Below are 68,920 nucleotides of genomic sequence, written 5' to 3' on the forward strand. Positions count from 1 at the left end.
CCTGATGAGAAAGGCCCAGGCTTGGACGGCGGGGCAGCTCTGACTGGCGCGGCAGCGGGTGTGGCAGGGAGCTCTGGGATCTCCCCCCACTCCCCCATCCCTGATTCACATGTGCTCTACCCCTGCCCCAGCGCCGTGCAGCTGCAGAGAGGGGCGGGGGGAAGCCTGTGGTCAGAACCGCTCTTCCTGCCGCTAGAAACTCAGACGTGAGGCTCTAGCGTGCCCCGATGCTGCAGCTTGAGTCAGAGGGGCTACATGTGCCAGACAGGGGGGCCATGACCATAGGCGCCAACTTTACATGACCACAGGCGCCCCCCCGGCCCCACCCCGACTCCACCCCTTTCCCGCCCCGGCCCTGCCACCATTCCAACCCCTTCCCTAAAGTCCCTGCCCCAACTCCGCCCCCTCCCTTCCCCATTAGACCCCTCCCCAAATCCCCGCCCTGGCCCCGCCTCTTCCCTGCGTGCGCCGCGTTCCCCCTCCCTCCCAGCGTTTGCTGCGCGAAACACCTGTTTCACGGCGGCAAGCGCTGGGAGGGAGGGGGGAGAAGCGGGACGCAGCGCGCTCAGGGGAAGGAGGCGGAGCAGAGGGGGAAGGGGGCTGGGGTGGGGGTGCAGGGGGCTGCCAGTGGGTGCAGAGCACCCACCAGTAGTGTCAGTAGAGTGGGAACTAGGAAATGCTCTGGGGAACAGGGGTGCTATTGACCAATGCACACCCATGCCCCTCTCCGATCCCCTATCTATGGGGCTCACCAGAAGGCCTCCACCTCCTTCCCCTTGGCTCTTCCCAGCTGGGGTGGCTGGGAGACATAATCAGAGCAGCTCCGGCCCCCCGAGGTGGGGCCCACAGCGCAGGCTGTACTGGAACCAGATGCGGCCGTGGTTCAGGTAGCAATCCTTCTGGTGGGGCCCCCCAGCCTCCAGCGGGATGTCGCAGCTTCCCAGCAGGTCATCGTCCCACTTGTTGTCCTCGTCCCAGACCTCTATGCGGATCTTGCTGGTGCTGGTGATGCGGACGGTACCGAAGTCCAAGGGGACGTTCCAGACGGGACTGTTGTTGTTCCAGATGGTGCCGGTCCGGATCTCCCTTCTCTCAAAGAAGACCTTGACAAAGGCATCCGTAGCAGTAACGTAATCCCCCCACAGGCCGCTGGCCGTCTTCACTGTCACCATCAGCTTCCCCAGGCCGCGCTCCCGCGAGCAGCACATGGTGTCGGTCATGGTATCCCCGGGGCAGAGGCAGGAGCAGGGGTCATGGGCGCTGCGTTGAGTCCCTGGGGGGCAGCTTCGGGTGCAATTCCTCCACAGGGCCCTCTCACGGATGTACTCACTCACCGCCCGCCTCAGCGCCTCCCGCTTGGGGTCGTCCTGCTGCAGCAGGATGTGGATGGGGTGCAACGAATAGGACACCAGGCCGGGGCTGGCTTTGAGGCTCTCCATCCAGGCTGAATAGACCTTGGTATCACTCCTGGAAAAGATCACGTCAGTCGTGCTGTTTTCTCCGTCCACCTCCACGTGGCGCTCTCGATACGTCTCATGGAAGCTCCCCTGGACCTTCCCCTTCTTCTCCTCCTCGCACTTGCTGTGCCCACCCTTGACTGAGCCCATTCCGATACTCACGGCTGCCTCCATGCTCAAGCAGTCCTTGATCTCGTCGTCAGTCAAGCTGCTCATTGCCGCTTCGCAGACCCACACCGCCGCCACGTCCCACGCCCGGCCCCCCAGCTGTAGCTCGGACATGTAGTGGGTGCCATAGTTGCTGATTAGCTGCTGGTACTCCAGCTTGGATTTTCTGTCCTACTGCTCTGGGAGGTTCTCCAGCGCCAGAGTGAAATGGCTGGTGAGCGGGGGCATCTCGCTGACCAGGAATCTGGTCAGGGACACAGGAGAAGAAGTGTGCTCAGCCCGGTGAGTCAGCTGAGGTCATTAGCTGTGCATCCTAAGGTCCCAGCTAATCCACAAGTAAGGATATAAGCAGGTGGATCAAAGCAACCACTCAGTCTGCCAAACCTCACAACCTTTGTGGGGATACTGCCGGCTGCTTGATAGCCCTGACAGACTGCCCGTGCTCTGGCCACTGCAGGCCTCTGGGCTGTCCTGGCACACAGGACAAGAACATTCTCCATAGCTGGCCAGCCCAGATGTGAACTGGCGCCTCCTACAGAGGAAAGGCCCCATGTCTCATTCCCTGCTTCCCTAAACCAGCTAGTCTCCTGTCCTGGGATGGGAACCAGAGCCCACTAGAGGGGAAAGGCCCTGTGTCACCTTGTGGTGTTGCTGTGATCCCATCTCCAGATGAGCCCTCCTGACTCAGGCTGGCTCTCACCTGTAATAGCCGCAGGAGACCTCATGGCTCATGAAGCTGTATTTGTCCTTCCGCGTGTGGTCTGGCAGGAAACTGGCCAGTTTGGAATGTGATCCGGCCAGCGCCACCTGGACATTAACCTTGGGCTTCACAGGCACGTCCAGCCCCACCTTCCAGTCGTTCTGCACCGCGGACTCCGCCAACTCCAACATGCCCATGGCCAACTGCTGCACCGAGCTACTCAGCTTCTGTCGGCACGAGACGTGGACCCTCCAGTCCACCACGGCCAGCGTCAGCCTCTGCCACTGCCCTCCCTGCAGTTGGTTCCAGCACGGGGTGCAGGTGCCATTTGGACGCTTCCAGTCGCTGCTGTCCACCAGATGGGGTGGATCAAGGCAGTGCACAAGGTCTCCCTCTGATTCGGGGGGGCAGGACTATGCCCCTGACATGCTGTTTGTGGATCGCAGGTATTGACATTGAAGATGTGAAAATCTCTTTGACCAAGAGCTCTTCACACCGGCACTTTCTGTTAGTAAAACTTGTTTGGTGGGGCAGTGTTTTTCACACAATTGAATGACAGAAGTGATACCCACAAAAGTGCAGTTTACTGAAAGCCAGAGACTTATAAGATGATAGATAGATACGAGGGTGTGTTGGGAGAGAGAGAGAGAGATAGAGAGAGAGATGGGGGTGAATGTGGATGGATAGATAGATTAGATTGATCTGTAAATATGTTATGGGGACAGATAGATAGAACTTCTTAAGACATTGAACATTTCATATCTCTGGGGTCTAGATCTGGGAGAAAGAAGCAATTTAACAGATCTCACAGTAAAGATTTCTACCTCTCCAGTGAGTGCTCATGACAAAGGCTTAATGTTTGGGGTGAGCTGGGTGGGTGGGAGGCAGGACCCCTAGGTTCTCTCCTGATGAGAAAGGCCCAGGCTTGGACGGAGGGGCAGCTCTGACTGTCCTGACAGCGGGCGTGGCAGGGAGCTCTGGGGTCTCCCCCCACAACCCAATCATTGACATCGCAGGCGCTCTCTCCCTGCCCCAGTGCTGAGCGGCTGCAGAGAGGGGCAAGAGGAAGCCACGTGGTCAGAACTGCTCTTCCTGCCTCTAGAAACTCGGCTGTGTGGCTCTGATGCTATAGCTTGACTCATAGGGGCTACATTTGCCAGGCAGGGGGCCATGAGTCTAGGGGAGGGGGATACGGGAACCCCACCCCCGTCGTGTCACATCTCCCAGGCCCCCTTTTCTCCTGGTCTCCTTCCCAGCAGGAGCATTCTGCTCTGGGATGGGCTATGTCCCAGCTCCATACTGGTGTGGGCCGCATGGCTCCCAATTTCCCGACCTGGGCTCCGTGACCTTAGCGTTCAGCCCCTTGGAGCAGAGGTAGCCTACAGATGGGAGCATGCTGCACTGGGATCTCCTGCCTCCCAGCCCCCATCCTGACCTGGTCTTTGTGGCTCCTCGTTTCCTGATCTGGGCTCTGGGATGAATTTTTGCACCCCGCCCCCTACCCCCCCAACCACTAGTGGGTCTATGAGGAGAGCAACACTACGAGTCACCTATATTGGCCCCAGTGTCTCATCAGCCTCACCATGTCCTTATCTCCTCTCCCATTCATCTCGGCTCCACCATCTGCCATGGGACGCCCACTTTTGCCCAGCCTGCTTTCCCTGTCAGGGCTCTTCAGCAACTAGCTGATTCACACTCAGTGTGAATCCTAGCCCCAGGGCACTGGGGTAGAGGGAAGGGCTAGGGCCAGGGGGTAGTGGGTTGGAAGTGGGCCGTGCCAGCTAAGGCCAGGTACTTTGCAGGGACATGCTCTGAAGCTACTTGGTGTGTAGTGGGGCAGGAGGACGCTACGGAAAGATCCTCACCAGTCCACCATGCTGTGACATTATTGACATGAACTGTGACCGTATAGATCATTGTTGCAACCAGGGTCCTATGGCTGCACCAAGTCTTGTACAGAGGAGGTCAAATTGGGTGTCTATGGAAAGACTGTATTTGCTGGTTATGCTTATGCTGTCTGTATGTGTGTACCATTTTTGTATTTTAAGTTATGAATATTGGCTATGGACTTGTATCTCAATGTGTTTGATTCTAATTAGCCTCAGGGAAGCATTTGGTCAGCTTCTTGAGAAAGGACTATTCTCAGTAAGTGCCTAGTCAAGAAATATTTAATTGACAGTGGACTTTGGGAGACGCCAATCCACATGTGAGCTGTCCTTGGGAACGTTCAAACTAACATGTAAACACTGGTGTCGGCCTGCAAAAAGCTGAATCATTCATGGACATGTGATTTGTCCATGTGGCTACAAACTCCATCTTGTTGCTGTGACTTTGCACACAAGAACAAGGGGTTTCTGGCCAGAAGAGGAAGAATATAAAAGGCCCTGGAACCCCCTCCATTTTGTCTTCAGCTGGCTCAAGAGATGGCCTCTCCACCCACAAGAGATGCCTGAAAGAGACTGGAACAAAGGCCCAGATCAGAGTCATGGGGCCAGATCAGAACCAGCGCCCCCAAGAGCGGAAGGGCCTTGTGTCCCATTCCCCAGCCCCCTGAGATAGCCAATCCCCCTGCTCTAAGGCCAGATCAGAGCTGAATCCCCTTAGAAGGAAAATTCCTCATATCCCCTTCTGGATCCCTTGGCAATAGCAGTGTCTTGCAAATATCAGCTGGGGGATATTAATACCCCCTAATAACATGGCCCATCTCCCTGTAGCTCTTTCCCACTGTGACGTTCCCCTCTGGTGTCATCTGGACTGGTGATCTGCTAGGTCACGCCAATGCTTGATTCTGGGAGCCAGCCTTACCCTGCTCTGCTGTGAGAACCCCCACTCCCGGGCTGTTCACACACAACCTCTCGCATTCAAGCTGCTCTTTGTATTGTGCAACCGAACGACACGAGCCAATATCTCCGGTCCCAGACACTATCCTGGGAACCTCCGTCTGGCAGTGTCCAGTTATGCCTGCTGGATGCTGCAAGCGTATATAAGTTCGTCAATTTAACAATAAAATTGATATGTACCAGGCTTGTTATCGCAAGGGGAGTCTCTGACACGCTTCAAACCGAACGCACTGCATCAGGTAGAATACACAAACAGATATATTACTATAAAGATAAATTTTAACTGATTATCAGTCAAAGCACAAGAAGTCAGTATCAGTCAAATGAAATAAAAGCAAAACACATTCTAAGCTGATCTTAACGCTTTCAATGCCCTTACAAACTTAGGGCCTGGCTACATTTGCCGATGTAGAGTGCTGTGAGTTAAACCCGCCTTCGTAGACCGCAGTAGGGAAAGCCCTGCAGTCTGTCCACACGGACTGCTCACTGGCGTGGCCACATTTGCAGCACTTGCAGCGGCATTGGGAGCGGTGCATTGTGGGCAGCTATCCCAGCATGCAAGTGGCTGCAATGTGCTTTTCAAATGGGGGGGGGGTGAAGTGTGACAGGGAGTGTGTTGTGTGTATGTGGGGGGAGAGAGAGTGGGTTTTTGGGGTTCTGAGAGTGTGTCTGCATGCTGTCTTGTGAGTTCAGACCCCCCTTCTGCCCCCCGCCTCTCTCTCTCTCACTCACTCAAAGCAAACAGTAAATGTTTACTTTTTCTCCGGCTTCTCCAAAACGGAGCTTTCAACGGGCATTTCCGCATTCCTGCAGCCGACTTCACAACAATGACAAGAGTGGCCACTTGACTTAAGGGGATTATGGGACGTTTCCGGAGGCTGTCGAGAGCGCAGTAATGCAACACCTCGTTCACATTGGCGCCGCTGCGCTCCAGGAGGGGCGGAGCAAACGTTACTCCACTCACCGAGGTGGAGACCAGCAGCGCTGTAGCTGTGGAGTCAGAGCGCTCTACGGGCCTTGCCCGTGTGGACGGGGAGTGAGCTAGGGCGCCCGGGGCTCCTTTACTGCGCTGTAACTCGCAAGTGTAGCCAAGCCCTTAGATGCTTCTTACCACAGGCTGGCTGGCTGCTCTGCAGCCAAACTCTCCCCTTTGATCAGCGCTTCATTCGCTTGGTGTAGTGTCCGTAGATGTAGGTGGAAGAGAGAGAGAGAGAGCATGGCAAATGTCTCTCCCTTTTACCATGTCCTTTCTTCTCTCTTGGCTTTGCCCCCCCACCCCCGACCCCCTTCAGAGTCAGGTGAGCATTACCTCATTGCAGTCCCAAACTGACCAAAGGAAGGGGGTGACTCCCTCGAGAGTCTAACAGATTCTTTTGCTGTTGCCTAGGTCAGCAACCTAGGATGCTCCCCCGAGGTACAGAGCGTCACACCCACCCACCACACCACACCAGACAGAAGCCACTTCCTTTGACTGGCATTAGCCACATTACACCAGATTCCCCATTGCAGCAAATTCATCCAGCTGTCTAGCTCCCCTGTCTTGCCAGCCTTGCTTCCCTATATCCCAGAGCTCCCCGTAGTGTTCCCAAACATGTATTGTAGCCGCTCGTTTCTACTCTAGATCTAGGTCCAGCCCACTGTTAAGGAAAAGTTAGCACATGTGACTCCATTTTGGTTTGGGGCCCACCATTGTTTAAATGCCAGCACATCATACACCAGGAGGAGTGATCCTTAGATACTGAATCCCTGTGAAAATCCTCCTCCTTGTCTCCAGCCTGCCTTGACTCCCAGTATCTGGTTTTTGTCAGTCTCTAACTCCCTGTCTCTTGGCCTTGATGTGAGGCCTCCCATCCTGATAATAAAAGTTACTGATGCATGGTTTTAGGACCATGCTGTGTAATTAACATACTGGTATAGCACGAGGAATGCACCAAGCAGGGATAGGTGGTAGATAAGACAAGGGTTTGTTTATTGGCTAAGGTTTCCGATGCACGAGGGCAACATGCTTTGCTAAAAGGTATATAACCTTTGTATAATCTGCATTCAGGGTCCCCTCCTGGCTAGCAGGGGGGCACCACACTCGAACGTAATAAACTTAGTGTCTTTTGGGAACTCTGCAGTTGTGGACTTTATTTCTGTGCCTCAGCCTAGATTCGAACTGTGCGTGTCCTACCAGGTGTAATTCTCAGCACTTGTGTGCGTGTCCTACCGGGTATAATTCGCAGCAGTTGTGTGCGTGTCCTACCAGGTATAATTCGCAGCAGTTGTGTGCGTGTCCTACCAGGTATAATTCGCAGCAGTTGTGTGCGTGTCCTACCAGGTATAATTCGTAACACCACTGAGGTTAGAAAAATCACAAGACTTCCTGCTTAGAAATTTGATTTCACACATGTTTATTGAGGCAGGGAGATACATTTGCAAAGATCCAGAGACCTGGAATCCTCCCAGAAACAAATCATTTTGCAGTGGTGCTGCAAAGCTGCATGGCAGTTTTCCGGGCTGGAGATGTTTAACTTGCAGTCAGTAGGGTTCAGAGTTAACCACACCCATCATCAGTGAGGTGCACTGTGGAGCTATTGATCTAGGCTCTCAACAGATGCAGGTAGAAGTGAGACAGGAAGAATCTTTAATCCCTGAATTAGGGAGAATTTGCTCTTCCCAAATGTGACCCCAATGCAGTGCCATCTCCCTGAGCCTGCTGACAGCCTCAATCAATAGCCCTGTGGCATGTTCTCCTGGGTATTAACTCTGAAGCTTCCTGACGGTGAGTGATACGTCATCACCTGTGACGACCATCTGAGCAGAGAACATCCAGCTGGTTGGTGGGTGGGGCCTGTGTATTTATAATGATATAACTAACCCCAAAGCAGCTGGGTAATTGTGGAAAGCAACAGAAACAACATTTAGGGAACAGCCCCCTAATGAATCCTCCCCCTGGAACCCCGGCCCATCTGCTGGGTGTTTTGAACCATGTCCACCCTGGAATATCTTCAGATTTCTACAGAGGGTTGATCACTGAAGCCGCAATAGGACAGGGCTAAGCTCTGGACCTTATCCCTTCCTGCAGAGAACATCAGTTTCCCAGTGGATACACTAGACAGATAAATACCGTTGGTGGCTGAAGACATGGGGCGGTGGATTGGTTGCCCGGCCTGCTCATCTTGGTTGACTGGTTGGTTGGATGTACTTGGGACATTCATTGGTTGGTTGGATGTACTTAAGACCTTAGTTGGTTGCTTGGTTAGTTATATTGGATGCACTGGATCAGTAGTTTTCAACCCGCAGCCGCTTGTGCCCCAGTCAGCGCACAGCTGACGCTCGTGTCACATCTGAGGGCCAAACAGATAATATATATGCACTGCGGATGTGGCCAAAATAACACATAGAGAGCCGCATTTGCAACCCACAATGCAACCTCCCCTGCATATGCAACCCAAAATGGTAAATAGGTTGAGAACAGGTATGCAGTAGGTACATACATTAGTTTGTTGATTGGATGGATACATTGGATGCTTGGAATCATTGGACAGGCTGGTCTGATGGATTTGAAATGGACGGTTCTTGATGGGATGTTTTCCCAGAGGGAGCTGTGAGGATAACGGACCCACAGGAGCAGACGTCTCTTATGGGCATAGGAGACCCCGATTCCCAAGCAGGAGGGACAGCATGAAGCTCAGCAGCATCAGCAGAGCGGGAACTAGCAAATGGTTGGACAGGGAGTGCTATTGACCAATGCACACGCATGCCCCTCTCCGATCTCCTATCTAAGAGGCTCACCAGAAGGCCTCCAACTCCTTCCCCTTGGCTGTTCCCAGCTGGGGTGGCTGGGAGACATAATCAGAGCAGCTCGGCCCCCCGAGGTGGGGCCCACAGCGCAGGCTGTACTGGAACCAGATGCGGCCGTGGTTCAGGTAGCAATCCTTCTGGTGGGGCCCCCCAGACACCAGCGGGATGTCGCAGCTTCCCAGCAGGTCATCGTCCCACTTGTTGTCCTCGTCCCAGACCTGGACTCGGATCTTGCTGGTGCTGGTGATGCGGACGGTACCGAAGTCTAAGTGGACGTTCCAGACGGGATTGTTGTTGTTCCAGATGGTGCTGGTCCGGATCTCCCTTCTCTCAAAGAAGACCTTGACAAAGGCATCCGTAGCGGTAAAGTAATCCCCCCACAGGCCGCTGGCCGTCTTCACTGTCACCATCAGCTTCCCCAGGCCGCGCTCCCGTGAGCAGCACATGGTGTCGGTCATGGTATCCCCGGGGCAGAGGCAGGAGCAGGGGTCATGGGCGCTGCGTTGAGTCCCTGGGGGGCAGCTTCGGGTGCAATTCCTCCACAGGGCCCTCTCACGGATGTACTCACTCACCGCCCGCCTCAGAGCCTCCCGCTTGGGGTCGTCCTGCTCCACCAGCATGTGGATGGGGTGCAACGAATAGGACACCAGGCCGGGGCTGGCTTCGAGGCTCTCCTTCCAGGCCGAGAAGACCTTGGCATCATTCCTGGAGAACAGCACATCAGTCGTGCTCTCTCCTCCCTCCACCTCCACGTGGCGCTCCCGATATGTCTCGTGGAAGCTCCCCTGGACCTTCCCCTTCTTCTTATTCTCCTCGCACTTGCTGTGCCCACCCTTGACTGAGCCCATTCCGATACTCACACCCGCCTCCATACTCAAGCAGTCCTTGATCTCGTCGTCACTCAAGCTGCTCATTGACGCTTCGCAGACCCGCACGGCTGTCACGTCCCGTGCCCGGCCCCCCAGCTGCAGCTGGGACACGTAGTGGGTGCCGTAGTTGCTGATTAGCTGCTGATACTCCACCTTGGATTTGCTGTTGTACTGCTCTGGGAGGTTCTTCAGCGCCCGAGTGAAATGGCTGGTGAGCGGGGGCGTCTCGCTGACCCGGAATCTGGTCAGGGACAAAAGGCAAGGAGTGTGCTTAGCCTACTGAGACAGCAGTGTATCCTAAGGCCCTAACCAACCCACAAGCAATGATCTAAGCAGGTAGCTCCTACTCAAAGCAGTCACCCAGTCAGCTGAACTTGACCACATTGCTGGGGATACTGTCAGCTGCTTGATAGTTGAGACAGACATCCCCTACTCTGGCTACAGCAGGTCGCAAGGCTGTCCTGACACACACGAGAAGAAAATCCCCCATAGCTGTCCAGTCCTAGGTGGTAACCGCCATCTCCTAGAGGGGAAGGGCTCCATGTCCCAATCCCTGCTGCCTTCCTAGCCAGGCAGTCCCCCGCCCTGGGGCCAGATTGAATCTGGCATTCCCTAGAGAGGAAACGTTCTGTGTCACATTCAATGGACCCCTGAGACAGCCAGTCCCCCGTCCTGGGCATGGATCAGAGCCAGTACCCCATAGAGGGGAAAGGCCCCGTATCTCTGTGTGGTATTGCTCTGATCCCAATTCCAGATCAGCCCTCCTGACCCAAGCTGGCTCTCACCCGTAATAGCCGCAGGAGACCTCGTGGCTCATGAAGCTGTATTTGTCCTTTCGCGCGTGGTCTACCACGAAACTGGCCAGTTTGGAATGTGATCCAGCCAGGGCCACCTGCACATTAACCTTGGGCTTCACAGGCACGTCCAGCCCCACCTTCCAGTCATTCTGCACCGCGGACGCCGCCGAATCCATCATGCCCATGGCCGACTGCTGCACCGAGCTGCTCAGCTTCCGGCGGCACGAGACGTGGACCCGCCAGTCCACCACGGCCAGTGGCAGCCTCTGCCACTGCCCTCCTTGAAGTCGGTTCCGGCACAGGGTGCAGGTGCTGTCCTGATGTTGCCAGAGGCTGCTGTCTACCAGATAGGCCCCCTTTCTGGCCATCGTGGTCACATCGATGCCCTCCCCAGCCAGGCTGTGCCCGGGCACAAAGGCCGTGTGATTCTTGCATTCATTGACCGTGCCTGTGTGACAATGGGAGGAGGCCCCAGGGAAGATGAAGAAGAGGAGGGGGATGAAGGCACCAAATCTGGGCATGGCTGATATGATGGGTTCCCGCACCAAGGAGAGGCCGTCAGCCTCTGAACAGCCTAGAGGAACAGACACACAGAGGTCCAGAATTAGTGACAATCCAGTGGCAGGCGGTTCTGTAAGTTATCTCTGTTGTAGAGACAGAGACATCCACCTACCACCGATGACATCAGCCATGTTTTATTGCACACCTACGAAAACTCTGGGCTCTAGGAGGCATTACACAAATGACGTGATGCCTCATTTGCATGTTTGACTACAGAGTATCTAATTTGCATCAATTCCCTCTCCTCCTTGTTTTCCAGATGTTGGAATTCCATCACTAACTACGAGGAGGAGGTATAGTTCACATTCCCACTCTACGGTGCGCAATATAATAATACGTCATTGCAATTCCTCAATGGGGCCACTAGAGGGCGGTGCCACGTGGCTTGTACTGAGTGAGCTGATTCAGTGGCTGGGTCTGGCCACTAGGGGACAGTGCAAAGCCACGCACAACCCATGTCGTGGCTTTTTAACCGGCAAGAGCAGCGGGAGCTTGGGTCATGCTAGGCATGACTGGCTTTGCCGTAGAACCTACTGGGGCCCCCTTGTGACCACGCCATGTGGTGGATTTGGTTATGTTGGACTACTGATGGAGGGTCATTTTCTGGGGTTATTCATGGTCAGCATCAGCCCTAGCGTCTGTCGCTGCCACCTTGACACTGCAGCTGTTGGGGAAAGAAGGCAGGAAATGTTACCACCCGGAAGAGATCCTGGGCCCATCTAACCTCTTATCTTGCTCCCTCCGTTTTGCCCTGGATCAGGCCCATGGGCCCATCTAGCCCAATATCCTGACCCCTCCCTGCTACCCAGAGTAGACCCATAGAATAATAGAATCATAGAACTGGAAGAGACCTCGAGAGGTCATCTAGTCCAGTTCCATGCACTCAAGGCAGGGGTAAGTATTATCTAGACCATCCCTGACAGGTGTTTGTCCAACCTGCTCTTAAAAATCCCCAGTGATGGAGATTCCACAACCTCCCTAGGCGATTGATTCCAGGGCTTAACCACCCTGACAGGTAGGAAGTTTTTCCTAATGTCCAACCTAAACTGCCCTTGCTGCAATTAGGCCCATTGCGTCTTGTCCCATCCTCAGAGGTTAAGAAGAACAATTTTTCTCCCTCCTCCTTGTAACAACCTTTTATGTACTTGACAACTGTTATCACATCCCCCTCAGTCTTCTCTTCTCCAGACTAAAGAAACTCAGTTCTTTCAATCTTCCCTCGTAGGTCATGTTTTCTAGACGTTTAATCATTTTTGTTGCTCTTCTCTGGACTCTCTCCAATTTGTCCACACCCTTCCTGAAATGTGGCGCCCAGAACTGGACACAATACTCCACTTGAGGCCTAATCAGTGCAGAGTAGAGTGGAAGAATTACTTCTCGTGTCTTGTTTACAACACTCCTGCTAATACATTGTCAAGGTTCCTTCCCCACTCTGAACTCTAGGGTCCAGATGTGGGGACCTGCATGAAAACCTTCTAAGCTTACTTTTACCAGCTTAGGTTAAAACTTCCCCAAGGTACAAACTATTTTACCCTTTGCCCTTGGACTTCCACTGCCACCACCAAACGTTTATCCGGGTTCCTGAAAAAACGTAGTTTGGAAACATCTTTCCCCCCAAAATCCTCCCAACCCTTGCACCCCACTTCCTGGGGAAGGTTTGGTAAAAATCCTCACCAATCTGCATAGGTGACCACAGACCCAAATCCTTGGATCTTAGAACAATGAAAAAGCATTCAGTTTCCTTACAAGAAGACTTTTAATAGAAGAAAAAAAAAAGAATCACCTCTGTAAAATCAGGATGGTAAATACCTTACAGGGTAATTAGATCAAAACATAGAGAATCCCTCTAGGCAAAACCTTAAGTTACAAAAAAGACACACAGACAGGAATAGTCATTCTATTCAGCACAGCTCTTTTCTCAGCCATTTAAAGAAATCAGAATCTAACACATATCTAGCTAGATTACTTACTAAGTTCTAAGACTCCATTCCTGTTCTGTCTCTGGCAAAAGCATCACACAGACAGACACAGACCCTTTGTTTTTCTCCCTCCTCCCAGCTTTTGAAAGTATCTTGTCTCCTCATTGGTCATTTTGGTCAGGTGCCAGCAAGGTTACCTTTAGCTTCTTAACCCTTTACAGGTGAGAGGATTTTTCCTCTGGCCAGGAGGGATTTTAAAGGGCTTTACCCTTCCCTTTATATTTATGACAACATCCCAGAATGATTGCTTTTTTTGCAACAGTGTTACACTGTTGACTCATATTTAGCTTGTGATCTGCTCTGAACCCCAGATCTCTGTCCGCAGTTCTCCTTTCTCGGCCGTCATTTCCCATTCTGTATGTGTGCAACTGATAGTTCCTTCCTAAGTGGAGTACTTTGCATTTTTCCTTTTTGAATTTCATCCGATTGACTTCAGACCATTTCTCCAGTTTGTCCAGAGCATTTTGAATTTTCATCCTATCCTCCAAAGCACTTGCAACCCTTCCCAGTTTGGTATCGTCCCCAAACTTTATCAGTGCACTCTCTATGCCATTATCTAAAACATTGATGAAGATATTGAACAGAACCAGACCCAGAACCCATCCCTGTGAGACTCCACTTGTTATGCCCTTCCAGCCTGTGAACCACTGATAACTACTCTCTGGGAACAGTTTTCCAGCCAGTTTTGCACCCACCTTATACTAGCTCCATCTAGGTTGTATTTCCCTAGTTTGTTTATGAGAAGGTCATGCGAGAAGGTATCAAAAGCATTACTAAAGGGACCATCTAGCCTGCTATCCTGTCTTCTTTCTTCCGCCCCAGATGCTTTGAGCACCTCACACTTCTCTTTGCATCCCCTGCCTTACTAACCACAAGGGATGCTGTGTTAAATGTCGATTTGAATTGTGTTCCACTTGGGTTGGAACTGTACAGCAAAGCTGGCTGTGGGGCAGGAAAGGGTGACAGCTCTGCATCCTGTCAGGGTAGCAGGCTCGGACTGGGAGGGGACAGTAAATGTTTGAACTCACCCCAGCAGAACCAGGCAGGAAAAACGCATTTGAATATGGACTGCTTGGTTCTGGCCAGCCCCCAGTCCCCCTGCAATCCGAGCCTTGGGGTTCCCTCCCCCCCACTCTGCCGGTGCTCCTCAGTCCAGATCTGCTGTCCCCCACTGCTTTGTTGCCAATAGAAAATCAAACAGCCTGAAATTGCAAGATGCCCCTGATATGAAAGGTATCAACTACATAAATTAATGATCAAAAGCTGAGTGGCAACGTGGGCTAGTGGCTGGGGCACTGGATTGAGACTCAGGACTCCTGGGTTCTTTTGTTGCTCTGGCAGGGGTTTGGGGTGAAATGGGTTAGCAGATGTAGGGTGGAGGGGGAGTCAGGACTCCTGGGTTCTATTGTCGCACTGGGAGGGGAGTGGGATCGAGTGGGTTATGGCAGGAGGGACTGGGGACCATGATCTTGGTTGAGTTCTGTGTAGCACCTGGTGTGACAGAGCCCCCAGTCTCAATGGGGGGGGTTCTGTGCAGTGCCCAGCATTAGGGGGCCCAGATCTCAGTTGGGATGGGTCTGTGCAGCACCCAGACTGATGGGGTCCCTGATCTTGGCCGGGGTCTGTGCAGGGCCTGGTGCAGTGGGGTTCCCGATCTCAGCTGGGGTATGAGCAGACCCACCCATCACTCACCTGCCTCAGGATTCAAGCTGAGGTATATTTCGGCTCTGGGGCCCGTCGGCAGCCAGGGTTGGTCTGTGTCTCTGCTGGGAGAGACGCGCTTTGAAGGTGCATCAAGGCAGCGCAAAAGGTCTCCTGTGTTCTCAGTGGCTCAACCATCCTCACACTCCACCCAGCACTGAGATCCTGCCCCCCTTTACACCCCCAGCCACAGCCAGCTGGGAAGGAAGCTGTGGCCAGCAATTGTTCCACTCATGTAGTGAATCAAATGCACCTACCGTAGGTGTCAACCCAGGTTATGAGGAGCTAGAGAGGCTGAAAAGGAACCCACAGTGAGACAAATCCTGCACTGAGTCATTGGGGCCAGCACTGCATGCCCGGGAAGAGCGCCCCCTATTGAGCCGCAGCCCTGCAGCACAGCACCCCCTAGTGCCACACTGGGGCCAGCACCTAGTGCCTCAGGGACCCTACTGTAAATACAGAGCCACCCCACCGATGCCAATGGAATCAGGCCAGGATTCTGATCCCTGGGTAAATCCAGAGCAAGCTCAATGCCCTGGCCCTGTGGGGCAGGCTGGGGCGGAGGTGGGGAAATTGGGCACTGAGCGGGGGACAATGACCCTTGGCTGCAATAGAGCAGGTTTGAGGTTTCTTTCTCTGTCTCTGTTCTCCCAAGTTTTGTTCTATCCACCCTTTCATGACCTGGGACTCCAACCCCAGGGTCCCACAGTTCCCATATTCCCCCATCAGGGGATTCTGCTCACTCCTTCACCCCTTGCTGGTAGGACCCATCACCCTTCACCCCCATTATCTTGCCAGGGGTCACCCCACTTTCTGCATCCCCATATATTCTACCAAGGGTCTCCCTCACTCCATCCCAGCATGCCCCCTATCCGCTTTTGTCTCCTTCCCCCCCATGGAGATACAAGCTGGGGGTGGGGGTGTGGCACGCTGTACCTCAAAATAACAGCCAGGAACCCCCATATTCAACACTGTGATATGACAATGAAATGTTTTGTACAATACATGCTGTCAAGGTTCCTTCCCCACTCTGAACTCCAGGGTACAGATGTGGGGACCTGCATGAACCCCCCCCAATATCCTGCCCCCCAAATCAGAGTACATGGAGGGGCAAAATGCAAGGCTAGATCGGCCTGTGGCTCTTCTCGGGGGCAGGATAACAGGCTAGAAGGGCCCATGGGTCTAATCCAGAGTGGCACGGAGGGGGAAGGATACTGAGCTAGATGGGACCATGGGTCTGTTCAGGAGTGGTGCGGTTGGAGCAGGATACTGGGCTAGCTGGACCCATGGGTGTGACACTGCATGCCATATTTCTCATCGTAATATTATTATGATATGATTATGGCATAATTATAATGCATTTTCTACAAGACAGGTCATGTGAGGTGTCATTGGAAAAGATACAATTTTCTGAATTGATTATCCTGTGTGTATGCATGTATCATTTTTGTATCTAAATTTAGGAATATTGACGATATCTCTGTATTTCAATCTTGCTTATTCTACGTGACACGCACAACTAGACTTTCTGGTACAACAATGAAGAAGCCGGACAGTGCTGGTGGCCCATCAGCAAAGACAATGGACTGGAATAGCTTAACCTTCCTGTGGGCATTTTGGCCAGCTTGTAAACAAACAACGCAAGGGCATGTGATCAGACCACAGGTCTCTGGATTCCACTTGGGATGTCAGTATTTTTCCACAAACTGGTCTGGGAACCAAGCTTTGAAACAAAGAGTTCCTACTGTATGCCTACCAATAAATCTCTGGGCATGGACGGGCTGACCGTGGAGTTCTACTGCGTATTCTGGGACATGCTCGGCCTGACCTTGTCACTGTCTGGGGCTAGTCCTTGGGGAGCAGGATCCTCCCTCTGTCATGCAGGTGAGCCGTGCTCGCCTTGCTACCGAAGAAGGGGGACCTCTGTGACCTTCAGAATTGGCATCCCGTCTTCCTCCTCAGTACGGACTACAACGTCGTTGCGAAGGCCATCTCGCTGCAGCGGGGGTCCGTGCTGGTGGACATGGTCCATCCAACCAGACCTACACCGTCCCAGGCCGCACCATCTTTGATCATTTGTTTTTGGTCCGGGACCTCCTGGAGCTCGGGCGTAGGGATGGTCTGTCGCTTGCCCTCCTGTTCTTGGACCAGGAGAAGACATTCGACAGGACGGAGCAGCGGATCCCCACCGGCGAGCGCCCCTACTCGTGCCCGCAGTGCGACGAGACCTTCCTGGCCTCCTGGGATCTCACGCGGCACCACCGGGCGCACTCGCGCGAGCGGCCCTTCCAGTGCGACCGCTGCAGCAAAACCTCTGTGGTCTCCTCCAGCCTCCACGAGCACGAGCGGACGCATGGCTAGCGGCGGGACGGGGAGGAGGCAGGGGCCATGGCGCTGTACGGCTGCTGCCTCTGCTGGGCCGCCTTCCCTGATGCCGGGGCAGAGTGGTGCCACCAGCAGGGGGAGCACCAGGAGGCAGGTCCCGGGGCGCCCACCTGCCCCGGGGGCGGGGAAGCCTTCGCCTTGCCCTATGATCTGCGTCAGCCCGAACGTCTCCGCCCCTGCCTGCGAATGACCCAAATGCAGCAAGGGCTTCTCCAACCGTGCCGGCCTGAGCCCCACACCCCTTCTCGACAGCGTGGCTCTGTGCGCGGCTGCGGCCCCTCCCCGCTCTGGGGGCATGGCTCTCTGCGTCACTGGGGCCCCTCGCCCCTCTTTGCGGGGGGTGGCTCTGTGTGCCACTGGGGCCCACCCCCTCTGGGGGGTTGGCTCTTTGGTAACCCCCAATCCTAACGTTGGCATGGCCCTCTGATCCCCCTGGGGCTCCTTGCTCTGCTCAGCCCTCATAGGATCTCCACCCCTCTATATGGCTATATGCCCCCCAGGGCTCCTCCCCCTTCTGAGTCCCTGGGGGGCATGGCTCCGAGCCCCTAACCCACACTTTCTCTGGGCTGTCTGCTCCCCTAGAATCCATAATTCTTCTGGGTCCATGGGGGCATGGCTCTGTGCTCCCAGGCTGCTCCCCTTCACTCTAAGGGCGTGGCTATCAGACACTTCTTCCTGGGGCTGTAACTGTCTCATCTCCTGGACCCCTCCCTCTCCTGAGCCCCCACGGGGGTTTGCTTTTTGTTCCCCAAGACATGGGGGGGCCTGTTCCCCAACTGAGCACGGGCTCTACACCAAGCAGCCTCCTTCTCTTGTCCCTCTGCTGCCCTGGGGAGGGGTAGGAGGCTGGGGAGATTATGAAAGGAGAACAGGTCGTGCGAGGGGGGGGCAGAGGAGTGGCACTATATGTGAAAGAAAATGTAGAATCAAATGAAGTAAAAATCTTAAATGAATCCACATGTTCCATAGAATCTCTGTGGATAGTAATTCCAGGCTCGAATAAGAATATAACAGTAGGGATCTATTGTCGACCACCTGACCAGGAGAGTGATAATGACAATGAAATGCTGTGGTGGGAAGAAGACCTCAACAGCCCAACACTGTGGCATTTAATTTCAGAAAGGGGAACTATGCAAAAATGAGGGGGTTAGTTAAACAGAAATTAAAAGGTACAGTGACTAGAGTGAAATCCCTGCAAGCTGCATGGGCACTTTTCGAAGAAAACCCTCATAGAGGCCCAATTTAAATGTATATCCCAAATTAAAAAACACAGTCAAAGAACTAAAAAAAAGCCACCGTGACTTAACAACCCTGTAAAAAAAGCAGTGAGAGATAAAAAGGCATCTTGTAAATAGTGGAAGTCAAATCCTAGTGAGGTAAATAGAAAGGAGCATAAACACTGCCAAATTAAGTGTCAACATGTAATAAGAAAAGCCAAAAAGGAGTTTGAAGAACAGCTAGCCAAAAGCTCAAAAGATAATAACAAAATGTTTTTTAAGTACATCAGAAGCAGGAAGCCTGCTAAACAACCAGTGGGGCCCCTGGATGATCGAGATACAAAAGGAGCACTTAAAGACGACAAAGTCACTGCGGAGAAACTAAGTGAATTCTTTGCTTCAGTCTTCATGGCTGAGGATGTGAGGGAGATTCCCAAACCTGAGCCGATCTTTGTAGGTGACAAATCTGAGGAATTGTCACAGATTGGAGTGTCATTGGAAGAGGTTTTGGAATTAATTGACAGTAACAGGTCCCCGGGACCAGATGGCATTCACCCACAAGTTCTGAAAGAACTCCATTGTGAAATTGCGGAACTATTAACTATGGTTTGTAACCTGTCCTTTAAATCAGCTTCTGTACCCAATGACTGGAAGATAGCTAACGTAACGCCAATATTTAAGAAGGGCTCTAGAGGTGATCCCGGCAATTACAGACCGGTAAGTCTAATGTCAGTACCGGGCAGATTAGTTGAAACAGTAGTAAATGTAAGGGGACTGTTGCCCCCTTACTAACATTCAGTGGGGGTGTTTTAGTTGCTAGCTCCCAGTACTAAAAGGGGGAAGGGTCGATGGGAAACCAGGACCCTGAGACTGACAGTCCCCAGGAACAATGGGGAGAGGCCAATGCTCCTGGTCAGCCTGAATGACAGGGCAGGCAGGCTAATCAGTGAGTCAGGAGGCCAGGGAGGTCCCGTCCTCCCTGTGAGCTGGATTTGCCTGGGTCAGACAGAGTGGGGCCGAGCTAAGGAGAAAGCAGGGGCCCAAGCTGAGCTGGGGAGCAGAGCTGGGCCAGATCCAGAGGGACCAGAAAAGCAGCCCAGAGAGAGCAGACTTGCCCTGGGAGCAGAGCTGCAGCATCCAGAGCCAGAGGGGCCAAAGAAGCAGCCCAGGGAGCTGGAGGCAGCAGCAGCAGCAGCAGCAGTGCAGAGACCGAGTGGTGGAGCTGGGGCTGGAGCTGTCTGGAGCTGGGTGTCATGAGCAGCTGGGGAGAGCGAGGGGGACCCTGGGCAGCGGGCCCAGCACAGGGAGACGCCTCAGCCAAGGGGCTCTGCAGGCCAGGCTTGGATCATAACCCCGACAGGGCGGGGGCGACACTGGGTCCTACCACTTAGAGCCTGAGAGCGTGCGGCCACCACCAGAGCGAGTGTCCAACCCACAGCATCCCTGCAGCACGGCCAGGGCTGGAGAAGGCCTGGGACTTACAAGGAGCAGACTGTGAACCGCCCTGACGTTCCAGAGACGCTGTTTGTGATGTTCCCTGCCACGGGGCAGGGTGACGTGTTTCCTTTAACCTTTCCCATTTTTCCTTATTCTTTTTAAAATTAATTGTCAATGAAATAACTTGCATTTGCTTTAACTTGTATGTAATGGTCAGTGGGTCAGAGAAGTGCCCAGTGCAGAGAGAGTACCCCGGAGTGGGGACACCCTAGTCCCTGTCCTAGGTGACCACAGCAGGGTTGGGGGTCGAGCCCCCCAGGAATCCTGGGCCCAGCCTTGTTGAGGTTATGAGGATTCTGCCAGACAGGAGAGTGGAAGGGGAGTCCTCAAGGGCAGGGAGGCCACTGGGTAAAGGAAGTGGGAGTGAGGACTCGGATCCTTTCGCTAACCCACTTCACCGGGGTAGTGCAGAAGCCAGGAAAGTTCCCCACAATAGCGGGACTATTCCCCCGCTTACATAAAGAATAAAATTGTCAGACACATAGAAGAACATAAATTGTTGGGCAAAAGTCAATATGGTTTCTGTAAAGGGAGATTGTGTCTTACTAATCTATTAAAGTTCTTTGAGGGGGCAACAAACGTGTGGACAAGGGAGATCCAGTGGACATAGTGTACTTGGATTTCCAGAAAGCCTTTGACAAGGTCCCTCACCAAAGGCTCTTACGTAAATTAAGTTGTCCTGCGATAAGAGGGAAGATCCTTTCATGGATTGAGAACTGGTTAAAAGACAGGGAACAAAGGGTAGGAATAAATGGTAAATTTTCAGAATGGGGAGGGATAACTAGGGGTGTTCCCCAAGGGTCAGTCCTAGGACCAATCCTATTCAACTTATTCATAAATGATCTGGAGAAAGGGGTAAACAGTGAGGTGGCCAAGTTTCCAGAGTATACTAAACTGCTCAAGATAGTTAAGACCAAAGCAGACTGTGAAGAACTTCAAAAAGATCTCAGAAAACTAAGTGATTGGGCAACAAAATGGCAAATGAAAGGTAATGTGGATAAATGTAAAGTAATGCACATTGGAAAAAATAACCCCAACTATACTTACAATATGATGGGGGCTAATTTAGCTACAACTAATCAGGAAAGAGATCTTGGAGTCATCATGGATAGTTCTCTGAAGACGTCCACGCAGTGTGCAGCAGCAGTCAAAAAAGCTAACAGGATGTTAGGAATCATTAAAAAAAAAGATAGAGAATAAGATGGAGAGTATCTTATTGCCCTTTATAAATCCATGGTACGCCACATCTTGAATATTGCATACAGATGTGGTCTTCTTATCTCAAAAAAATATATACTGGCATTAGAAAAGTTTCAGAGAAGGGCAACTAAAATGATTCAGGGTTTGGAATGGGTCCCATATGAGGAGAGATTAAAGAGACTAGGACTTTTCAGCTAGGAAAAGAGGAGACTGAGTGGGGATATGATAGAGGTATATGAATTCATGAGTGGTGTGGAGAAAGTGAAGAAGGAAAAGTTATTTACTTGTCCCCATAATAGAAGAACTAGGGGCCACCAGATGAAATTAACGGGCAGCAAGTTTAAAACAAATAAAAGGAAGTTCTTCTTCACACAGCGCACAGTCAACCTGTGGAACTCCTTGCCTGAGGAGGTGGTGAAGGCTCGGACTATAACAGGGTTTAAAAGAGAACTAGATAAATTCACGGAGGTTAAGTCCATTAATAGCTATTTGCCAGGATGGGTGAGGAATGGTGTCCCTAGCTTCTGTTTTTCAGAGGGTGGAGATGGAGGGCAGGAGAGAGATCACTTGATCTTTGCCTGTTAGGTTTGCTCCCTCTGGGGCACCTGGCATTGGCCACTGTTGGCAAACAGGATACTGGGCTGGATGGACCTTTGGTCTGACCCAGTCTGGCCATTCTTATATTCTTAACAGCACATGGTTCAATGCCCCTCCCTCCCCGGGACCGTGGCTCTACTGGCCCCTCACTCCCCAGGGGGCGTGGCTCTGTGGTTCCAGGCCCCACCCCATCGGGCGTGTCTGACTGGTGAAATACTGTCCTCATGTGCATAAGTGTGTGTGGGGTGGCGCTGCCCCCTGCTGGAGGGAATTGGAGCAGTCTGTGAGAGCAATTCATTGATTCCCTGCGGCGCTGTGGAGTGGGGGTGCAGTGGGGCTGGAAGGGATTGTTGGGCTGAGGGTTTTGAACTTAACCGTAAAGGGAAGCTCATGGTAACCCCCGTCCAAAGCTTCTTTGTAAACCGGCCTCGCGCTGATGCTGTGAAAAGAATATGAAATCAACATCTCTTTTTGTTACTGGGGGCTTCTGTGATTCCTCCCCACCCAGAGACAGCAGAGAACCCTGGCTCCCAGCACCCCTACTCTGTCCCACTAGACCCCACACCCCTCTTATAACAGGGGCCAGAACCCAGGAGTTCTGTGCTGGGGCTGGACCTGGGGTGGCCTCTTTCCCTGAAATGGGCAGACTCACACTAACGCCCCCCCCAGCTGCCTGCCTAAGCCCTACCCCTTCCTGAACCCCATGGGATGTGGCTGTATGGTCCCAAGTCCCAACCCCTCACTGAAGAGGCATGGCTGTTTGATACCCTCATGGGAGCATGATTCTCATGCCCTAGTGCTCCTCGCCCTTTCTGGGGCTCTTCCCAGAGGTCCTCCTCTCCTGGGGTCATCTCCCTAGACTAGAAGGGCGTGGCTGTCTCATCCCTGGGGTCCCTTCCCTCCAACTCCAGTTCTGGGAGTGTGGGTCTGTACTCCCAAGTAGGGTGGGACTGTACTTCCATAGCCGCCCCCTCTCCCGAAGAGGGCATGGTGTTCTCTGCTCCTGGGCCCCTCCTCCAAGGGGGTGTGACTCTGAGTTCTCCTGGACCCTCCCCAATTTATTTCCCATGCCTCTGTACTGCCCCCTGTGACTGGATCCCCAGGGTAGAACCTTGAATTGGGGCACCACTGTGCCCTCTTACCTCTCCAACCCAGACTGTCTCTTACAATGCTTTGCCAGTGACAAGCAGCAAAACCCATCCAGGGACTGAGCTCACTCTGCCAACAACAGGCAAGGAGACACCCAGCTAAATTGCATGAATGCTCTAATTAGACAGATACAAACATCTGCAAATCTCCCCAGCCTTGGACCCAGGAAATGTACCGTTTTACATGGCTCAAGACCTTCTCTTAAACAGCGCAAGTTCATTATTTACTTCAGCACTTTGTCAAAGGAAAGTGGACATGCACCAGCCTTTCTAGCCTGAGCCGATTCCCCAAGCCCTCTAGGCAAACTCACTGGTAAGGATAAAATGTTAAAGTCAGTTTATTAACTACAGAAAGATAGATTTTAGGTGATTAGAAGTGATAAACACAGAGGTCAATGTTGGTTACACAAGAAATAAAAATAGAATCGCAGTCTAAATTGCTTAGCCCGTTAAACTTAGAAGATTTGAATCCAAGAACATTTCTCACCCCACTGGGTGTTCCAGGCTGTTGACAGTTCTCTGTACACAGGCTGGATTCCCTTCTCAGCCTGGGACCAATCTCCCCAGTTCAAAGTCTTTGTCTTCCCAATGATATTGAGATGCGGGAGAAGAGAGGCCAAGTGGTGATGTCACTAGGAGTCTGGATTCTTCTTGATTGGCCATCAATACATGTCCGGCCCAGCCTCAGATAAATGTGGATAAGGAATACTGTGCATTTCCCACTTACCACATATTTCAGAAGCAAATGTATTGAAATACTTGTAACTTCACCTACAGTGATAACACTCACCATTCAACAGGATATTCATGTTCAACAGAGCAAGACTTCTTAAATGATACCTCACAAGGCATGTGTCATAAATATAAAGGGAAGGGTAAACACCTTTAAAATCCCTCCTGGCCAGAGGAAAAATCCTCTCACCTGTAAAGGGTTAAGAAGCTAGGATAACTTCGCTGGCACCTCACCAAAATGACCAATGAGGACACAAGATACTTTCAAAAGCTGGGAGGAGGGAGAAAAACAAAGGGTCTGTCTCTGTCTGTGTGATGCTTTTGCCGGGGACAGAACAGGAATGGAGTCTTAGAATTTAGTAAGTAATCTAGCTAGATATGCATTAGATTCTGATTTCTTTAAATGGCTGAGAAAATAAGCTGTGCTGAATGGAATGGATATTCCTGTCTGTGTGTCTTTTTTGGTAACTTAAGGTTTTGCCTAGAGGGATTCTCTATGTTTTGAATCTATTTACCCTGTAAGGTATTTACCATCCTGATTTTACAGAGGTGATTCTTTTTTACTTTTTACTTCTCTTAAAATTCTTCTCATAAGAAAACTGAATGCTTTCTCATTCTTCTAAGATCGAAGGGTTTGGGTCTGTGGTCACCTATGCAAATTGGTGAGGTTTTTTTTTACCAGATCTTCCCCAGAAAGGGGGGTGCAAGGTTTTGGTGAGGATTTGGGGGGGGGGGGAAAGACGTTTCCAAACAACGCTTTCTCAAAAATAAACCCGGATAAACGTTTGGTGGTGGCAGTGGAAGTCCAAGGGCAAAGGGTAAAATAGTTTGTACCTTGGGGAATTTTTAACCTAAGGTGGTAAAAGTAAGCTTGGGGGGTTTTCATGCAGGTCCCCACTTCTGTACCCTAGAGTTCAGAGTGGGGAAGGAACCTTGACATGGTGGCAGAGTGGTGGAATTAACTTGAAATCATTTTGAGATCAATTTGAGATTTTTTGAACCAGAAACACAGATTTTAAAAGGAAATATATTTTTTTCCTTTGGGGCTGCTGGAAAGCAGATTTCCAACTGGGAATAGTTGGAAGCTTTTTTGCTTTGCTTTGGGGCCAGAGCAGAGACAAAAGGGAATTATCTTTTGTGAATTGCAGGTTTTCTCTACCTAAAGGCAGAGTAGTTAATCTCCTGCAGGGAAATTCACAAGTCTTCACAGACCTGATTTTTTTTTTTTACCTAAAAGTAACTAGAGGGGTTTTCTGCCTATTTGCCTGGAGAAAAAGGTGTTAGGGTTTTTGGTTTTTTTATTTTATTTTATTTTTATTATTCTTGTTGTTGGTTTTTTGGGGGGGGGGGTGGATTTTTCTGTAGGCTGACGATCACTATCAGAGAACAGGTGTCTGATTACAGCACAGCAAAATTTTACAAGCCAAGTTTTGTTTGTTTTATTTCTAACCCTTGAGTGTAAAGTTAGTTAAAAACAGAGAGGTAAAGATGACAGACACCAAGGCACTACACAAATAGGAGTTAGCCAAACTGGAGGCAGTGAAAGAAGCAGAAAAAGCTCTAGAAGCTGCTCACAGAAGAGCTATGGAGGCAAAGGACAAAGAAAAGGAGGCAGCACAACACCAAGCGGCTGCTCACAGGAGAGCTATGGAGGCAAAGGAAAAAAGATATGGAGGCAAGGGCCAAAGAACTGGAGGAGAAGGAAAAAGAGAGGAAGCATGTGGAGGAAGAGAAGGAAAAAGAGAAGAAGTCCGAGCGTGGTGTGGGAGCAGTTTTAATGCAGAAAGGACCGGATCAAGAATTCCACCCTGTAGTGTTTCTCAGCAAAAAAACTGTCTGAGAGGGAAAGCAACTGGTCAGTCAGTGAAAAAGAATGTTACGCCATTGTCTATGCTCTGGAAAAGCTACACCCATATGTTTGGGAACGGCGTTTCCACCTGCAAACCGACCATGCTGCACTACGGTGGCTTCATACCGCCACGGGAAATAACAAAAAACTTCTTCGGTGGAGTTTAGCTCTCCAAGATTTTGATTTCGACATCCAACACATGGAGCTTCTAACAAAGTGGCTGATGCACTCTCCCATGAAAGTTTCCCAGAATCAACTGGTTAAAATCGTCCTTGAGATGTGGAAAATATTGTTAGTCTTTATATACTTGGTAGTATATTTAGAGGTGCATGTGTCTTATTAATTCTGTTTTTCCTAGAGCTCCAGGAAGAAATCCCAGGCAGCGTTTCACCCTAGCTGTGATTTGGGAGGCGTGTCATAAATATAAAGGGAAGGGTAAACCCCTTTAATATCCCTCCTGGCCAGAGGAAAAATCCTTTCACCTGTAAAGGGTTAAGAAGCTAGGACAACCTCGCTGGCCCCTGACCAAAATGACCAATGAGGACACAAGATACTTTCAAAAGCTGGGGAAGGGAGAAATAAAGGTTCTCTCTCTGTCTGTGTGATGCTTTTGCCGGGGATAGAACAGGAATGGAGTCTTAGAATTTAGTAAGTAATCTAGCTAGATATGCATTAGATTCTGATTTCTTTAAATGGCTGAGAAAATAAGCTGTGCTGAATGGAATGGATATTCCTGTTTTTGTGTCTTTTTGTAACTTAAGGTTTTGCCTAAAGAGATTCTCTGTGTTTTGAATCTAATTACCCTGTAAGGTATTTACCATCTTGATTTTACAGAGGTGATTCTTTTACTTTTTCTTCAATTAAAATTCTTCTTTTAAGAACATGATTGCTTTTTCTTTGTTCTTAAGATCCAAGGGTTTGGGTCTGTGTTCACCTATGCAAATTGGTGAGGATTTTTATCAAGCCTTCCCCAGGAAAGGGGGTGTAGGGTTTGGGGAGGATTTTGCGGGGAAAGACATTTCCAAGCGGGCTCTTTCCCTGTTATATATTTGTTCATAGATTCATAGATACTAAGGTCAGAAGGGACCATTATGATCATCGAGTCTGACTCCTGCACAACGCAGGCCACAGAATCTCACCCATCGATTTCTGCGAAAAACCTCTCACCTATGTCTGAGCTATTGAAGTCCTCAAATCGTGGTTGAAAGACTTCAAGGAGCAGAGAATCCTCCAACAAGTGACCCGTGCCCCATGCTACAGAGGAAGGTGAAAAACCTCCAGGGCCTCTTCCAATCTGCCCTGGAGGAAAATTCCTTCCCGACCCCAAATATGATGATTAGCTAAACCCTGAGCATATGGGCAAGATTCACCAGCCAGATACTACAGACAATTCTTTCCTGGGTAACTCAGATCCCACCCCATCTAACATCCCATCCCAGGCCATTAGGCCTATTTACCATAAATATTTAAAGATCAGTTAATTACCAAATCATTTTATCCCATCATACCATCTCCTCCATAAACTTACCGAGTTTAATCTTAAAGCCCGATAGATCTTTTGCCCCCACGGCTTCCCTAGGAAGGCTATTCCAAAACTTCACTCCTCTGATGGTTAGAAACCTTTGTCTAATTTCAAGTCTAAACTTACCAATGACCAGTTTATATCCATTTGTTCTTGTGTCCATATTGGTACTGAACTTAAATAATTCCTCTCCTTCTCCGGTATTTATCCCTCTGATATATTTATAGAGAGCAATCATATCTCCCCTCAGCCTTCTTTTGGTCAGGCTAAACAAGCCAAGCTCCTTGAGTCTCCTTTCATAAGACAAGTTTTCCATTCCTCGGATCATCCTAGTAGCCCTTCTCTGTACCTGTTCCAGTTTGAATTCATCCTTCTTAAACATGGGAGACCAGAACTGCACACAGTATTCCAGGTGAGGTCTCACCAGGGCCTTGTAGAACGGTACTAAAACCTCCTTATCTCTACTGGAAATACCTCGCCTGATGCATCCCAAGACCACATTAGCTTTTTTCACGGCCATATCACATTGGCAGCTCATAGTCATCCTATGATCAACCAAGGTCCTTCTCCTCCTCCGTTACTTCTAAGTGACGCATCCCCAGCTTATAACTAAAATTCTTCTTATTCATCCCTAAATGCGTGACCTTACACTTCTCACTATTAAATTTCAGCCTATTACTATTATTATTATTAGACGGTTGGTGGTGGCACCATAAAGTCCAAGGGTAAAAGGTAAAATAGTTTGTACCTTGGGGAAGTTTTAACCTAAGCTGGTAAAAATAAGCTTAGGGGGTTTTCATGCAGGTCCCCACATCTGTTCCCTAGAGTTCAGAGTGGGGAAGGAACCTTGACAGGGAGTCAATCTGGGAGTCAGGACTCCTGGGTTCTATCCCCAGCTCCAGGAGGGGTCTGGGAGCTCAGAGATTCTCCCACCACCATTCACTCACCTGCTGGGGGTGACTGTCCCGGGGCTGGCAGAGCCGATGAGAAAGGCCCAGGCTTGGATGGAGGTGCAGCTCTGACTGGTGCGGCAGTGGGCATGGCAGGGAGCTCTGGGGTCTCCCCCTACTCCTTCATCACTGACATCAAAGGCGCTCTTTCCCTGCCGCAGCGCTGTGCAGCTGCAGAGAAGGGCAGGGGGAAGCCTGTGGTCAGAACCGCTCTTCCTGCCGCTAGAAACTCAGACGTGCTGCTCTAGCGCTGCCCGATGCTACAGCTTGAGTCTGAGGGGCTACTTGTACGAGGCAGGGGGGCCATCACTCTAGGGGAGGGGGCTACGGGAATCCCGTCCCCATTCTGCCACATCTCCCAGGCCCCCTTTTCTCCTGGCCTCTGCCCCATGATTCCACCCGACTGCTTCCCAGCAGGAGCATTCTATTCTGGGGTAGGCTACGTCCCAACTCCATCCTGGTCTGCACTGCATGGCTCCCAGTTTCCCAACCTGGGCTCCGTGACCTTAATGTTCAGCCCCTTGGAGCAGAGGTAGCCTACAGGTGGGATCATGCTGCACTGGGATCTCCCTGCCTCCCAGCCCCATCCTGACCTGGCCTTTGTGGCTCCTCGTTTCCCGATCTGGCTCTGGGATGGATTTTTGCACACACATCCCCGACCCCACGACTCGCCCGTGGTTCTATGAGGAGAGGAACACTGCAACATGCCCATGTTGGCCCCTATGTCTCTTCGGTGTCACCATGTCCTTATCCCCCTCCCCCCATCTCAGCTCCACCATCGGCCATGGGGCTCCCACTTCTGCCCATCCCTCTGTCCCTGGCAGCTTAGAGTATTGCCCAGGGTACTCTAGCAACTAGCTGATTCATGCTCTGCCCATGCCCAGGGCGCTGGGGTACGGGGAAGGGCTCGGGCCCAGGGGGTAGTTGGTTGGAGGTGGGCCGTGCCACCTAGGGCCTTATACTCTGCAGCCATTGGGTGTGGGTTGGGGCAGAAGCAGGCTATGGAAAGATCCTCTCCTCTTCACAATGAATCACAACCACACCCCCATCGGCTCTCGGAGCCGCCACGTCTCTCTACCTCTGCTCCAGGATCCCAGCCTTCATTCCAGGGGCAGATCAGGAGCTCGCAGCCTCCCCCTGTCCCCAACACCTTCCATGCACTGTCAGGACTGACCTGCAAGATCGATTTAGCTGATCAACCGGCTCGGGGCTTCACGAGTCCAGGCTGCCACTTGCTGGAGGGAATCGGAGCTGCACCATAAGAAGAGGACTATTATTCTAATTCCACAGCCTCCGGAGCCAGCCATGTTGCGGGGCCAGATCAGAACCAGCGCCCCCTACAGGGGAAATGCTCTGTGTCCCATTCTCCAGCCTCCTGAGCCAGCCAATCCCCCTGCCCTAGAGCCAGATGAGAGCTGAATCTCCTTAGAAGGAAAATTCCTCATATCCCCTCCTTAATCTCTTGGCAATAGCAGTGTCTTGCAAATGTCAGCTGGGGGATATTAATGCCCACTAATAACATGGCCCATCTTCCTGTATCTCTTTCCCACCCACCCCACTCTGTCCTGGACAGAAGCCAATCCCTTTGGTTGGCGTTAGCCACATTACATTGGATTCCCAATTGCAGCAAATTCATCCAGCTATTTAGCTCCCGTTTCTTGCCATGCCTTGCTCCTGCCCAGCCTAGAGCTCCCCGTCATGTTCCCAAGTGTGTATTGCAGCCACTCATTTCTACTCTACATCTAGGTCCAGCCCACTGAGGTTAGAAGAATCACAAGGCTTCCTGCTTAGAAATTTGCTTTCACAAATGTTTATTGAAGCAAGGAGATACATTTGCAAAGATCTAGAGAGCTGGAATCCTACCAGAAGCAAATCATTTTGTGGTGGAGATGCAAAGCTGCCCAGCATTTTAAACAGGCTGGAGATATTGAACTTACAGTCAGCAGGGTTCAGAGTTAACAACCCTCATTATCAGTTAACAGCACCATGGATCTAGGCTCTCACAGATGCAGATAGGGGTGAGCCAGGAAGATGCTTTAATCCCAGAAGTAGGGGGAATTTTCCCTTTCCAGTGTGACCCCAATGCAGTGCCATCTCCCTGAGCCTGCTGATAGCCTGAACCGATAGGCCTGTGGCATGTCCTTGTGGGTGTTCACTCTGAATCCTACCAATGGCAAGTGATGTCGCATCATCTCTGCTGATCATCTGAGCATGGAACAGCCAGCTAGACAGTAGGTGGGGCCTTCACATTCAGGATGAGACAGTTAACCCCAAAGGTGCTGGATAATTGTGGAAAGCCACAGAAATGACAGCTAGGGAACAGCCCTCTAATGAATCCTCCCTCCAGGAGCCCATCCCATCCACTGGTGTTTAGAACTTTGCCCATCGCTGGAATATCTTCGGGTTTTTGCAGAGGGTTAATCCCTGATGCCACAATAGGACGGGACTGAGCTTTGCTCCTGATGATCTCTTTTCAGCTGGGTACACTAGACAGGTAATGACAGTGGGTGGATGGATACGTGGGGTGGTGGATTAGTTGCACTGCCGGCACGTATTGGTTGACTGGATGAACTTGACATTCATGGGTTGGTTGGTTGCACTGGCTACACATGTTGGTTGGACGTACGTAAGATATTAGTTGCGTGGCTACACCAGATGCACTAGGTACATACACTGGTTGGTTGCCTGGATGGATACATTAGGTGCATTGGATACACTGGTTGGCAGGATACGCTAAATACATTTGTTGGTTGGTTGGTTACAGTGGACATCCGAAACACATTCATTTGTTGGTTGGCTGGCGGGCTGGCTTTTTACATTGGATGCTCTAGATAAATTCAATGGTTGTTTGGATGCACTGGATACATTCATTGGTTGGTTTGTTGCATATGTTGGATGCACTAGATATATGCACTGGTTGGTTGGAGGGATGGATATGGTGGATGCACGTCACACATTCTTTGATAGGTTGGTTGGATAAATTGGATACACTAAATCCAATTGGTGGTTTACTGGTTGAATACCTTGGATAAACTAAATGCAACAATTTGTTGGTTGGTTGGCTGGCAGTTGGCTGGATGGATAAATTGGATACACTGAATCCAATTGGTGGTTTACTGGTTGAATACCTTGGATAAACTAAATGCAACAATTTGTTGGTTGGTTGACTGGCAGTTGGCTGGATGCGGGGGGCAGATCGGTTGGATGCGGTAGGTGAACGCCTTGGTTTGCTGGGCACACTGGATGGCTGGAATCATTGGACAGGCTGGTCTGAGGGATCTGGAATGGGCGGTTCCTGCTGGGATATTTTCCCAGAGGGAGCTGTGAGGATATCGGCCCGCAGGAGCAGACCGTCTCTTCTGGGTATAGGAAAGACCAATACCTGAGCAGGAGTAACAGCATGAAGCTCAGTAGCGTGAGCAGAGCGGAAGCTAGGAAATGCTCTGGGGGATAGGGAGTGCTATTGACTAGAAGGCCTCCACCTCCTTCCCCTTGGCTCTTCCCAGCTGGGGTGGCTGGGAGACATAGTCGAAGCAGCTCCGGCCCCCGAGGTGGGGCCCACAGCGCAGGCTGTACTGGAACCAGATGCGGCCGTGGTTCAGGTAGCAATCCTTCTGGTGGGGCCCCCCAGCCTCCAGCAGGATGTCGCAGCTTCCCAGCAGGTCATCGTCCCACTTGTTGTCCTCGTCCCAGACCTCTATGTGGATCTTGCTGGTGCTGGTGATGCGGACGGTACCGAAGTCTAAGTGGACGTTCCAGACGGGATTGTTGTTGTTCCAGATGGTGCCGGTCCGGATCTCCCTTCTCTCAAAGAAGACCTTGACGAAGGCATCCGTAGCAGTAAAGTAATCCCCCCACAGGCCGCTGGCCTTCTTCACTGTCACCGTGAGCTTCCCCAGGCCGCGCTCCCGCGAGCAGCACATGGTGTTGGTCATGGTATCCCCGGGGCAGACGCAGGAGCAGGGGTCATGGGCGCTGCGTTGAGTCCCCGAGGGGCAGCTTCGGGTGCAATTCCTCCACAGGGCCCTCTCACGGATGTACTCACTCACCGCCCGCCTCAGTGCCTCCCGCTTGGGGTCATCCTGCTCCAGCAGGATGTGGATGGGGTTCAGCAAATAGGACACCAGGCCGGGGCTGGCTTTGAGTCTCTCTATCCAGGTGGAGAAGACCTTGGCATCACTCCCGAAGAGCACATCAGTCGTGCTCTCTCCTCCCTCCACCTCCACGTGGCGCTCCCGATACGTCTCGTGGAAGCTCCCCTGGATCTTCCCCTTCTTCTTCTCCTCCTCGCACTTGCTGTGCCCATCCTTGACTGAGCCCATTCCGATACTCTTGGCTGCCTCCATGCTCAAGCAGTCCTTGATCTCGTCGTCAGTCAAGCTGCTCATTGCCGCTTCGCAGACCCGCACGGCCGTCACGTCCCGTGCCCGGCCCCCCAGCTGCAGCTGGGACAGGTAGTGGGTGCCGTAGTTGCTGATTAGCTGCTGGTACTCCAGCTTGGATTTGCTGTCGTACTGCTCCGGGAGGTTCTCCAGTGCCAGAGTGAAATGGCTGGTGAGCGGGGGCGTCTCGCTGACCCGGAACCTGGTCAGGGAGACAAGGGGAGGAGTGTGCTCAGCCCAATGAGTCAGCTGAGATCATTAGCTGTGCAGCCTAAGGCCCCAGCCAACCCAGAAGAAAGGGTCGAAGCAGGTGGTTCCTATTCAATGCAACCACCCAGTCTGCTGAACTTCACAATCTTGCTGGGGATACCGTCAGCTGCTTGATAGTTCTGGCCACAGCAGGTGGCCGGGGTGTCCTGACATACAGGACACGAAAATCCCCCACAGCTGGCCCGTCCCAGATGTGAGCTGGTGCCCCCTAGAGGGGAAAGGCCTCTCTTCCCTCTTCCCCGCTCCCTTGAAACGAGCTAGTCTCCTGTCTTCGGGCTGGATGGGAACCAGGGCCTCCTAGAAGGGAAAGGCCCCATGTCCCATTCCCTGTTTCCCTAAAACAAGCTAGTCTCCTGTCCTGGGGCCGGATGGGAACCAGAGCCCACTAGAGGGGAAAGGCCCTGTGTCACCTTGTGGTGTTGCTGTGATCCCAACTCCAGATGAGCCCTCCTGACTCAGGCTGGCTCTCACCTGTAATAGCCGCAGGAGACCTCATGGCTCATGAAGCTGTATTTGTCCTTCCGCGTGTGGTCTAGCAGGAAACTGGCCAGTTTGGAATGTGATCCGGCCAGCGCCACCTGGACATTAACCTTGGGCTTCACAGGCACGTCCAGCCCCACCTTCCAGTCGTTCTGCACCGCGGACGCCGCCAACTCCAACATGCCCATGGCCGACTGCTGCACCGAGCTAGTCAGGTTCTGTTGGCATGAGACGTGGACCCTCCAGTCCACCACAGCCAGAGGCAGCCTCTGCCACTGCCCTCCTTGAAATTGGTTCCGGCACAGGGTGCAGGTGCCGTCTGGATTCTGCCAGTCGCTGCTGTCCACCAGATCGGCGCCCTTCCTGGCCATCGTGGTCACATCGATGCCCATTCCTACCAAGCTGTGCCCGGGCACGAAGGCCGTGTGCTCCTTGCATTCATTGACCGTGCCTGTGTGACAATGGGAGGAGGCCCCGGGGAAGATGAAGAGGAGGAGGGGGATGAAGGCACCAAATCTGGGCATGGCTGATGTGATGGGTTCCCCCACCCACGAAAGGCCGTCGGCCTCTGAACTCCCCTAGAGGGAGAGAAACAGAGAGATGCAGAATTAGTGACAATCCAGTGGCAGGCAGTTCCATTGGTTAACTCTGTTGTAGCAACAGAGACATCCACTTACCATCCATGATATCTACCATGTTCTATAGCACACCCATGAAAACTGTGGGCTCTAGAAACTCTGGTGGCATTACACAAATGACCTGATGCCTCATTTGCATGTTTGACTACAGATTACCTAATTTGCATCAATTCCCTCCCATCCCTATTTCCCAGATGTTGTAATACCAACACTAACTATGAGGAGGAGGTATAGTTTCACGTACCCACTTGACAGCTTGCTGTATAATCATGGGTCATTGCAGTTCCTCAATGTGGCCATTAAAGGATGGTGCAATGTGGACAGATTCTGTGGCTTATAATTAGTGAGCTGAGGTAGTGGCTGGGTCTGGCCACTAGTGGGCAGTGCAAAGCCACACACAACCCGTGGCTTCGAGTGGTGGCTTTTATAGCCAGCAAGAGCAGCGGGACCTTGGGCCACGCTAGGCGTGACTGGCGTTGCTGTGGAAACTGCTGGGGCCCCCTTGTGGCCACGCCAAGTGGTGGATTTGGTTATGTTGAACCACTGATGGGGGGTCATTTTATGGGGTTTCTCTCCGGCGCTGTCACCTTTACACTGTGGCTGTTGGGCAAAGAGAGCAGGAAATTCTGGTGCCCCAGAGAAGACTCTGGGCCCATCTAGCCCAGTATCCTGCCCCCTCCCTTTTGCCCTGGATCAGGCCCATGGGCCCATCAAGCCTGGTATCCTGCCCCCTCCTTGCCACCCGAGAACAGACCCATGGGCCCATCTACTCTGGTATCCTGTCCCCTTCCTTCTGCCCCAGATGCTTTGAGCACCTCACACTTCTCTTTGCGTCCCTCCCCCTACTAACCACAAGGGATGCTGTGTTAAATGTCGATTTGAACTGTTTTCAACTTGGGTTGGAACAGTACAGCAAAGCTGGCTGTGGGGCAGGAAAGGGGTAACAGCTCTGCATCCTGTCAGGGTAGCAGGCTCGGACTGGGAGGGGACAGTAAATGTTTGAACTCACCCCGGCAGAACCAGGCAGGAAAAACGCATTTGAATATGGACTGCTTGGTTCTGGCCAGCCCCCAGTCCCCCTGCAATCCGAGCCTTGGGGTTCCCTCCCCCCGGACTCTGCCGGTGCTCCTCAGTCCAGATCTGCTGCCCCCCACTGCTTCGTTGCCAATAGAAAATCGAACAGCCTGAAATTGCAAGATGCCCCTGATATGAAAGGTATCAACTACGTAAATTAATGATCAAAAGCTGAGTGGCAACATGGTCTAGTGGCTGGAGCACTGGATTGAGAGTCAGGGCTCCTGGGTTCTATTTTCACTCTGGCAGTGGAGTGGGGTGAAGTGAGTTAGAGGATGGAGGGTTGGGGGAGTCAGGACTCCTGGGTTCTATTGTCACACTGGGAGGGGAGTGAGATCGAGTGGGTTAGAGCAGGGAGGGACTGGGGACCCCGATCTTGGTTCACGTCTGTGCAGCACCCAGAGTGACAGGGTCCTCAATCTCGGCCGGGGTCTGTGCAGGGCCTGGTGCAATGAGTTTCCCAATCTCAGCTGGCGTCTGAGCAGACCCACCCATCACTCACCTGCCTCAGGAACTGAGCTGAGGAATATTTCGGCAGCCAGGGTTGGTGTGTGCCTCTGCTGGGAGAGATGCGCTTTGAAGGTGGATGAAGGCAGCACGCAAGGTCTCCCGTGTTCTCAGTGTCTCAGCCGTCCTCACGCTCCCCCCAGCGCTGAACTCCTGCCCCCCTTTACACCCCCAGCCACAGCCAGCTGCACAGGAAGCTGTGGTCAGCAATTATTCCACCCCTGTGGTGGATCAAACGCGGTTCCTATGAGTCTCGACCCACGGCATGAGGAGCTAGAGAGGCTGCAAAGGAACCCACAGTGAGACAAACCCTGCACTATCTGCCCTGGGACAGTGTCCCCTATTGAGTCCTGACCCCGCAGCCCTGACCCCGCAGCAGAGCACCCCCTGGTGCCACACTGGAGCATTGGGGCCAGCACTGCCTGCCCGGGGAGAGCGCCCCCTGCTGAGCCCCCCCCACCCTGCAGCACAGCGCCCCCTAGTGCCGCACTGGGGCCAGCACCTAGTGCCTCAGGGACCCCACTGTAAATACAGAGCCACCCCACCGATGCCAATGGAATCAGGCCAGGATTCTGATCCCTGGGTAAATCCGGAGCAAGCCCAATGCCCTGGCCCTGTGGGGTAGAGCTGGGGAAATTGGGCACTGAGGGGCGGGGGATGACCCTGGGCTGCTGTAGAGCAGGTTTGAGGTTTCCTTCTCTCTCTCTGTTCTCCCATGTTTTGTTCTATCCACCTTTTCATGCCCTGGGACTTCAACCCTAGAGTCCCACAGCTCCCATATTCCCCCATCAGGGGATTCTGCTCACTCCTTCACCCCCTGCTGGTAGGACCCCTATCCCTCTGCATCCCCATATATTCTACCAGGGGTCTCCCTCACTCCATCCCAGCATGCCCCCCCATCCGCTTTTGTCTCCTTCTCCCCCATGGAGATACAAGCTGGGGGTGGGGGTGTGACACACTGTACCTCAAAATAACGACTGGGAACCCCCCTATTCAACACTGTGATATGACAATGAAATGTTTTGTACAATACATGCCTTGTGAGGTATCGTTTAAGAAGTCTTGCTCTGCTGAACATGAATATCCTGTTGACTGGTGAGTGCTATCAGGGTAGGTGAAATTATCAAGTGCTGCAATATGTTTGCTCTGGAGATATGTGGTAAGTGTGAAATACCCACAGCCAGCCTCTTGGTGACAACAAAGGTGCAATGAACAAGACACATGTACATGAGGATGGGCCGGACATGTGTTGATGGCCGATCAAGAAGAATCCAGAATCCCAGTGACATCGCCACTTGGTCTCTCTCCTCTCCCATCTCAACATCTTTGGGAAGACAAAGACTTTGAACTGAGGAGATTGGTCCCAGGCTGAGAAGGGAAGCCAGCCTGTGTGCAGAGAACTGTCAACTGCCTGGAACACCCAGTGGGGTGAGAAAAGTTCCTGGATTCAAATCTAAGTTTAATGAGCTTGCACTGTTGAAGAGAATTTCTTGAGCTCTGTACGTTTCTGGGGTGCAAGGCTAGGGAGATTGGCTGGTGTCTGTCTCTGTTTAATTGAAGCCTTCACGCAATTTAGCTGGGTGTAAGAGACAGCCCCGGTTGGAGAGCTAAGGGGACACAGCGGTGCCCCAGTTCAAGGTTCTACCCTGGGGACCCAGTCACATGGGGCAGTACAGAGGCATGGGAAATAAATTGGGGCGGGGCCAGGAGAATTCAGAGTCACGCCCCCTTGGAGGAGGGGCCCAGGAGCAGCGAACACCACGCCCTCTTGGGGGGGGGGGGTGGCTATGGACGCAGGGTCCCACCCTGCCTGGGAGCACAGAGCCGTACTCCCAGGACTGAAGTGAGAGGGAAGGGGCCCCGGGGATGAGAAAGCCAAGCCCTACAAGTCTAGAGACAGGACATCGGGAGGGAAGGAGCCTCTGGGAAGAGCCCCAGAAAGGGCGAGGAGCTCGAGGGCTTGAGAATCATGCTCCCGTGAGGGTATCGCACGGCCACGCCTCTTCTGTGAGCAGATGGGGCTTGGGACCACACAGGCACCTCCCCTGGGGTTCAGGAAGGGGTAGGGCTTAGGCAGGGAGCTGAGGGCTGAGTGCGAGTCTCCCAATTTCAGGGAAAGGCCCACCCCCAGGTCCAGCCCCCAGCACAGGACTCCTGGGTTCTGGCCCCTGCTTTGAGAGGGGAGTGGGGTCTAGTGGGTTAGAGCAGCGGGGGCAGGGAGCCAGGACTCCTGGGTTCTATCCCCGGCCCTGGGAGGGGAGGAATCACAGCAAGCCCCCAGGCTACAAAAAGAGGGGTTTATTTCATTGCAGCGGCAGGAGGCCGCTTTACAAAAAGGCTTGTGTCGGCGGCTACCACGAGCAGTTCCCCTAACTGCCGTTCAACCCCCTCGGCCCCACAAACCCTTCCAGCTCCCCCACGCCACGCCCAGAAGCGAATCAACCCCTTGCTCTCAGGGATAGCTCCACTTCCCTCCAGCAGAGGGCAGCTCTGCCCCCCCGCAGACTTACACGCATGCGGACCGCGTCTCACCAGCCAGCCACGTCCGATGGGGCGGGGCCTGGGAGCAGAGAGCCACGCCCCCTGGGGAAGGGCGGGGCCAGCACAGCCACGCCCCCTGGGGAAGGGAGGGGCACTGAACCCCGTGCTGTCCTCTTTTCATAATCTCCCCAGCCTCCTACCCCTCTGTAAAGGGAGCGGCGGGACAAGGAAAGAAGGCTCTGTGTAGAGGCCCCCCCGCCCCGCTTTGGGGAACAAAAGGAACCCCCCATGGGAGATCAGGAGAGGGAGAGGCCCAGAGGATGAGACAGTCACACCACCTGGAGGGAGTGTCTGATAGCCACGCCTTTAGAGTGAAGGGGGGGAGCCCGGGAGCACAGAGCCTCGCCCCCATGGGGCTCTAGGGGAGCAGACAGCTATGGTCCTGGAGAAAGCGGGGCTTAGGGGCTCAGAGCCATATCCTCTAGGGACTCAGGAGGGGGAGGAGTCCTGGGGCGGGGGGGGGGCATATAGCCATAATCTTCCAGAGGGCTAGTGCCTGGGAGCATAGCCCACACCCCCATGATGGCTGAGGAGGGCAAGGAGCCCAGGGGGGGGGCGGGCAGAGGGCTATGCCCACCTGCGGGGGGTTTACCACACAGAGCCGCCACCCCCCCCCGCAAGGGGGGAGGGGCTCAGGAGGACTGGTGCAGTCCGTCTGGCAGGCAGCCGCCAGGCCCATTGGGGGGGGGGGCGGCCTCGTCGAGGGGTGGGCCGGGGGCGGGGCCGTGGGTACGCAGGTGCTTGCGGAGGTCGGAGGCGCCGAGGAAGGCCTTGCCGCAGCGGGGGCAGGCGTGGGGCCGCACCCCGGAGTGGATGCGCTCGTGTTTGCGCAGGCCGGCGCGGTCGGAGAAGCCCTTGCCGCACTCGGGGCAGGGGAAGGGGCGCAGGCCGGGGTGGAGCCGCTCGTGCTTGCGCAGGTCGTAGGGCGAGGCGAAGGCCTCCCCGCACTCGGCGCAGGTGGGCGCCTCGGGGGCCGCCTCCGGGTGCTCCCCCCGCCGGTGGTGCCGCAGCCCCGCTGCCTCGCCGAAGGCAGCCCCGCAGAGCCGGCAGACGTGGCGGGCCGCGGCCCCCGCGTCTTCCTCCGCCGCCTCCTCCTCCTCCCCGCCGCCCCGCCGCTCGCCGTGGGTCCGCTCGTGCTTGCGGAGGCTGGAGGAGACCACGAAGGTCTTGCCGCAGCGGCCGCACTTGAAGGGCCGCTCGCCCGAGTGTACCCGGTGGTGCTTGGTGAGGCTGGCCCGCTCGGCGAAGCTCTTCCCGCACTCCCCGCACTGGAAGGGCCGCTCGCCCGAATGCACCAGCTGGTGCCGCTTGAGATCCCAGGAGGCCACGAAGGTCTTGTCGCACTGCGGGCACTTGTAGGGGCGCTCGCCGGTGTGGATCCGCTGGTGCATGGCCAGGTCGGCCGGCTGGCGGAAGGCCTTGCTGCACTTGTCGCACTGGTAGGGCTTGACGCCCTGGTGGGCCCGCTGGTGGCGCCGGAAGCTGGAGGGATCCGAGAACATGCGGCCGCACTGCGGGCAGAGGAACGGCTTCTCCCCGGAGTGGGTGCGCTGGTGGCTCTGGTAGGACGAGAGCTGGGTGAAGCCTTTGCCGCACTGGCCGCAGCGGTAGGGTTTCTGCTCCGCGTGGATGCGCTGGTGGCAGGTGAGCGAGGAGGAGCGGGAGAAGGCTTTGCCGCAGTCGGAGCAGAGGAAGGGCTTCTCCCCGGTGTGGCTACGCTCGTGGTTCTTCAGGTCCTTCAGCTCGGCGTAGGTCTTCTGGCAGGCGCCGCACTGGTAGGGGCGCAGGCCGGCGTGGATACGCCGGTGCTTGCGGAAGACCGAGGGGTCGGCGAAGGCTTTGCCACACTCGCCGCAGGTGTAGGGCTTCTCCCCCGTGTGGGCCCGCTGGTGGATCTTCAGCTTGGAGAGCGTGCCGTAGCCCTTGGCGCAGTGGGAGCAGCGGAAGGGCAGGTCGCCCGTGTGCCGGGCCATGTGGACTCGCAGGCACACTGGCTGCATGAAGGCCTTGCCGCACTCCTGGCAGATGAAGGGCTTCTCGCCCGTGTGGCTACGCCCATGGCTACGCAGCTCCGGCGCCGTCTTGTAGGCCTTGGAGCACTGCGGGCACTGGAAGGGGCGCTCGGCCGAGTGGCTCAGCTGGTGTTTGTGCAGCTGCGAGCGGTCGGGGAACTCCTTGGCGCAGCTGGGGCAGGTGTGCTTGGCCGTGGCGGGGCCCCCCCCAGCGTGGCACTTGGCGTGGCGGAGGACCCGCGGCACGCTGGGGAAGGTCTTGCTGCACGCCAGACACTTGTAGCGCCGGCCGCACTTGGCATAGCTGGCAGGCTCTTCTTTCTCCTCCTCTTCCTCCGAGTCGCCCTCCAGCTTCACCACAATGCTCACTTCGGGCTCCTCCATCTTTGCGGGGGTGGGACGGGGGGCTGCTCTCTGAAAAAGAAGGCAGGGGAGGGTTACAAGGAGGGGTCCATGGCGAGATCAATCCCCCGCCCCCTTGGGATACAGTACGATGGCTGGGATGTGCATTAGGGAAAAAATCCCACTGCTCACACCAGTGTGTCCACTGGGCTGCATATAGACTCAACTAGTACTGTATAATCCTGCTCTTACTAGGAGTTCAGCTATTGGGCTGCCTATAGACTAAACTAAAAAGGTATAATCCCACCTCTAGCTGCTCTAGGGCTGCCTGTAGACTAAACCAGCAAAATATAATCCCACCGCTTCCACCAATGGAGCCATACAGGACGGGAAGGAAGGACCAGCCATTAGGACACTACCTGAAGGCTCAGGAGATCTGGATTCAAGACCCTGCTCTGCCACAGATGCCTTGTGTGACCGTGGCTACATCACTTGTTCTCTCTGGGTCTCAGTTTTCCCATTTGTAAAATGAGGTTAATAGCAGTTCCTATGTCCCAGTGGAGTTGTGAGCATAAATATCTACAACACTGAGGTGCTGATATACTACAAAAATGGGAGCCAGATAACTATCTAAAATAGGAAGATACTAAACCAGGAAAGTATAATTCCACCATTGGCCTGCACAGAACGTAGGTTCAGATCCTTATAATCCCATGAGCACCTGCATGTAGAATAGGTCAACAGTTTATCATCCCACTGCTCACACCAACAGGTCAATTGGGAGCACTCCAATGCTGCAGACAAAGGGGACATGGTTACACAGGGGGCTGACCAGGTATTTAACCACTCCCGTGGCTGCGAATCTATTGTGAGGCACTTGTGGGTGCTGAACAAGGGCATGTGTTCAAATGGAGAGCCAGACATTTGTTTTGCCACTCCAAGGAGCGATAGCCTTAAAATCCAAGAAACACCATAGATCTGTTTTTCAAGGTCATCTATTTGCCTTTTCTTTTTCAGTCAAGAACTGTAATGAGGCCACAAAAGGTCTCATTAGTTTTGTAGGACCCACAATATTTCCAGATTTAGCCAACCAGCAGACGGTGCACACATTGACAGGGCACGGTAACAGACAGAGGAGTCTCCTCTCAGCATCCTGGATCCTTTAACTGATGTCCTCTGCAGTTAAACTGAGTTTTAAAGACGCTCTGTCCTAAAGATAAAGCACCAAGGTTTCCTGGGCACAAATCAGTTCCCCAAAGGGCTCAGGGACATTAAAATTAAGAGCTCGGGTCTATTTCCTCTTTGTGGCTTTTTGCCTCTCATCAGCCAGTCCTGCTCATATCAATGGACTCAGCCTTTCCTGTAGACTAAACTAGGAAATAGGTCTGATAACTAGATTCCCAAGCCAGAAGGAACCATTGTGATCATCTAGTCTGTCCTTCTGGATAACACAGGCCAGAGAACATCCCCCAAATAATTCATCCATCCATCCATCTTACTTTAAAAACTGGCAGTGACGGAGAATCCACCATGACCTGTATTAAATTGTTCCAATGGCTAATTACCCTCTCAGTTAAACATGTCCCAACTTCTTTCCAGTCTGAATTTGTCTTCAGCTTCCAGCCATTGGATCACGTGAGACTTCCCTCTCCTAGACTGAAGAGCCTGTTATTAAATATTTGTTCACCATGTAGATACTTGTAGACTAGTTGAGATTCCCTTGTCTATGCATCCCAGGATTGCATTAACTCTCGTGGCTACCGGTTTCAGATTAGCAGCCATGTTAGTCTGTATCCGCAAAAAGAACAGGAGGACTCGTGGCACCTTAGAGACTGACAAATTTATTTGAGCATAAGCTTTCATGAGCTACAGCTCACTTCATCGGCTGCAGCCCACGAAAGCTTATGCTCAAATAAATTTGTCAGTCTCTAAGGTGCCACGAGTCCTCCTGTTCTCTTGGCTACAGCATCACGTTGGGAGCTCCTGTTCCACTGAACGTGACCGCAAAATTTTTTGAGTCACTGCTTCCCTAGAATCCCCCACTCTGTAAGTAAGGTCTGCGTTCTCTGTTCCTAGATGGATCCATTTACATTGAACCGTATCAAAACACGCATGGTTTGCTTGAGCCCGGCTTAGCAAGCGAGCCAGATCGCTCTGTAGCAGTGACGGGGCCTCTTCATGATCTACCACTCCTCTAATTTTGGCGCCAGCTGCAAACTTGATCAGTGATGATTATATGTTTTCTTCCGGGGTCGTCGATAAAAATGTTAAGTAGCATAGGGCCAAGAACCGACCCCTGCGAGACCATATTGGGAACACAACCGCTCGATGATGATTCCCTGTTTACAGTTACATTTGGAGACCTATCAGTTAGCCAGTTTTTAATCCGCTTAATGGGCCGTGTACATTTTATAGCATTCTAGTTTTTTGAATCAAACGTCGTATGATACTATGTCAAATGCCTTACAGAAGTCTAAGGATATTACATCAACTCCATTACCTTTATCAACCAAACTTGTAAACTTATAAAAAAAAAAATCAAAGTTACTTTGACAGGTTCTATTTTCCGTAAATCCCTGGTGATTAATTATATTACACTCCTTTAATTCTTTATTAATCCAGTCACTATCTCGCCCAGGGTAATGTCAGGAGTCTCTGGATCATCCTGGTTACCCTTTTAAAAACTCGGCACTATATTAGCAGTCTTCTGGCACTTTCCCAGGGCTCCAAGACTTACTGAAAAATCAACATATTGAGAATGCAAAGGAAACGCAGACACCAGAGCCCCTTTGCTTTGGTAGCCCTGAGCACGAGGAGCAAACAGGGGGTCAGGAGCACAGATGTCTTTGTTACAATGAGCAGGCAGACATGCAGCAAACATGGGGTCCGGGGCATGAATTGTTTAGTTGCACCGAGGAGCAAAGTTAACCGGGTCCCTTTAGGACCAGGAATTGCAAGGGCTAGGGGGCCAGAAACCTAGGGCAGTTCCGGAGAGCAACAGTTTGCAGGTATTTGCCATTCTAGGGAGTAGCCTCCCCTCTCCCTCCGAGGAATTTTGTGCATTATTTCTTGCTTGGGATTGGGACCTGCCGGGAGGCAAAAAGCAATTGCAAAATGACTGTCTTTAGGACCGGGGCAGGCGAGAGCGGTGCAAAGGGGGTGTGTGGGGGGGTGTCATCCTGCAGAGACAGGGAAAGAACAGCGCAAGGAGACAGAGATGGGCCGCGTTTCTGCGTGGGTTTGCCCGGTTCAACTGCAAAGCAAAATGGCTGTAGCTAGGACCAGGGGAAGGTGGGAAATGCAACCCACAGGGGGCTAGGAGGTAGGACGGGATTGCCAAGGGGAACTCGCCTCTCTTTGTGCATTCGAGCCTGGAGACAAATACCGAGCGGGGCTCGAGTTGCATAGGTTGCAACAGAAGCCAAGCAACGTGGCTCGGGAAGGTGTGTGTGTGTGTGTGTGGGGGGGGGGGGGGGGGGGGGGGGGGGGTAGAAGAGAGATTTGCAAGGCGAGGCCTGTTGCAAAGGGAAGGGCTCCCTTCCAAAGCAATCATTGCATGGCTCCGCGCTTGCAAAATGGCTGGTTTTAGGACCGAGCGAGGAGACGCCGCCCCAAGGAGGCAATGCAAAGGAGAGAGATGCTGGAAAAGAGTATGCCCCAAAAAAGAGGGGAGGAAGGGGGGGGGTGTTTATTGTCTCCTTCTCCGCACTGAAGGAGAGAGATTTTGCACAAGAAAGTCGTGCAGAGGCGGAGAGGGCTGGCGGCAGGGCGCTGGCTCGGGCGGCTTGCAAAATGGCTCTCTCTAGGACCACGGGAGGAGGCGCCACCCCGCCGGCCGGAGCAGGGTTTGCAGGCAGGCTGCACCAGCGTGCCGCCCCCGGGGGCCCTGCGAGCTGCCCCGGGCTGGCTACCGGGGCTGCTTTGCACCCGGGCTGGCGAGGAGCAAGGCTGGGTTGCAAAATGGCTGGGGCTCGCATCAGGGGAAGAGGCTCTCCCCCTGGAAGGAGGGTGGGGTGGGGTGGGGGGGGCAGTTTGCAAAGGAGATTTGCCCCCTCCCCAGAGCTGGCGTGCATGCACCCCTTAGGAGGGCTTGCAATGGGTTAATCTCTGCCTTACCTGGCGTCTGCCTCGCCTTTGCTGCTGCTCCCCACTCCCTGCTGGAGCGGAATGAGTCAGCCCCTAGGACCCTGAGGGAGGGGAAGACAACAGTGGGGGGAGGAGGGGGGAGAAATGCAAAGTAAAGGAGCCGCTTAAAGGGATATTAACCCCCCCCTCCATAGCCCAGCAGGCCTCCAGCCCCTGGGGGGTGTATTGTCGCCAGGCTGGCGGGGGTTGCTACACCCCAGAGCCTGGGGGTGGGGTGGGGTGGAGGAGGGGGGTTGATGGCAAAGGTAGGAACCTTGCTCCCCGGTGGGCTGTTGGGGGGCGGGAAGAGGTTGGGGGTGGCACCGCAGGAAGTGTGGCGTGCCCTGCACAGCCCGGTGGAAGGGGGTGTGGCCATAGCCGGAAGTGTGGCATGCAGATTATCCAATGGGAAGGGGGGGGCGGTACAAACTATTTTGTCGGGGGACACCCCCCGCCCCAGAAAGGAGTGGTGGCGGGGGGGGGGGGAGTGAAGGGGGCTGAAGGGAATGCTGCGCAGAGAGGGAGTGGGAGAGAGAGTCCAGGAGTCCTGACTCCCTTCCCCTCCCACAGAGAACCCAGGAGTCCTGGCTCCCAGCTCCCCCTCTAGCCCCCACTCCCCTCCCAGAGCCAGGGAGAGAACCCAGGAGTCCTGGCTCCCAGCTCCCGCCCCCTCGCCTAAAGAACCCAGGAGTCCTGACTCCCCTCTCCTCCCCCAGAGAACCCAGGAGTCCTGGCTCCCAGCCCCCCCCCTCTAGCCCCCACTCCCCTCCCAGAGCCAGGGAGAGAACCCAGGAGTCCTGGCTCCCAGCTCCCCCTCTAGCCCCCACTCCCCTCCCAGAGCCAGGGAGAGAACCCAGGAGTCCTGGCTCCCAGCTCCCGCCCCCTCGCCTAAAGAACCCAGGAGTCCTGACTCCCCTCTCCTCCCCCAGAGAACCCAGGAGTCCTGGCTCCCAGCCCCCCCCTCTAGCCCCCACTCCCCTCCCAGAGCCAGGGAGAGAACCCAGGAGTCCTGGCTCCCAGCTCCCGCCCCCTCGCCTAGAGAACCCAGGAGTCCTGACTCCCCTCTCCTCCCCCAGAGAACCCAGGAGTCCTGGCTCCCAGCCCCCCCCCTCTAGCCCCCACTCCCCTCCCAGAGCCAGGGAGAGAACCCAGGAGTCCTGGCTCCCAGCTCCCGCCCCCTCGCCTAAAGAACCCAGGAGTCCTGACTCCCCTCTCCTCTCCCAGAGAACCCAGGAGTCCTGGCTCCCAGCCCCCCCCTCTAGCCCCCACTCCCCTCCCAGAGCCAGGGAGAGAACCCAGGAGTCCTGGCTCCCAGCTCCCGCCCCCTCGCCTAGAGAACCCAGGAGTCCTGACTCCCCTCTCCTCCCCCAGAGAACCCAGGAGTCCTGGCTCCCAGCCCCCCCCCTCTAGCCCCCACTCCCCTCCCAGAGCCAGGGAGAGAACCCAGGAGTCCTGGCTCCCAGCTCCCGCCCCCTCGCCTAAAGAACCCAGGAGTCCTGACTCCCCTCCCCTCCCCCAGAGAACCCAGGAGTCCTGACTCCCCTCTCCTCCCCCAGAGAACCCAGGAGTCCTGGCTCCCAGCCCCCACTCCCCTCGCAGAGCCAGGGTGAGAACCCAGGAGTCCTGACATATTGAAGGGGAAGGATTTGACTGTAACATAAAGATGTTGATGGGGGGGGAGGGGTCAGTTTTTCTCTGTGGACCCCGCCCCCAGGGTGACCAAATAGCAGCTGTGAAAAACCGGGACGGGGGGGGGGGGGGACAGGCGCCTACTTAAGAAAAAGTCCCCAAAACAGGGACTGTCCCTTTAAAAACAGGGTCACCCTCTCCCCCCCTCCCCGAGGGAAGTTGCAGGGATTTGGCCCGGAATGGAGGAGGAGGAGGAGGAGGGGGGGGGCGGGGGCGTAACTTGGCCCCCAGGAGGCGCGTGTGGGGGGGGGACCCCTTTAACGGTGACACCCCCCGGAAGTGCAGCCCCATGGCCGGGGGGCTGGGGGGGGGCGGGCTTCCCGGGAAGGCTTTCCAAGCTGCACATTTCCTGTTTCCTAGCAACAAAAGGAAGTATTTGTTGTGCCCTGGGCTGGGTGACTCTTCCAGCCCCGGCCCCCTGGCTGAGGGGGCAGCAGGGCCTGGCGGGGGGGGGTTTGCAGGCGCCCCCCTGCCCCCCAGCAGCAGGGCCGAGAGGGGGGCTACAGGGGCAGGGCCCTGCTCTCCACGGGGGACGGACCAGAGCCACCCCCACGGGCTGGGAGGCGAGATTTCCACCCCCACGGGGGGGTGGTTGAATGGTCTGGCCCGCCTGGAGACCCCCCCCCCAGCAGGGAAATCAGCCCCCCAGTGGGCAGGTGTCTCGTCTCTTCCAGGGGGCGGTGGGTCGGGGAGCCCCCACCCCGGCTCGCTCCCAGGACTGGGGGTTCGCCCCGCCTGGGCTCTCCCGCCTCCAGCATCACAAGCCCCTGGGCGCTCCGGTCTCCAGCAGCTCGGGGTTCACACCCCGGGGATGTGTCGCCGGCCTCTCGGACGCCCCTGGATCCAGCCCCTCGGGGCTCAAGCCCCTGTGAGCTTCTGTAGCCAGCCACTCGGGGTACAGCAGCCTTGCACCCTGCGAACTGGGGCTCGGTTCCCTCAGCCGTGAGCGCCTCTCTCCAGTCGCTGTCTGGAGCCAGACTTTTGGGGCTCGGAGCCCCCCTTCCGACCTGTCTCTGGACCCTGCCAGAATCCGGAATTGAAGACTGAACTCCATCAAAAGTCTGTGCCGGTCCCTCCCCTGCGGGATAAGGCACCCCGGGGAGCCCTGTATTTTTGGGGCTCGTCCCTACAAATTTCCTCTCTCTCTTGTACCCTGAAGATCCTGTGTTTGCCTCCACGTCTGGCTGTCACTTGGGTTGTGACTCCCTGCCTGGAAACTGCTTCAACTCTCCTGCTCTTGGCCTGTGTGTTACCTCTGGGATGCTCTATTGGACCCTGGAGGTAAGAGGCTGGCTTTTTGGATGCTGGGTTGTACTGGGGTTAGTTAGGGCCCCATCTTTATCCTGAAGTCACATGTAGTCTTTTAAAACGCTTTTTCCTGTTGTGCTTATGAAGTGGGTGGAGATGGTTATTCTCGTTTTATGAATGGGTAAACACAGGGACGGGGACTTACACACTCCCTTTGCAGCCCTGGGGATCAGAGCTGGGAACCCAGGGGTCCTGGCTCCCAGCCCCACCCCCTGTTCCAATCCACTAGACCCCACTCTCCTCCCAGAGCTGGGGTTAGAACCCAGAAGTCTTGCTAATTCCATCCTCCCTCCCTCCCTGCAGTTTTAAATTGGACGCAATTGTTTCTCGCCCTTCCTTAGCTAAAAATTGTGTGGAATGGCTGTGTGTCCTGTATGCTGTGGCCCGCCCTAGAAGCAGCTGCATTGCAATGCAGGATGAGTAATCCCCAGGCAGCGTCGCTGTGTGGCTGTTACCCAGCTGACCCTCCCTAGAGGTGGCAGCATCTCCGTGCCAGGTGAATCATCCCTGTGCTGCATCGCTGTGCAGCTGTTCCCCTGCTAGCCCACCCCAGAGGCAGCCACATCTCAGCGCTGAGTGAAATGTATTGTCCCCAAAAGCATATCTCACTGTCTCTTTCTCTACCAAGGTTGTGGAGTGGCCTAATTTACCTGTCTCACTATGAGCACAATCAAGTCATGTTGGAGGCTAGAAACTTTGAAACTCTGTTTTTTAATACTATTAATTTAGGCTTAAATAGAGACTTGGAGTGGCTAAGTCATTATGCAAGGTAGCCTGTTTCCTCTTGTTTTTTCCTACCCCCCCCCCCCCCAGATGTTCTGGTTTAACTTGGATTTTAACTTGAAGAGTGGTCAGTTTGGATGAGCTATTACCAGCAGGAGAGTGAGTTTGTGTGTGTATGGGGGTGGGGGGGATGTGAGAACCTGGATTTATGCAGGAAATAGCCCAGCTTAATTGTCATGCACATTGTGTAAAGAGTTATCACTTTGGATGGGCTATCACCAGCAGGAGAGTGAATTTGTGTGGGGGGGTGGAGGGTGAGAAAACCTGGATTTGTGCTGGAAATCACTTTAGATAAGCTATTACCAGCAGGACAGTGGGGTGGGAATAGGTATTGTTTCATATTCTCTGTGTATATATAAAGCCTGCTGCAGTTTCCACGATATGCATCTGAAGAAGTGAGCTGTAGCTCACGAAAGCTTATGCTCTAATAAATTGGTTAGTCTCTAAGGTGCCACAAGTCCTCCTTTTCTGTTTTTTAAAAGGCTCCCAATTTTAAAGAGCGACTGAATGGAAAACAGCCACCCACCCACACCCGCCCTGAGAGATTGTTGTTCCTTTAGCAATCTCTGGGCCATTGAAGGCAAATGAGTTACACCAGTCACAAATCTTAAAGTTCCCCAACCGATTGCGTGTCCTGCCACCAAAAATTCTTCTCCAGGGCTTCCACTTCTTACGCTTCTTCATCTCAAGCCAGCGATGATATTTGCTCGTGGGGGCAGAAAACATCCATTGTCAATTTTGCCTTGTCCCATAAATCTGTGTGTGTGGCGCTGACCCTTGCTGGAGGGAATTGGGGGCCCCAGCCCGTGGCGTGTGTGTGTTTGTGTTTTCCCACCCTGATGTTTTGTCGATCTTTAAAATGTGGAGCCTGCTACAGCCGGCTGCTGGTGTTCAGAGCCTCAGAAATGGCTTGATGGTGCTCAGAAATATGCCTGGTTGATATTTTTTAGGGGCAAAAGTTTCAAATTAAGTGAGAATTAATTGCATGTTTTTTCTGTGGTGTGTCAGTTACATTTAGCACTTTATTTACCTTGTTACAGGTGGCAAAATGGAGTCATGCACTTTTCTAATTATTATAATTAAGCCAGTGTACTTTAAGTTATCCTTGCCCTAATCAAGGATAAGACACTTATTACAGGTGTTAGCCTTACTAAACATGAGTTGGTATCTGTTCTCCCCATTTAGAGATGGGGAAACTGAGGCACAGAGAAGGGAAATGTGTGTCTTTTTACTTACTCTGTGTCTTTTTGGCAGAGCAGGGTATAGAACTCAGGTGAACCCACCCTCCTCTAACCACTAGAGCCGCGGTTCTCAACCAGGGTTCCCCTGGGGGGGCCACGTGCAGGTTTCAGGGGCTCCACTAAGCAGGGCCAGTATTAAACTCCCTGGGTCCCAGGGCAGAAAGCCGAAGCCCCGCCACCCCGAGCCCTGCCACCCAGGGCTGAAGCTGAAGCCTGAGCAACGTTGCTTCACGAGGCCCTCTGTGGCGTGGGGCCCCGGGCAATTGCCCTGCTTGCTACTCCCTAACACTGGCCCTGGCTTTTATATGCAGCAAACCAGTTGTGGCACAGGTGAGCTGTGGAGTTTTTATAGCAAGTTGGGGGTGGGGGGGGGGTCTCAGAGAGAGAAAGTTTGAGACCCCCCTGCACTAGAGTCCCGTCCCCTCTCTGAGCCCGTGACGGAACCCAGGAGTCCTGACTCCCAGCCACCTCTCCCATGCACTCTAACCCACTAGACCCCGCCCCTCTCCCAGAGCTGGGACCAGAACACTGGAATCCTGGTTCCTTTTGCGAGAGAACTGAGTGTTCGTGACTGTGAGGGGGTGTAGCTCCCTGTCCTGGGCACACACAGTTCTGCCAGTGCCCCTCAGTCTCGTTCCACAGACCCCTGCAATCCCAGCCCTGGGCTCCCCCGACCCCCAGCTCCGCTAGTGCCCCTCAATCCAGACCCGCAAGCCCAGGCCTTTCTTAAACCAAGTACTCCTCCAAAACATGACACAAGCGAGGAAGCCGGGGAAGGAGGCCTGCTGACCACATTTCATTTGTAACCTGCGCTCAGCTTGGAGCTAGTCAGCGGAGGGGACAGCTTAGTTCCTTTGCGTCCCCGACAGAGCTGTCTGTGACTGGTGTTCTGGCAGGCAGGCCAGCTTCGTTTTCCCTTCTCAGACACAATGAGACATCAGATGTTTGTCTTCAGCTTCCTTACATGCTGTTTTATTTAGAACAGGACTCCTGGGTTCTATCTCCAACCCCACTCCCCTCCCAGGGCTGAGTAGGTTAGAGCCGGGTGGGGGCAGGGTGCCAGGATGCCTGGGTTTTATCCGTGGCTCTGCTGTGTGGCGTTTGCTGTCCAATATCCTTCCACCCGCCAGGCTATCAAACAGCGTAGCCCAGAGTAACCCCGTCTGGTCTTTGTTTTTGCGCCTCCTTGGGCTTAGTTCCCCTGGTCTGGAGAGGATGAAGCCATGGGTCCGGTAGCAGCCAGGTGTGAGGCTTGGATATGGGCACTCATCTGGCGGCATTTTAACCCCCCTTCCCTTGCTTGTGTCCCTGCAGCTGCCGCCTTGGGATGCCGTAAGGAGCCGGAGGAGGAGGAGGAAGAAGCAGCAGGAGGGGATGCAGGCTCGTTGCACCGGAAACGGAGCTCTCCGGGCCACCGGCCCAGCCCCGTGAAGCGGGCGGTGACAGTGCCCTCCCGCCGTCCGATGTGAGCGATGGAAGAGCCCGACTGCGAGCCGAGCCAGCCGCAGCGGGAGGAGCGGCCGTTCAAATGCGGGCAGTGTCAGCGTAGCTACCGCCATGCCGGCAGCCTGGTCAACCACCGGCGCACCCACGAGGTGGGACTCTTCACCTGCCTGCTGTGCGGCAAGGAGTTCTCGAACCCCATGGCCCTGAAGAATCACCTCCGCATCCATACCGAGGAGAGGCGCCACCGGTGCCCGGACTGCGGCCGCAGCTTCCGCGTCGCCTCCCAGCTGGCCAGCCATCGCCATTCGGCCCACGCCAGCCGCGGCCAGAAGGGAGAGGAGGACGGGGAGAACAACTTCCAGCAAGGGCAGGACTCCTCGTCATCGGATGCCGACGTCTTCCCCGCGCTAGAGGGCGGCGGCGCCGGGACGTTGCTGAGCAACCTGGAGAAATACATTGCCGAATCGGTGGTGCCGGCTGATTTCTCCCAGCTGGAGTTCCCTGGCAAAGCGGAGGAAGGCCAGGAGGCCCCCGGCCTGCCGGCAGAGGAGCGGCGCTATAAATGCAACCAGTGCGATAAGGCCTACAAGCATGCGGGCAGCCTCACTAACCACAAGCAGAGCCACACGCTGGGCGTCTACCAGTGCGCCGTCTGCTTCAAGGAGTTCTCCAACCTCATGGCGCTCAAGAACCACTCCCGGCTGCACTCGGAGTACCGCCCCTACAAGTGCCCATTGTGCTGTAAGGCTTTCCGCCTGCCCAGCGAGCTGCTGAGCCACCAGAAGGCCCACGAGAAAGCCCGGTGGGCTGGGAGAGCCCCCTCGGAGGGCTCGGAACACAGCGTCTCAGAGGAGGACTCCATTGAGACTTCGGCCAAGCTGGATATCTACCAGCCGCCGGCGGCCGCCTTCGGAGAGGGCGCCCCCTGCAGTTTGAAGGATGGGGCGAAGGCTGGGGGCGGGGACCGGGGCAGTCCAGATGGGGAGCTGTGCGTGAGGTGCGGGGGAAACTTCGCCGATGAGGAAGAGCTGAGGAACCACAGCTGCCTCTACCCAGAGGAGGAGGAAGAGGAGAAAGAGGATGGGGGTGGCTTGGCCCAACCCACGACGGATTCAGAAGGGGCCTGGGAAGCCAGCAGTAAGGACGGAGACCAAGCGCGGCCCTACCAGTGCGGGGAGTGTGGCCGGACCTACCGCCATGCCGGCAGCCTCATCAACCACAAGAAAAGCCACCAGACGGGTGTCTACAGCTGCAACTTCTGCTGCAAGCAGCTCTTCAACCTGGCGGCCCTTAAGAACCACCTGCGGATACACCTCAAATCTAAGCCGGCCTCCCGGCCCAGCCTCCGGTACTCCTGCCCCCCAGCGCCTGAAGAGGCTGCTTGCCACCTCGACCAGAGCCCCGCTGAGCCAGCCGGCGGGGAGAGGGCCACAGAGCTGCCAGGCCGCGGGGAAGCGGATGGAGGAGATGCTCTCAAAGAGGAGGAGGCTGGTTGCATGGAGGAGGAAGAGGATGGGGCATTAGAGGAGCGGCCTTACCGCTGCGGGGAGTGCGGCCGGACCTACCGGCACCGGGGCAGCCTGGTCAACCACCGGCACACCCACCGGACAGGCGTCTACCAGTGCTCCCTGTGCCCGAAGCAGTACTCCAACCTGATGGCCCTACGCAACCACGTCCGCATGCATTTTCGAGCGTCGCGGGGCAAGGAGCGGGGGAACTACCCATGTGCCAGCTGCGGAGAGAGCTTTGAGGGGGAGGCAGAATTCCAGTGGCACCAGCTGCGCCACGCGCCTGGGGACACCGCCCCCTGCCCCAAGGAGGGGAAGGAGGAGGAGGAACCAGGCAGCATCCGCACGCAGGAGGCAGCCCTGCTGCAGGCCATCAAGCGAGATGTGGAGGAGTTGGAGGCGGTGGGGCCTGGGCCAGGGATGTCTCACATATGTGGCTGCTGCGGGATGACCTTTCACGACCTGGCCAGTTTGCAGAGCCACGCCCTGGTGCATGGCGATGGGGAGCCTTGCACGGGAGAAGGCGAGGTGGAGCCGCCAGGCAGACGGGTGTACAGTTGCGAGCTCTGCGGCAAGTCCTACCGCCACTCGGGCAGCCTGATCAACCACAAACAGACGCACCAGACGGGGGATTTTGAGTGCTCGCTCTGTGCCAAACGCTTCTCCAACGTGGCTGCCTTCAAGAGCCACTTACGTGGCCACCAGAAGCCGAGGAGGGGCCGAGCGGGGCTGGAGGAGGAAGAGGAAGGGGGCGTGGCGGAGGCGGAGCCCAGAGATGCCCCTGATGGGACGATGCAGCCGGAGGGAAGTGGAGATGTTGGGCATGGTGGCCCGGAGAGTACCCGGGTTGGAGAGGAGGGGGCGCTGAGCGAGGAGGAGCCCCAGCGGAGCTACAATCTGCGGGGAGGCAGTGCGGTGAACGGGTGGCAACAGCTGAAAGAGGAGGAGGAGGCCGAAGCGTCACCACCCGGCAGCCCCAACTCTGAGCCCTACCCAGGCGAAATCCTCGACCACAAGAACAGCCAGCAGCTGGGCATATACCAGTGCTCCCTGTGCCCAAAGGAATACTCAGACCTGGAGGCACTGAAGAGCCACTTCCGCGGCCATGCCACAGCCCAGCAGCCGGGTGCCAGTGCCGAGGAACGTCCCTTCCTTTGCAGCCTCTGCGGCATGATCTTCCCAGGTGAGACGGACCTGCAGCGCCACCACGGCCTGGCTCACGGCGGGGATGGGGAGCCACAGGAAGGCAGCTTGGAGGCTGACGAGGCTGCGGCTTTCCCCGGGCTCCAGCAGGAGGGGGAGGAGCGGCCAGATGAGCGCGACGGGGAGGAAGAAATGCTCCTCTCCCACATCTGTGGCTACTGTGGGCAGACGTTCGATGACATGGCAAGCCTCGAAGAGCACAGCCTGGGCCACCGGGAGGAGAAGGAAGCGGCGTTGGCTGACACCACCATCCAGCTGCGGCTGGGACCGCGTCTGGAGCTGCCGGAGGAGCAGAAAACCGGTGTGACGCCCCCAGACAGCCGTCCCTATGCCTGTGGGCAGTGCGGGAAAACTTACCGGCACGGTGGCAGCCTGGTCAACCACAAGAAGACCCACCAGGTGGGAGATTACCAGTGTGGCGTCTGCTCTCGGCAGTACCCCAACCTGTCCGCCTACCGCAACCATCTCCGTAATCACCCCAAGTGTAAGCTGAATGACAGCCGGCCGGCCGGCAATGGGAACAGTGCAGGGAAGGAGCCGGTGCTCCCGCACGGCAGGGAGGGAGGAGAGGCAGCCGCGGCCCCAGCTCCCGGAAAACGGGACCCAGGTGGCAGCGATGCCGAGGAGGGCAAGCTGCACGTGTGTGATGTCTGTGGGGAGCTGTGCAAGGGCGCGGCGGGGCTGGAGGCACACTGTGCCACCCAGCACCCGGAGGAGGAGGAAGAGCTGGTCCGTGCTGCCAAGGAGGAAGATGAGGAGGGTGGCAGCGGGGAGGAAGGCGCCACGTCGGAGCGCCCCTTCTGCTGCGAGCAGTGTGGCCGAAGCTACAAGCACGCGGGCAGCCTGATCAACCACAAGCAGACCCACAAGACGGGCCTCTTCCGCTGCGCCATCTGCCAGAAGCTGTTCTACAACCTCATGGCCTTGAAGAACCACAACCGCATCCACTTCGAGACCAAGCGCTACAGGTGCACCCAGTGCCCCAAGGCCTTCCGCCTTCAGAAGCAGCTGGCCAGCCACCAGCGTGTCCACCGCGAGAGGAGACCGCCACTGCCCTCCTCGTCCTCCAGGAAGTTGGCTCACGCCAAGAGAGCAGGCAAGGCCCACGCCGACGGTGGCAGGGTCTCGGAGCCGCCCAGGGCCCCCAAGAAGGACCCCGAGGAGCGGCCGTACCGGTGTGAGCAATGTGGGCGGACCTACCGCCATGCCGGCAGCCTTCTCAACCACCGCAAGAGCCACAAGACGGGTCATTACTGCTGCCCCGTCTGCCCCCGGGCCTACCCTAACCTCATGGCCCTCAAGAACCACCAGCGCATCCACTTCGAGGTCAAGCGCCACCGCTGCCCCGACTGCGGCAAAGCCTTCAAATGGCAGAGACAGCTGGTGAGGCACCAGCTGATCCATGCCCAGCGCTGGCCTCGTCCCGGCTGCAGGAGCTCCCCCGCCCGCCCCCTACTAGAGGGCAGCACCCTTGTCCGGAGCAAGACGGCACGAGAATGGCGGGCCGCCCGGAGGGAGCAGGGCGGCAGCCATGTTGACGCCTCAGGTGGCCACGGGGACGGTGGCCATCTTGGCACTACCTCAGGTGGCCATGTTAGTGGTACCTCAGGCCCTCATGTTGACAGCAGCCATGTGGGCAGTGCCTCAATTGGTGCCTCAGGTGGCCATGTTGTTGGTGGCGCCTCAGGCGGCCATGGTGATAGCCGCCATGTTGGCAGTACCTCAGGCAGCCATGTGGGCAGCGCCTCAATTGGCGCCTCAGGCGACCGTGTTGACACGGGCACCCAAACCCCAGTGGGCGTCAGTTCGGCGCCCCTTGGCCCTTTCCAGTGCCCGGTCTGCCCCAAGCAATTTCCCACCCCATCAGCCCTCAAGAACCACGGCCGGGTCCACACTAAGAAGCGTTTCGAGTGCTCGGAGTGCGGCAAGGCCTACCGGGCCTCTCGGGACTTGGTCCAACACCTGTGGCGGCACCAGGCGGAGGCAGAGGCTGGCGCCGCTCCTGGCACCAATGGCCTGGTGGACCAGCGCCCCTACAAGTGCGACCGTTGCGAGCGGACGTACCGCCACGCTGGCAGCCTCCTCCACCACAAGAAGGTCCACACCACCGGTCTCTACCACTGCCCCGCCTGCCTCAAGGAGTTCCACAACCTCTTGGCCCTTACCTACCACCTCCGCACCCACTCGGACAAGAAAGGCCGCTGCTGCCCGGACTGCGGCCAGGCCTTCCGGACTTCCAGCCGCTTAGCCAGCCACGCCAAGGCCTGCCACGGCCAGGCCGGCCGCGCCAAACCCGGCCACGCTGCCACAGGAGGGGCCCAGGGGCCTGAGGCAGGCCCCTGCCAGGACACAGGGGTGGATGGCAATGCCACTGTCACCATGGGGCAAGTTAGCTGAGGGTCGTGCGAATGTGTGGGTGGGGGGGATGAGAGGGGATGGAGAGATGGAGGCGGGGGAGTCAATGTCGATCATTATCCTAGCACCAAATCGTTAGGGAGGGGAGGAATTTTCAGAGGCACAAACGGGGACGGGCAGGAGAGGCGCCCAGTTGCGGGGGAGGCAGTTTGTGGGTGGCATGGACCAATTAGTGAGGGAGGTTTTGGGGTGGATCCCAGTTCTCCAATGGATGGGGAAGGGGAAGCGGTGTTGGTTTGATTCTCTGCTGCCTTTTTGTGCCTCTGAGAACTTTCCCCTTAACCCTATTTTACCTTGTTTTGGCCCCCAATTCAGGAGAGATCTTAAGCACCCGCTTAACTCTAAGCACGTGCTTAAATCCAATTGATTTCAATCAAGTTTTCAATCAGCTTGGCTGTAATTCTCAACGGATTCCACTGAAATTCGTTCAGATGACGCTCCAGTGATCTCCTGCACAGGAGCCTGAACGTTGTGGTTTAAAAAAAAAAAAGCAACACAAAACATTGGTGCCATGGTTTTATTTTGGTTTGGTTTGGTTTTTCGACGTCTGTAGAATTTAATTTTCTGGTTTGTTTTGACCAATTCCCAGCTTCTTTTTAAATGGTGTCTGTTATTGGAGAAGAAGGAGGACATTTTAAAAATTGCTTTCGTGTGGGGAAAAAAAAAAATTTGCCCCTAAAAATTGACACACGTGGAAAAAAATAGTCTAATTTTTTTTCCTCCCCCCCCCAAATTGGCCAAGATGTCCCCTGCAAAAAGTCCAAATATCTTTAATTTAAAATATCTGTAATTTAATTTTTTTTTTAAATAGACACCTTTTGTCTGAGACTTTTGGTTGTGTTTTTTTGGAAGAGGGAGAGATTTATTTATTTTTTTAAAATTTCCTCCTCAATCAACAAAAGTTGGTCTTAAAAAAACAAAAAAACCCTTTTTTTAAAAAAAAAAGAAAGAAAGAAACTAATAAGAAGACACACTTTTTGTACTGAGAGCAAATTGTCTTAATTATAACAATTTTCCTCCCAAAACAAACAAACTTGTCTTGTTTTTGAAAGAGAACTAAGTTTCCGTTTAAGGAGAATACAAATTTTAAACTGTTTTTTTTTTTTTTTTTCCTGAGAAGAATCAAATCTGAATTTTAAACCAACTTTTCGTTTGTGAACAACACACATTTGCTTTCAAAATTCCTTTGAAACAATTTGCTTAAAGACTCCTTTTATGGGGGGGAGGAAATAAAAAAAAAAATGACCAGTCTTTCAAGAGAGAGAAACGTTGGGGTGTTTTCAACTGAGGTATTGAATTGTCATCGTAGAAAAATTTCCTCCTTCATAGGTTGGGATAAAATATAGTTATACCTCCCAGAAATCGTTATTATTGTGCTACTGATCCAAGATGTATGAATATTTTTTATTGTTCTATGGTGCAGAATATGTAAGTGTATTGCAGAAATCCTGATGGTACGCAGATCTCTCACACAAAGCAGTCTTCTCTTTTAGAAACTCCAACACTTAAATTTTTCCTGTATTTGTCTCGGTACGTGGAACGGTTTTAAAAGAAGATTCTATTCCCCCACTCCAACTACAAAACCAAACTCCCAGCTGCCTCCACTTTAACCCGTTCGACTCCCCTCCCAGAGCTGGGCCTAGAACCCAGGAGTCCTGACTCCTAGCCCCTGTCCATCCCCCGCTCTAATCATTAGTCCCTGCTCCTCTCCTGGAACCGTGTTCATATTGAAATGGCTATCGCTTGTTCTTCCCCCAGCTGTAATTTGGTGGCTCTTCTGTGTCGAATAAAAACCAATAAATCTGGGGGTTTCCTGCCCCCTTACATTCAGCTCTGTTATTTGTAAGTGACTTTCGCTTTGGAGCTAAGTTTGAGCTCCCTGCAGCGCTGATCTCTGGGTTCTATCCTAGCTTCGCCACAGACTAATCTTAGACCCCGACTGGAGACTGCCCTGACTCAGTTTCCCCAGCTCTTTAGCTACCTCCCTCCTGGTGGAGTAAAGCTTTTTAAGTAGCTCGCTTGATTGATCTGTATCTGTACAGCACCTTGCACGGTGGTCCTGGTGCACAACTGGGCTTCTTGGTGCCATAGTTATAGAAATAATGGCCAGGCAGCATGCGGTAGACTCACTTCTGCCCCCTCGTGTGCTGGTGTGCTGGAAAGCAGTTTCCACCCTATAGAACGAGACACAGATTGTTTCCTGGTGATTATTTTAAAATGTTGTTGCTTCCTAGGAGAACCGAGCCTGGATTTGGGCCTCTGAATCTCAGACGTCTTTCAAAACTTCTGCCGTCAATGATAAAAACGGGTGTCCTTTACCCCCAGCCTCTAACAAGAAGTGGAGACCAAGTACTGCCCCTGCTAGCCCTTTATTGAGCCTTTCCACCCACTCACCAGCTGGCCCTGGGATTCTCATTAATTTTTTCCTCCCAACCGTCTGCCTCAAGAGAGGGCTAGTTTGATGCCCCCATGCATCTGTGTGATCTGTGATACGCTTATAAATTCGGCAAAGCCCTGGTGCTTGTTTTATAAACAAGCATCTAGGCTTCCTGTGCTCACGCGCGCTCTCTCTCTCTCTCTCTCTCTTTTGTTTTTCGTTTTGAAATACAGCCCAGCCCACACGATAGCAACGATATTTGCTCTCTGGACCCTAGCTGAGATTTCTCATTGCAAGGCAGGTCTTATAAAGGTGGCATTAAGTTTCTTAGGGTCTTGTCTAAACACAAAAAATAATTTTTATATTCCGTCCCTGTTTAAAATTTTAGAAGGAAGCTAAATTTGTCTGTTTTTCATTTTTCCTGAGGGCTGAGGGGGTTAATTTTCTGCTGAAAATTCAATTTTTTTGGCAGAAGTTCTATTTTTTTTGTAAAAGCTGAAATCTGAATAGTTTTGATTTAGAAATGCTTCTGCAGTGCCTTGTGGGAAGTGTAGTTCAAATGCCTCCTCTTCCTTTCATAGGCTGGGTTTCCTGATCAGTCTATATTTCCCATGATGCACCATGGCATGCCTCTTGAGTTGCTGCAGTGTATCATGGGAATTGAAGTTTGATTACTTCATGCTCTCCATTCTCCTGGCACGCTGCACTCGCTAGTTGGATTATATCTCCCGTGATGGAACATCTCTCTCCAAGATGGGAGAACATGGTGCATCATGGGAGATGTCAGCCACTCATGGAATGGGGCCTCCAGAAGCAAACGAGAGCATGAAACACCTGAGCTATACCTCTCCTGTCTGGGAGAGGGGAAGCAGTGCATCATGGGAAAGGTAGTCTGACTGAGCAGCCTGCCCCAGTGAGGAGAACAGGGACAGGAGGTAATGGACCTATGCCTCCCATGGGGCAGTGCTGGCTCTCTCCAAATGGCAATATTTCAATTTCCAGCCACTCTTTTTTTGACAACAAATTGAAAATTTCCGGAGAACACTGATCCTTTTTTCTAAAACCCCAGTTTTCCACCAAAAAAAACCCGTACAGATGAAAAGTTTTCACCTGATGTAGTTAAAACAGGAGTGGCCCCAGCCTGGATGAAGTTGTACTGACATAAAGATGCTTCTCCCAGTGTAGCTATTCTCATACAGGAAGGGCATTAAGCTATACCAATATAAGACATATTTATACCAGTGTAACTGGCTCCATGCTTGATTGTCCTCTTGGAACTATATCAGGGAAGAAATCACCCCCTGACTGCCATAGTAATACCAGGACAAAATTTGTGTGTAGACCTAAAACTGGGGTAGCTGTTGTAGCTGGACAAACAGCCCCTCTTAACCGGAACCCTTACCATTCTTTGACCATTGCTTGATCAGAGCGGCTACTAAAAATGTTTCTGTAGAGGGGATGAGAGGTTTAGGACACAGGGACCTCAGTCTAGCTAGCTCTCCTTAGCTAAGTTTATCTGATCTAGTGGGGAAGGGGAGTTTTCCCTTTAAAAAGTCTTCTGGCCTCTGAGCGCAGAGGTGGGTCTACGGCTCAAGTTGCTATCGAGTGCGTTGGACTTTTATTTCCAGCCGATCATTAGTGAAATTCGGGGATAAAGTTTGTATAAGAAGAAAATGTTGGTTAGACTTTTGTGTGCAGGCGGGGGTGGCATAGGGAAATGCGTTGTATTTAAGATGTTTTGTTTTTTATTAATTAACTAAAAATCTCACCGAGAAAAAACTCGACCCAACTCCGGCCAGATTGTGATTTGTTGTTATGTAGAGTATGAACCCCGGGGGCTCCTGAAAGCTGCCGGACCTTTGTCTCCGTGCGATGGTGGAAGCGTTTTGGTTTAGTTCCATGGGCGACCTTTGTACCAGTGTAATAATACCTAGCGCTCCCAACTCACTTTGCGGAGGAGGTCGGTGGTATTATCCCCATTTTGCAGAAGGGTAAACTGAGGCTGACATGTCCCAGCAGGCCACTGGTGGAACTGGGAATAGAATCCACATCTGTGTCGGTAGAGTGCTCCAACCATTAGACCTCCCCGTTGTACCTATATAAACACACCTGTAGCAATCTCTGCCTGTTTAAAAATCACGAGTTTTTTTTTTATTTAAGAAAAAACAGAACAGTGAAGGCGGGGATCCTCTTTATGTGCCTTGGGGGGTCATTGTTTTGCCCCAAGGTTGAGAGCCAGCACCACACTTTGTTAAAGCTCAGGTTCTTATGTGTTAATCCCATGGACTCCTGGAGCTGGGGCTCTGTGCAAGCCTCATGATTTACACCTGCCCTGGGCCGTATTTCCCTTTCTACAGTTTACAATGTGCTTGAGTGGCGTTCGAGGGGAGCTTAGAGTTAAGCAGAGGCCTGATCGTTTGTGGGATCCTTGCCTGGAAGCATCGGTGGGTTTGACTTTCTAAATTAGAACCTTTTTAGCCTGTGTTTGTAACGGGATAGGTCTACACAGCCTCCCTCAAGCACCCCCGGTTGTGCCAGATGCTGCATGGATCCCCCTGACTAAGGTCTAGGCCCCCATCATGCCAACTGCTGCCCAGACCCCTCCACCCCAACCGAGATCCTGGCTTCTGCGGTGCCAGGTCTTGAACAGAGACAGTGCTGGGAGCCGACAAAACGGGTCATTCTCTGTTTTACAGTGGGGGAAACTGAGGCCCAGCAATTTGGAAGGATTTGCCCAACATCACAGGTAGTGGGGTATGGAACCCAGGTACCCTGGCCCAGAGCCAGAGCTAGAACCCATGGGGTCTCTCTCTGCGGGGGTGACAGGAGTAGAGGTCATGGGGAACTAGGAACTGATTCCCTGGCAAGATCTTAGTTCCTGGCTTTGCAAATACTTTGAATGCAAAGGGCATCAGACAGCTCAGGGGGGCCTGGTGGGGACTGCCTAGGAAGAGGGTGGAGGAGTGATTCTGAAAGGGAGATCCCCAGCTGGGGTCACTCGGCCATAGCTCCATTGGGGTCAATGGGGCCAGACCCCCAGCTGGGGTCACTCGGCCGTCACTCCAGTGGGGTCAATGGGGCCAGACCCCCAGCTGGGGTCACTCGGCCGTAGCTCCATTGGGGTCAATGGGCCAGACCCCCAGCTGGGGATCTAGCCCTGACTATTGGCTTTTGCTGTCCCATGCACAAACCTTTCTAGTGCTATGGGTCGCTCTGGCTATGGGGTCCCTTGGAACAGCAGAATCCCAACCCCCACATTGGCCCCTGGCACTCCATCTCCTTTGGCTCACCCCCACCCCCGCACCCATCTCTCTGAACTGCAAGCCCAGGTGCTGGGGGGGTTAAGAAATTGGAGGGTCCCCTCCCCTCTTTACAGAGCCCCGATGCTAAGGGTGATCCCTGGGTGACAAGGGTTTGGGGTTCATGCTTCAGGGTTTCAGCCAGTCACCTGTAGGGGTCAGGAAGGAATTCACCCCCTATCCACCCCATTGCACAGCTGGCCTGCGGTATCTGGGATTGTCTCCCCCTCTTCCTCTGAAGCATCAGAGATCAGCCACCATTGGAGACAGGACACTGATGGGGGGGCCTGTGCCCTGAGCCCCTCCAGGGGTGCTAGGATACTGCATGGGAAGCAGGGAGTATGGGGGGTATGTGTGTATGTGTCCCCACTACTTCTTAGTGGCTGGGATAGTGTGTGTGTGTGATATAAAGATTTTTCTATCAGTGATCAAACCACAGTAATGGTGAGGTGGACAAAATTGACCTCATGCCAACAAGGCATGGGCCTGTGATTAATGCCCTGGTCTAGGAATCAGGACTCCTGGGTTCTGTCTCTGACTCTGGTCTAGTGGGCCAGAAGCTGGGGGTGGGCCCGGGAGTCAGGACTCCATCTTCCGAGCCTGATCTAAATTTCTAAATGTTCTCTAGCTAAAGCCACAAAGGCTGCAGGTTACTTCTGAACCGGACCGCTCCTGAACGCCTGTCCGTGGCAAACCCTCTTCCCCTCACCACAAGGGTTTTTCACTGACAAACCATCGCTGCAACTGGATTAAATTGGTTTCGGCTGATGGAGAACATTGCGTGTATGTAGGTAGTTAGAATTAATGGCATAACTAGTTTGTTGGCAGGAATTCGGTGAATGAAATTAGATTTCCCCCCTTCCTCCCCGCGGGGGACCCTGCTCTGATTCTAGCCTGGATTCTGTTCTATCCCCATCTCTGGGTGGGGAGTGGGGTCTAGTGGGTTAGAGCAGGAGGGGCTGGGAATCAGGACTCCTGGGTTCTATCCCAGGGTCCAAGAGAGTAGGGTAGGGCTTGGAGCCAGGACTCCTGGGTTCTAACCCCAGCTCTCTGAGGGGAGTTGGGCAAAAATCTCCCTCTCTCCCTTCAAGACTTGCAAATGCCATCCTAGGATGGAGCAGGTGAGGTCTATCTGGTCACAATCAGGAAGCATTAGTGCCGTCGGACAAGGCACTGGGAAGACCACACCTGCGATACGGTGTCCAAGTCTGGTTACCCAGGTTTGAGAAAGAGGAATTCAGGTGCAGCGAGGGGCTGCCAGGCTGCACAGGGCAACAGAGAGCCGATCTTGTGAGGAGACTGACAGACCTGGGCTTAGTCTAAAACGCAGGCCGAGAGAAGGGATCTGATGGCTCTCTATGAATGCATCTGGGGGGCAGACACCGGGGATGCAAAGAGAGCAGAGCTGTGGAAGCCGAAGGACAACGGTGGCACAAGAACAACCGGGGCTGGATAAACGGAGGCTGGAAATGAGCTTGCTAACTGTCCGAGGAGGGAGGTTCTGGAGCCACGTCCTGAGAGCAAACACGGGAATTGGTTGGCAAGTGGATGATACTAGGGGACGGATGTGACAGAGCGGCTTGGAATAGCAGGGCCTGCACCAGAGGTTCTTCACGAGTGACAAAACTCACAAGAGCTCAGTGTGAGGGACAAAGTGTGAAATCCACGAGAGGGAGAGAGACGAGGTGGGTGAGATAATATCTTTTATGGGCCTAGCTTCTGTGGATGACGGAGAGAAGCTTTCCACGCACAGCTCTGTGTAAGCTCCAAAGCTTAGTGGTTTGAGCATTGGCCTGCTAAACCCAGGGTTGTGAGGGGCCCATTTAGGGTCTAGGGCAAAAATTGGGGATTGGTCCTGCTTTGAGCAGGGGGTTGGACTAGATGACCTCCTGAGGTCCCTTCTAACCCTGATAGTCTATGATCTCCTGAGCCCCACCGGGCTCCAATGATGGTAAAGAAATACAGATGGGACTGTCACGGTGCTGTTACACCGACTGAATTAACCTTCCTGTTTGTTACACGTGTTTCCTACAGCCCCGTGTGGATTTGGTAGTATCCAGCTGAGATCTGCTTGGGTCTGTATTGAATTTTCTTTGATAGCATCTCGCTTAGCAGAGTGGAGAGAGACCTTCGATTTTCTACTTAGGATAATGGGACAATCGCACTGATGGTCGTTTCCCCTGTTGGCTGGCTGATACTGACGTTATTTTTAAAGTCTCTATTTTGTAATATTTTATTTAAGTTGGAACAATTGCCTTTTTTTAATCGTGGAGAAGACAAATGAAGGTTTTATTTCGGGTTTGTTTTTCTTTAGGTCAGACTGGGCTGGACTTTTAGATTTAAGGAAATAAATTTCAAAGAAAAAGCAGGGGCTGGGTTTTTTTTTTTAAATGTAGGCGATGGCTTAGAGGGGTGAAGGGGTGGGAAAATATAGGGCTGGATCCTGATCTCAGTGATCCTGGTGTGAATCTGGAGTGACCCGAATTCAAGTCACTAGAAGCTGGCTCATGAATTCCATGATGGAGGAGCTAAAAGTTACTATCCAAGATTGTTTTGGGATGTGTGGGGGAGGGGACATGGGGCCTTTCCCCTCCAGCGGTCGCTGGGTCGTTTGTAGTTAGAATCTCTCTTTCCCTCCTTTGTCTTCCACACCTTAGACTTGCACCATTTCCAGCCAATTGGCAGGGGACTACCCTACCCACAATGCTTTGCAGTCACCCTACAGTGTGAGTAGTTCGGTCAACGTCCCGGGGCCCTGCATGTCAAAGCAATGACCGGCCAGGGCTGCACGGGTGATTGCAGTAGATATAGGCCAGAGTAAGATTCTTTGCTCCTCTGCAGGCCTAACTACCCAGGTGCTGAGGATGTGAATGGCTGGTGGAGGCTGGGAGCCAGGACTCCTGGGTTCTATCCCTGGCTCTTGAAAATTTGGGATCTTATTGTTGTATTAAGAGACTTAATACAACAAAATCTTTTCTGACCGTCTCCCAGCCCCCTGCTCCAAGGGGAGTGACCCCGGATGTGCAGGGGATGTATATTCTCCCAGGGGTGGACAGTTTCTGATGATCAAGCACAGGCCTGAAGGATTGATGGAGACATAATGGTGAAAGGCAGGGAGATCTGAGCAGTTTTGGTGGTCCAAGCACAGGGCTGGGAGCCAGGATTCTTGGGTTCTCTCCGTGGCTCTGGCACAGCTGCCTTGTGTGATCAGACAGGTCACTGCATCTTTCTGGGCCTCAGTTTCCCCATGTATAAAATGGAGATGATAGAATTGTGTCTATTTAGACTGTGAGCTGGTTGGGGCAGGGACTTTGCAGCACTTGGCACAACTGGGACCCTAATCTCCCCTCCCCTCCAGGCCACCTGCTCCCCTCAGTCAATCATCCTTAGGCAGAGCCCACCCCAGTGCTGAAGACAGGAGGAGTCCTGGCCATCTGTGGGGGGTCTCTTCACCCCATTGGGAGCCCACCTGAGTTGCGCCCAGGCTGTCCGATACACCCCCCTTTGTAGAGTCCCAGCACCCCCAGGTGCGAGGCAGGACATGTTGGGGGGCTGAGATCCAAGTGCCAGGACCCAGCTACCCTCTGGATCTGCCAAGGTAGGGTCTGCTTCTCCATCGGGGTTGTGCCCCTGTGACAAAAGTCGGGGGAGAGCTCAGCTGGGCCTGGGATCTTGACTAGGGGACACTTGCTCCAGGGCATCTGTCGGCCAAGCCGAGCACACCCCCAGGGACCCCTTGCATCCCTCCATCCCCCTTGGGTGTCCCTCTCCCATCCTCTAGTTCAGTTTGCAACCCCAAACTCCTCTCCCATGTCAGGGGCTCTGTATGCACCCCCTTTCCACCTCTCCCCCCATGCCAGGGGCTCTCTGTGCCCCCCATTTCCCCCCACCATTCTATTTCTTTCTCTCTGGAAGATCAGTCATTCAGTTGTCAACAGTTTCAAGCTATTTGGGGCAGGAGCAGAGCCCTGGTTTCAGGGGAAAAAACCACCCAAAAACCAAACACCAATGATGCAATCTCTCAACCTGATGAAAAATGGTCTTTTGTGGGAGGCCGTATCTCGGGCTCCCCTTGGTCCAACGATCCTAAAGTTGGACCATGAATCCTGTCCCATTCCCCCATGAGACACAGCGCAGTTCAGAGCAATCTGCGTAAACGTGAGGATTTTAGAGCCCTTTGAAGAGTGGCCCTTCAAACAGAAAGCTGTTCTCCAACTTAACCACAGCAGAGCCGGCACTGCACTAGTAGCATATGTTGGGGACTGAGCAGCACTGAGATCTGGGGTGTTGTTAGGCTGGAAGGGGTTAATTTCTGCCGTCAGCTGGTTCTTTGATCTACAGTTTCAGAGCCGGTTGAAGTTAATGGCTTTGCTGGCCAGAAGCCAGGGGATCTCTGTGTGTCTCCCATTTCTCCCTTCTGGATTTTGCAATGTGACCCAAGATCAGTAGGGTTCTGCCAACCGATATCTAGAACATTCCCCGAAATGTAGGAATTGATCGGGTGGGGCGTTCAAAAGATATCGCGTTACCTCCTAACCGCCAAACAGATGTGATGGGGAGTGTCGAACCTCACATTGCTCAGCTAACAACGTTACCTCCTCCTGGAGACAGATGCCCTGGTTCTCCACACACCCAGAGCTGAATGGGCCGAGGAAACCTTTATTAACACTCTTCACCATTCTAGCTTGGTCCCTTCGCCCCCAGCCAATGACCCACCCAATGCAACTCAACAGAGAGCCATAAGCTATCAGGAGAAGCGAACTGGATGCCACAGCCCAGATCCACCAACCCAATTGCTCACTGCCATTTGCCAATTTCCCTGTCCCCGTGTGTGGCTGGAAGATCTGGATTCCAGTGGGAGGTGGTTCATGGACCACCAGGGAGCAATGTGGAAGGGTCTCTAGATTTGTCCCAGAAGGCACATGGGAAATGTTATAAACCACCCACCTACCACCAGGGAAATGACCCTGCCATATTGCTACCTCTCGGTGGGAAGAAGCCCAGGGTAGAGATATACTATAAGCATGGATGGTCGCACCCCCTGTAGCAAAGGTTGCCTGATATGTTCCATTATGATGCCCTGTTTTCTGTTGAGGACTGGAATGTGAAGTGAAAAAGAAGCTGGGAGGGGGGAGATGGGTACTGGTACAGGGACATATTAGAAGGGATGGGTCAGAAGGGGTCAAGCTGGAGGGCGGGGATGGACAGATGAGTCTATGACATGACCAATAGAGGACTCTCCCCTCAGAATCAGGGACAGAACTCAGAAGTCCTGAGTTTTACCTGTCCTCTGCTGTCAGCAAATATCTATGAAACCCACCGGCAAAGTACCTTCCTCACTCACCTATGGTGGCCAGTCCCCATGGAGGATGACAACCTACTACTGCTATCAGTTACTTGGTTAGCTTAACTGGCAAGGTGTGTGCGGGGCATCTAAAGGTTCAAGGATCTATGGAGGTGTCAGTATGATGTGACACGATGGAACTGTTTTGTTTTTCAGTTTATTTTTTTTAAGCCTAGGCAATTACACACAAAGAACTACATTAAAGGAACATTCAGGTGGCAGAAGCAAGCCCTGGGAAGTAACAAAATGCCAGGATTAAGACTGACGGCGCCTTGTTATGGCATTAAAGACTGTATCATAACGCAGAGCACCTGCCTCTATTCCATGTTAAAGGCCTCTCGGATGCTGTCCAGAGCCTGCTCCTTGGTTATTTTCTTCCACTCTGGGGGGAGATCGGCACGCTCCACATTGTACTCTCTGGCAAACTCTCGATTGAACTTTCTGAATATGAACTTCCAATAATCAGAGGCGCTGATGCTGGGGTCCGGTTGGATGCGCCAGGTGGGGTAGAATTGGCGATAATCTTTGTAGGGATGCCATTTAAATGCCGTGTTCAGGTTTTTAAAAGATTTACTAGAAACTACATCAGAGGAGCACAAAGAATACACAAGCCTGTCAGTTGTCACATAACTGTAGCCCCCCAGCCCTTGAGGCCGATGCACTGATGCAAAATGCTCCTTGTGGTCGCTGCCTCCTGCTTCACAGGGGACTTTACAGAATGGACACTGCTTCCCACAGCCGAACACGCGCTGGAAGATCTCATCCTGAGGCTTGAACTGGAGCTGTGTGAAGACCATCTCCCCACTCAGCTTTTCCCACTCCGAGAGGATGCCTTCTTCCACCTGGGGGAAGAAGGTCTGGATGTCGACTGAGAACTGCCTGACACTGGCTGTGTTCTTGAAGAGGATCACCTCCAAACTGTCCTTGGAGATGACTAGCTCCTTGCACATCGCTTGGCAAAATTGCTCCAAGAACTCAGAGATGGTGGGGGCATCTTGGCACTCAGAGCTCTCCAGAGCGTCCTGGATTTTCTTCATGATTGTGGCTAGAACTGCTCTCTCCAGCTCCCGCAAACTCCCAGTCTCTCTGTAGTGGCTGATCAGGCATGTCTGGATCCAGGCCTTTACAAACTCTTCATAGTTTCTGACGTATTTCACGTAGTTATTGAAGTCCATCTCCTCCAGCAGTTTCTTCTGCACAGTAAACTGGAAGAAGCTCCGGCTGCTGTATTTGATGGACTCTCCACTGCTTAGAAAGTCATCCACTATCTCAATCCCGAGTCTCTTTTTCATATATTCCCATAAAGCAGGTGTCAAACACTGGTTGATGAAATCAAAAGCTCTCTTCTGGCAGGCATCCTTCTCATAGTAAACATCTGTGAAGGTGGAGAAATACTGAGGTCTCAGCTCCTCCAGGCGACGCTGAGGGTCATTCTTCTTGAGAAAGTCTTCGTGCATCTTCTGGAAAGCGCTGGCCGCCTCGCCCAGGATGTGAAGTTTTAAATCAACTTCGAAGGAAGCACTGGTGTACAAATTCCCAGCTAACTTCTCCTGAAGCCTCTCGTTGATCATCCACAGCAATTCCGTGCAGTAGGTCTGGTCGTAATCCCCTTGGGAGTGGACCTTCTGCCCAACGTACCTCCTACACTCCTCCATCAGGGACTTTGTGAACTCTTCCAATTCACGCCAACATTGCTGAGTTATAAACTCCACAGGCACTCTGTACCAAGCCAAGTCCAGATACTCCTTCTTCATGCAGAAGGGTTTTCTTTGATAGGTCAACAAGCTCTGGGCTTTATGGAGCATCTGCTTGACCAAACTCCCTCTGTTCTTCAGGTCCTTGCAGAGCTGGTAGCGGATGTCTTCATGAATTTGGCGTAGGGGTAAGCTCTCCAGTGGCAGCTCTGCTAAGGTTTCCTTCCACATCTTGGCAAACTCTTTTTGCAGTTCCTTGGGCGTTAGCTCCTTGTCCCTCTCCCTGC

General features: G+C 53.6%; 5 protein-coding genes and 1 pseudogene across 8 annotated transcripts in view; 1 reads left to right on the top strand and 5 right to left on the bottom strand.

Annotated features, from left to right (window-relative positions):
* Positions 1-748: 748 nt before the first annotated feature.
* LOC140912325 (perforin-1-like) lies at positions 749-3,955 on the bottom strand (annotated as a pseudogene).
* Positions 3,956-8,938: 4,983 nt separating this feature from the next.
* On the bottom strand, positions 8,939-11,153 carry LOC140913717 (perforin-1-like). Its single transcript, XM_073350520.1, has 2 exons — positions 10,606-11,153; positions 8,939-10,061 (listed from the first exon to the last, which is right to left on the bottom strand). Exons 1-2 carry the CDS (start codon positions 11,136-11,138, stop codon positions 8,939-8,941), a joined length of 1,656 nt encoding a protein of 551 aa, XP_073206621.1. The 5' UTR covers positions 11,139-11,153.
* A 19,287-nt stretch (positions 11,154-30,440) lies between these two features.
* Positions 30,441-35,422, bottom strand: LOC140912328 (perforin-1-like). The gene is made up of 3 exons (XM_073346555.1): positions 35,302-35,422; positions 33,079-33,665; positions 30,441-32,539 (listed from the first exon to the last, which is right to left on the bottom strand). The coding sequence occupies exons 2-3, from the start codon at positions 33,609-33,611 to the stop codon at positions 31,423-31,425; spliced, it is 1,650 nt and encodes a 549-aa protein (XP_073202656.1). The 5' UTR covers positions 33,612-33,665; positions 35,302-35,422; the 3' UTR covers positions 30,441-31,422.
* Positions 35,423-37,589: 2,167 nt separating this feature from the next.
* Positions 37,590-44,567, bottom strand: ZNF668 (zinc finger protein 668). 3 transcript variants are annotated; one of them, XM_073346552.1, is made up of 3 exons: positions 44,318-44,567; positions 40,923-40,995; positions 37,590-40,273 (listed from the first exon to the last, which is right to left on the bottom strand). In XM_073346552.1, exons 2-3 carry the CDS (start codon positions 40,926-40,928, stop codon positions 38,480-38,482), a joined length of 1,800 nt encoding a protein of 599 aa, XP_073202653.1. In that variant the 5' UTR covers positions 40,929-40,995; positions 44,318-44,567; the 3' UTR covers positions 37,590-38,479. The 3 variants fall into 3 exon arrangements, with proteins under 3 accessions (XP_073202653.1, XP_073202654.1, XP_073202655.1); XM_073346553.1 differs by lacking the exon at positions 40,923-40,995 and having other exon boundaries at positions 44,318-44,566; XM_073346554.1 differs by lacking the exons at positions 40,923-40,995; positions 44,318-44,567 and adding an exon at positions 41,767-41,995.
* ZNF646 (zinc finger protein 646) lies at positions 43,165-60,085 on the top strand. 2 transcript variants are annotated; one of them, XM_073346550.1, is made up of 3 exons: positions 43,165-43,209; positions 47,175-47,296; positions 50,662-60,085. In XM_073346550.1, exon 3 carries the CDS (start codon positions 50,820-50,822, stop codon positions 55,899-55,901), a length of 5,082 nt encoding a protein of 1,693 aa, XP_073202651.1. In that variant the 5' UTR covers positions 43,165-43,209; positions 47,175-47,296; positions 50,662-50,819; the 3' UTR covers positions 55,902-60,085. The 2 variants fall into 2 exon arrangements, with proteins under 2 accessions (XP_073202651.1, XP_073202652.1); XM_073346551.1 differs by lacking the exon at positions 43,165-43,209 and adding an exon at positions 43,353-43,644.
* A 6,995-nt stretch (positions 60,086-67,080) lies between these two features.
* LOC140912329 (interferon-induced very large GTPase 1-like) overlaps positions 67,081-68,920 on the bottom strand; it is a 17,077-nt gene continuing 15,237 nt past the window's right edge. Inside the window, exon 6 of the mRNA XM_073346557.1 lies at positions 67,081-68,920. This exon is cut by the window's right edge and continues 3,057 nt beyond it. Within this exon, the coding sequence (XP_073202658.1) occupies positions 67,257-68,920 (1,664 nt within the window). The 3' untranslated portion in view covers positions 67,081-67,256.

Source organism: Lepidochelys kempii, chromosome 6, assembly GCF_965140265.1.
Source record: "Lepidochelys kempii isolate rLepKem1 chromosome 6, rLepKem1.hap2, whole genome shotgun sequence".
Lineage (NCBI taxonomy): Eukaryota > Metazoa > Chordata > Testudines > Cheloniidae > Lepidochelys > Lepidochelys kempii.

What these genes read in the sequence shown, in the direction of transcription:
- ZNF646 (XM_073346550.1), top strand. Translation starts at nt 50,820, where the DNA reads ATGGAAGAGCCCGACTGCGAGCCGAGCCAGCCGCAGCGGGAGGAGCGG.
- LOC140912328 (XM_073346555.1), bottom strand. Translation starts at nt 33,611, where the DNA reads ATGCCCAGATTTGGTGCCTTCATCCCCCTCCTCCTCTTCATCTTCCCC. An exon ending in GTCTCCTGCGGCTATTACAG is followed by an intron (nt 32,540 to 33,078) that starts GTGAGAGCCAGC and finishes CTCCCTGACCAG; the next exon opens with GTTCCGGGTCAGCGAGACGC.
- LOC140913717 (XM_073350520.1), bottom strand. Translation starts at nt 11,138, where the DNA reads ATGCCCAGATTTGGTGCCTTCATCCCCCTCCTCTTCTTCATCTTCCCT. An exon ending in GTCTCCTGCGGCTATTACGG is followed by an intron (nt 10,062 to 10,605) that starts GTGAGAGCCAGC and finishes GTCCCTGACCAG; the next exon opens with ATTCCGGGTCAGCGAGACGC.